General features: G+C 47.6%; 1 protein-coding gene across 1 annotated transcript; it reads left to right on the top strand.

Moving 5' to 3' along the window:
• The first annotated feature begins 25,614 nt into the window (after positions 1-25,614).
• ANGPTL4 (angiopoietin like 4) lies at positions 25,615-51,627 on the top strand. Its single transcript, XM_069216614.1, has 7 exons — positions 25,615-26,273; positions 28,670-28,780; positions 29,646-29,754; positions 47,239-47,355; positions 47,457-47,552; positions 48,691-48,966; positions 50,329-51,627. The coding sequence occupies exons 1-7, from the start codon at positions 25,776-25,778 to the stop codon at positions 50,502-50,504; spliced, it is 1,383 nt and encodes a 460-aa protein (XP_069072715.1). The 5' UTR covers positions 25,615-25,775; the 3' UTR covers positions 50,505-51,627.
• Positions 51,628-72,089: the final 20,462 nt, after the last annotated feature.

The following is a 72,089-nucleotide window of genomic DNA, read 5'->3' as shown; positions in this document are numbered from 1 at the left end:
CCCAGTCAAGCCAAGGAATGCCCTGTCTTGGGCCTGGGTGGTTGGATCTTCCCAGTCCAGAATTGTCTGGATCTTGGGTTGTAGTGGTTGAACTTGACCTCCACCTACAAGGTGACCCAAGTATACCACCTTGCCCTGCTGGTGACTGCTTGCCTTGATAGTGAGGCCTGCACTTCACATAGCTTCAAGAACCTTGCCATGGTGGATCAGGTGATCCTGCCAAGTGGATCTAAAGACTGCAATATCATCAAGATATGCTACACTAAAGGCTTCCAAACCAGCAAGGACTTTATCCACCGAACTTTGGAAGGTGGCAGGGGCATTCTTTAAACCAAGTGGCATAACAGTGAACTGATATTGTCCATCTGGGGTAGAGAATGCTGATCTCTCTTTTGTTCCAGGGGTCAGACCAATCTGCCAGTACCCTCATGTTAAATCAAACGTACTGAGAAACGTGGCTGCCCCTAACCTGTCAATAAGTTCATCTGCTTTTGGGATAGGGTGTGCATTTGTCTTAGTGACAGCGTTGAGATCTCTATAGTCCATGCAAAACATCAGCTCTGGTTTACCTTCCTTGCAATGAGGATTGGGGACTAAGGCTGACCAAGGGACTGTCAAAGGGCCCAATTACCCCTAACTCTGGCATCTTGCTTACTTCAGCTCTGATGCTATTCACCACTTGGTTAGACTGTCTGTAGATTTTGCTTTTGACAGACAGATGTTCACCAGTGTCCACGTCATGGATACACCAGCTAGTCTGACCAGGGGTGAGGGGAAAAGATCTCAGCATACTACTGTAGGACTTGCCTGCAGTAAACTTTCTGTTGGGCAGTGAGGGTGTCTGAAAAGACCACTCCATGAACTGACCCATCTTTGAGGCTGTGGAAGAGGAGGTCAGGGAGAGGCTCACTGTCTTCTTCCTGATCCTCACCAATGACCATCAGGAATGGCCACATCAGCCCTGCATGGAAGAGGTTTAGGTGATTGGATGACCCTCTCAGGGTTGCAGGGAGTGCCTAGGTAAACCAGATAGGTGAACTCACTCTTTTTCTCAATGATAAGGTAAGGGCCACTCTGTTTGTCCTGGAGTTCCCTGGGAGCCACAGGCTCAAGTACCCACAGATTCTACCCTGGTTGGTACTCCACCATGGCAGCCTTTTGGTCATACCAGAGCTTCTAGAACTCGTGGCTGGCCTCAAAATTTTTGGATGCTTTCTCCATATACTCAGTCATCCAATAACATAGGCCATGCACATAGTCCACAATGTCTTGCTTGGGCTTTTGAAGAGGTCTCTCCCAGCCTTCCCTCACTAGACACAATGGTCCCCTTACAGGATGTTCAACGTTCAAAGGGGAAAAAAAACTACTCCCTTCTGTGGAACATCTCTAAGGTGAGAAACAAGCATGGTAACAGTATATCCCATTCTCCTTCTGAGTTTTCCAGGGAGTCCTACAATCATGCTCTTCATGGTTTTGTTTAATCTCTCAACTAAACCATTTAATTGTGGGTGACATGGTGTAGTGAACTTATATGTCACCCCACATCCATTCCACATTACCTTGAGGTATGCAGACATGAAGTTACTACCTCTGTCTGATACCACCTCCTTAGGGAAGCCCACTCTAGTAAAGATACTAAGTAGGGCCCTAGCAACTGTAGGAGCTGTGGTAGTCCTAAGGGCTGTAGCTTCAGGGCATTTGGTGGCATGATCTACCACTACCAGTATACATCTGTTCCCTGATGCTGGTCTAGAGAGCCAACAATGTCAACCCCTACCCTTTCAAAGGGGACTGCAACTCCTGGAAGTGGAATTAAGGGGGCCTTTGGGTGGCCACCTAGCTTGCCACTGGCTTGACGGGTAACACCGGAGTTACAAAACTCCTTCACTGCCTCGCACATATTGCGCTAGTAGAAGTAGGAACTAATCTACTCCACGTTTTAATCTGACCAAGATGCCCAGCTAAAGGGATGTCATGAGCCAAAGGGGGTAGTAATTCTCTATATATCTGGGGCACTATTACTCTCCTAGTGGCACCATGTTTGGGCTCTCTGGCCTCAGGATACAGGAGCCCTTCCTCCCAATAAGTTCTGTGGGAGCCACTGACATCTCCCTTTTCCTGGTCAGCAGCTTGCTGTCTCAGGGTCTCAAGAGTGGGACAGGTCCTCTGTCCCTGGCATAGCTTTTCCCTAGAGCTCTCCATGGGACCAGGAGCTCTGCTTTGGAAGACCTAAGTTTCTGGGGCTCGGTTCTCTCAAGGACAGGTCTTCTCACTGAGGAAAGGGGACTTGAGCTTGTGGCAGTTCAGAGGCAGGCTTGCTAGATTTCTTTCCTTTTCTCTTGGATGGCTGAGCCATTATTCCAGACTCCAGCACCTCTTTTTCACCCTGGGCTTTGCATTGTGCTCTGGTTTTCATATACACCCATTCAGGTATACCCAGCATTGCTTCATGGGTCTTTCTTTCTACCTTGGCCCATGCTGAGGGCTCCAGATCATTTCCTAGCAGACAGGTTACAGGAATTGCAGAGGATACCTCCACCTTCTCCTGGCTAATAACCCCACCCCACTCTAAGGACACCATTGCCATGGGATGGACCTCAGCTTGGTTGTCAGCATTGATGACTGTGAAAGTTTCACCAGTCAGATACTGTTCTGGGGATATCAACTGTCCAGTCACCATGGTGACACTTGCACCTGTATCCCTCAGTACTTCAACTTTGATCCCATTGATACGTGGCTGTTGCCTGTATCTCTCCAAGTTAATGGGTCACAGGCAGCTACATATACCCCACCCTCAGGGACTAAAGTTGCTTCTGAAATCTCACTGACATGGCCAGTGCCCACCTGGGATCCCATCTGGAGATTTACCACTGTATCAGGAGCTGTAGGAGCACTAGGGGGATTCTTTTTGAGACAGGCTAGGTCTCCAGTTTGGTCCCCATTGGTTTGCAATTGTAGCACCAAGCCTTCTTGGGATCCCAGTTCTTGCCCTGGTACCCACTCTTGATCTGTGCCTTTTCTCGTGGCCCACCCTTCTGAACATGTTTTTGGGGGCCTTTAGAAGACCTTTTGTTTTTATCTTTAGACTGGTCTTTCCCTTGGGGGGCTTAGCAATCCCTTTTTGTGGTCTCTCCCACCATGAGTTGTCTTGGATACCCTACTCTTGATCCAATGGTCTGCCTTCTTTTCCAATTCTTGGTGAGAATTGGACCTGATACAATTTTTCAGAAACACAGTTACTTAACAGATACTCTTTCATAATAAGATCATAAAGTCCATCATAGGCTTGCATCTAGTTCCCTTTCAAGCAGCCACCTAGTGTTTGACTGAAAAGTCAACAAAATCTACCTAAGGAGCAGTGCTGGAGTCAGATTTATGAGCCATGGAGGCACAGAGGTGAAGAATTGAAGCACTAAGGTATTTAGTTCTTGAATAAAAGTCCTTGTCTATTCAATATTGAAGCATGAGAATAAAATGATGTTTCTCACTGTTTTTAAACCAAATACAATTCAAATGAAAAGTTACCTTAATGATTAAGTTAACTTTTCATTGTATTTTTCTCAATTTGTTTTTTAAAGTGTTGCATTTGCATACAGCAGGCCTCTTGCTCCCAGTGCCTGTTAGAACACTGTGCCATATTTATAGCTAAAAAATATTAATTTTTTTTTTAATGGGAGAAAGCTAAAGTGGAGAAAAATGTTCCACATTATGAAACTTTTTCCACTTAAAATTCCTCCCATTTTATAAAACGATTGTATATTTGTGGTATACACATAATGGTGCAACAAATGGAGAAAGGTATGTTCTGTGCCACAAGTACATACAACATAGGCTTTCAGTTACACAAACTCATAAATCGCATCGATATGCATGCATGTTCATATATCCCCAAAGATCACACTTAGTGACACACATGGCAGTCCTGTCATAGTACCCCTCTTATCTAGCTCTATGGATATTGGACTTAAAGGTGGCTGGGTGTGGGGTTGTCTGGTAATATTGTGTGAGTTGTTTAGCGTTTGGTAGCTCACAATGATTTTTACCAATAAGAAGTACCTCTTGCTACAGAACAGGTTGGAGAACCCTGGACTAGAGGTTTTCCTAGTTCCCCTGAGTTTGATCCTATACTCCTCTGTGTTGAGTCCAAAGCCCCCACTCAGGGTATCCTTCATGTGGTGATAGGACTCAGCATCTGGTTCAGTCAATGCCAGGAGTCTATCCCCACACATTCCTGAGAACAGCTCCCAGAGTAGAAAGATCCTTTACTTCTGGCTGAGTTTCCTCATGGTACAAGCCCTCTCACAGGCTGTAAACCATTTGGTGATATCATCACCCCCCTGAATATTTGGGGACAATCCCTTTGGGGATCTTAGGGTCAAAAGCTTCTTCTTTCTCCTTATTTAAATTTTTGCTGCCACCAGAGGTACGTCCTATGCCCATTCCAGCTCCTTCTTTCTCTGTAGCTAGGAGTTTAGACTCTAATTCTGTCCTCTTAGCTAGCTTCTGGAGTTCAGCAACTTCACTGACTCCATCTCCTGGGGTATCAGAAGTGCTGTCAGTGGTGTTACTGTCTGTGGGGTTGTGGAGGAATTCATCATCCTCTTCCACATCCTCCTCAATATCATGAGGGGCTTCTTTATTTGCCATGGCTCTATAATTTTCTGCAAGCAGCTGCTGCAGATGGGGTTTGGTGGGCTTAGACCACATGGCATGTTTCCCTGCTTGGCAGAGGGCCTTAAGTTGGGCAAACGTAAGATTTTGGTAGGGGCCCAGGTTAAGCTCCTTGGATGAACCTGCTGCCTCAGTCATGGTTTTAAAGTAGTTAGGACGTTTTTTAGAAACTTTAAAAAACTCCAAGTATATTTCTAAAGAGCCTAACTCACTAATGTATTTTACATTCTAAATAGTTTGGGCTGGGGGACTTAACACAAGGCCCTAACAGTACATGTTTAACAATTTAGAAAAAATAAAAAAATGGGAAAAAATGTCTCCTAACTTAAGACAATTTTAGATTACTTAGTGGTATCACCTATTAACCAAGTGGTACAGCAAATGTTAAGTCTTGTACTGATGTGCGCGACCGATGTAGGAAGCTGGCTCTTTATATGAAATGTCACAATGAGATATATCGAGCAAAGAGCCCAGGGGTTTGATTACCAGTGGGCAGGGGCTTGCTCTAGCAATCCCAAGGTGCTCTTTTAGGAGGTAGTGTGTTCGAGTAGCCCTAGGCCTATCATATAGGAGTGTTAGACATTTACCATAGGCACACAGCCAATAAATGAGACATAAGACTCAATATGGAGATCCACACCAATTTACAACGATAACAAGTATCTTCATATATATTTAGGCACCAAAATCAATACGATTAGGTGAGTGTTATCCTATAGTGTTATCCTATGGGAGAAAAACATGCACTGTGTAGGAAAGTGCCACTGTTAGCGTGGTTACCACCCCCACCTCCCACTTTTTGCCTAGTGTTGATGCCATCTTTGATTGAAAGTGTGCTGGGATCCTGCTAACCACGCCTCAGCACCAGTGTTCTTTCCAAAAATCTGTACCTTTGTTTCCACAATTGGCACACCCCTGGCACACAGTTAAGTCCCTTGTAAAAAGGTACCCATGATACCAAGGGCTCTGTGCCAGGCAAGGTCGCCAAGGGCTGCAGCATGTATTATGCCACCCTAGGGGACCCATCACCAAGCACATGTACACTGCCCTTGCAGCTTATGTTTGCTGGTGGGAAGAAAAAGGCAAAGTCGACTTGGCACCCCTCTCAAGATACCATGCCCACAAACCACTGCCTGTGGCATAGGTAAGACACCCCTCTAGCAGGCCTTACAGCCCTAAGGCAGGGTGCACTATACCACAGGTGAGGTCATAGCTACATGAGCAATATGCCCCTACAGTGTCTGACTCAATTTTTGGACATTGTAAGTGCAGTGTAGCCATACTGAGTATATGGTCTGGTCTCTCATTACGAACTCCATAGCTCCATAATGGCTTCACTGAATATTGGGAAGTTTGATATCAACCTCCTCAGCACAATATACCCCCACTGATACCAGTGTGGGATTTATTGAAAAATGCACCCGGGGGGCATCTTAGAGATGCCCCATGTATGTTAGCCAAATTGTTAGTGCAGGACTGCCCGGCTGTGCCAGCCTGCCACTTTCAGACAAGTTTCTGAGCACATGGGGTGAGAGCCTTTGTGCTCTCTGTGGTCAGAAAAAAGCCTATCCTGGGTGGAGGCGCTTCACACCTCCCCCCTACAGGAACTGTAACACCTGGTGGTGAGCCTTAAAGGCTCAAGCCTCGGATTATAGTGCCCCGGGGCGAGTCTGACGAAAAAAATAGGGAAAACAGAGAGGAGTGACCACCCCAGCCAGAACCACCCCTATGGTGTCCAGAGCTGAGGTGACCCCCTCCCTGCAGAATTCTCCATTTTGGTTTGGAGGACACGGACCAATAGGATTAGGTTTGTGCCCCCCTCCCCAAAGGGAGTGGGCTCAGGGACAGTAGCCATTGGATACTGCCCTCTGACCCCTGAAACACCAATAAATCTAGAATTTAAGGGCCTCCCTGAACTCAGCTCACCAGATTCCTGGTGACCTGACAAGAAGAAGAAGTACTGCATAGCCGAAACCCCCCATAGAGAAGGAGGAAGATGACAACTGACTTGGCTCCTGGCCTGTCTCCTGCTCCAAAGAACTTGCACAAGCACAGCGACGCATCCAGTGGGACCAGCGACCTCTGCCGAACTCCAGAGGACCACCCTGCACCCAAAAAGACCAAGAACTCCCGTGGACAGCAGCCCTGTCCAAAGAAGAAACAACAGCCAAGGACTCCAGCCTCACTCCAAATGCATGAGTCCTGACCACTCTGCACGCAAAGCCCACGGCCCGTATCCAGGTGGCCCAACCAGGTAGGGACGATCCCCAGGCGATTCTGAGCAAGTGCCCACCCGGAGTTGACCTCTTCACCCCTCCACAACGACGCCTGCAGTGGGAATCCTGAGGACCCCCGAACCGTGAACGTTCCAGACAAAGATATCCGATGCCTAAAGACACACTGCACCCGCAACCTCCAGGCCTTGGAGAACCTGACCTCGGGTGCAGCAATGTTCAGCAGGTGGCCCTCCTCCCTGTCCAGCCTGTGGTTTGCCTGAGATGACCTCCTGGACCTTGCCTGCAGCCTCTGAGAGACCCGCGAGGTCCCCCCATAGAGAATCATTGGAGACCCGACACCTTGATTGCACCCTGCACCCGGCCGCCCCCATGCCACTGAGGGTGTATGCTTGGTTTTTACTTGTTTCTCCCCCCATTGCTCCCCTAAACCCCCCAGATCTTCCCTCCGAAGATACAGGTACTTACCTGTCTGCAGATCTAAAACAGAGGGCCCCTGCACCCGGCCGGCCGGCCCTTGTTGCAGGTGGTGGGTGTTTGGGGTTAACTTGAACCCAAACCTGTAGACATTCTAGCCTCCGGAGACTGGAACTGTAAGTGTTGTACTTACCTTCAAATCTATCTAACTTTTCTTCCCCCCAGGAACTGTTTCTGAAAATTGCACTGTCAACTTTTAAAACAGATAATTGCCAATATTCAAAGACTGTATAACTTATTGATTTCAAACAAAGTGCTATTGATACATGTGTGAAATACGAAACTATTGAAGTACTTACCTGCAACTTGAATCTTGTGGTTCTAAACGTAAATTAAGAAAAAATATTTTTGCTATATAAAAACCATTCGTCTGGAATTAAGTCTTTGAGTATGTGCTTCTTCTATTGTCTGTGTGTGTACAACAAAATCTTTGCACTACCCTCTGATAAGCCAAACTGTTCGACCACACTACCACAAAAAAAGAGCATCAGTATTATCTACTTTAGCCTCTGTTAAGCCTCTGGGGAACCCCTGGACTCTGTGCACACTTTGGGCCAGATGTAGGTACAAAACATTTTGCGACTTGCAAATTGCGAGTCATACCGACTCGCAAATTGCAACTCGCAAAAGTGCATGCAGAAAGGTGTCTCAGACACCTTCTGCGACTCGCTATGGGGTCGCAAAGACCCACCTCATGAATATTTATGAGGTGGGTCGCAAATTGCGACCCCATAGCGAGTCCCTGCACTCACAGGGATGGTGGCCTGCTGGAGACAGCAGACCTCCATGTCTGTGACTGCTTTTTTTAATAAAGCAGTTTATTTTTTTTTGAATTGCAGCCCGTTTTCCTTAAAGGAAAACGAGTTGCAATTCAAAAAAATAATGAAACCATTTGGTTTCATTTTTTCAGAGCAGGCAGTGGTCCATTGGACCACTGCCTGCTCTGAAAAAATATTTTCAGTGACATTCACAAAGGGGAAGGGGTCCCATGGGGACCCCTTCCCGTTTGCGAATGCGTTACCACCCACTTCAAGTAACTGCATTCGCGGTCACAAAGCAACTCAGCATGGCGATGCGGTCGCAAATAGGAAGGGAACACCCCTTCCTATTTGCGAGTCGCATCCTCAAAATGCGAGTCGGTACCGACTCGCAATTTGAGGATGTGCATCGCGTTAGGCCTTTTGCATGTCGCAAACTGCATTTTTCGCAGTTTGCGACGTGCAAAAGGCTTCCTACATCTGGCCCTTTATCTCATTTTGATAAAATACATACAGACCCAGCTTCCTGCACACTGCATTCGGGCACTTCACAATGACATACAGGACCAATCTCCGGGACTTAAGATAAGTTTGGGACTATGTCCCAGGCAGAACCAACAGGTCACCTTGGGCGGCACTGGGACGGCGGTGTGGAAATACTTTTCAGTGTTGGGTGCGCAATGTTAGTCAATGAGGATTGGTCCGGTTAAAAAGTTGCTGCAGGTTTGGACTGAGAGGACAGGCAGGCTGAACCAGCAAGTGGGCTCAGCCCTCATGATGCTCGGGGATGTGGGGACACCTTAGGTCCTCTTCTCAACAGGCCAGGTGCGACGGGTGCAGAAGTGTCTTGAAGCATCAGGTTTTCGTCACCGGGAGCACTTGCAGTGGAGGGGCTTGCAAACAGAGGCTACAGGTGGTGTCAGTGAGTCCACAGTGGGCAGGTCCAAGATGGGTTTTGTCTCTGGAGGGCTGGGGAACACAGAGGCACCATTGGCCCACTTCAGCTTAGGCTAGGCCGCACTGCTGCAATGGTACTTTCCAGTGTCAGGTTTTGGCAGTCCGGAATACTCTCAGGTTTCTCAGGGTGCCTGCAGGATGCAGGGAAGCAGCTCTGCTGCTCCACTGGAGTTCCTGGGTCTTTGTTGAAGGCAGGCAGTCCTCCCAGGATTTTGGAGGCACAACAGCTTGCAGAATGAGACAACTTTGGTGGAATTCAGCAGGAACAGCAGGCAGATTAGCAGGTCTGATGCAAGTCAGTTGCTTCTTCCTCAGTCTTTGCTTTCACAACTCTTGACTGTCCTTCTTCTTTGTAGGTCAGCAGGAATCTGATTTCCTGGCTCCCCTAAATACTGAATTTAAGGGTGTGTAGGGGCTTGTAGGGTAGTAGCCAATGGGCTTCTTACCCCTGGCGTTACTACGCCCGCTATATGGCCACTTCCAGTGAAAAGTGGGCATTACCCTGCCTCAGAGCTCCTAGTTCTGCCATCACCAAGATAGCAGACTCTAACAAATTGTGTCAACCTCAGACAGTTCACCTTCATGGTGGGTCTGACCTGAGAGGTGGGCACGCCTCTCTGACTACTAATCTTTCTGCCTGTCCAGGTGTCAAATGGGTCCTGAGGCAGGGGGGTCAGCATCTCTCCTTTGAATGAAGCCAGATCTGCATACCAAGGGAGCACGAGACTTCTTTGAGGCCCCCTGCCTTTGAATGCAGATCCGCAAGTCATCCTTTTGGGAGGGGTGTGCTAACACCCATTCCAGAGCAGGCTTTTCTTCCTGCCCACCTGAGAGCAAAAGCCCTCACCCATGGGTGTCAGAAATCTGTCTGGTGGTGGCAGGCTAGTTAGAACCAGTCAGCCAGCAAACAGGTAAATTGTAGATTTTTCCAGGGACACCTATAAGATGCCCTCTGGGTGCATGTATTAATAAATCCATCACTGGTATCAGTGAGGGTTTATTAATATGAGATGTTTGATACCAAACAGCCCTATCCTCAGTGAAGCCATCATGTAGCTGGGGAACTTGTGTTGACCAATGATCCGCACATGTACTTAAATGACTTCCCTGGTCACTCACTATTTCTAAGAATTGGCAAAGACATAGCATAGGCATATCTGCTCTTGCAGGTATGTCCTCACATGTAATATAATGCACCCTTCTCTAGGGCTGTAAGACCTGCTGTAGGGGTGACTTATATATATTGCATGCAGTGGTCAGGAGACATGGTACATAAGCTGTGTGCCATGTCGTGTTTTCACTGTTAGCTGCACCAAGACATTCAGGCCCGTATTTATACTTTTTTTGCGCCGCATTTGCGTCGTTTTTTTACGCTAAAACGGCGCAAACTTGCAAAATACCATTGTATTTTGTAGGTTTGCGCCGTTTTGCGTCACAAAGCGGCGCAAATGCGGCGCTAAAAAAAGTATAAATACGGGCCTCAGTCTTCAATGGCAGTCTGCATGTGCTAGGTGAGGGGGCCTAGGGGGTGGCACAATACATGAAGCAGCCCTTGGGGAAACATCTTTTGTACCCATGCCCAAGGTTCCCGGGGTACCATTTACAAGTGACTTATTGGGGGGGGGGGTGCAAAGGTATTGCCAATTGGGGAACAATTGCACAGTTTTAGGGAAAGAGATCTGGCACTGGGGACCTGATTAGCAGGAACCCAGTGCACTTACAGTCAAAATTACATCCAAAACCAGGCAAACAATGGGGGTGACCATGTCAAAAAAAGGGCACTTTACTACAGAGAAATAACACATACTTGAAGTGGTGATTTGGTGGCTCAGTGGGTTATTACAGCCACTTTAGAAACCTGCATTTGAGCTCATGGTTACAGGTTTAGCTCCTTTTGCTCCTGCACAGTCTTTTATCCCTCTACGGTCCATCAAATGAATGACCAGTAAAATGAGGTTGAAAATATATATATATTATTCAGCCACTTATTCAGTCACAGATAGCCTCACATGGTGCATGTACACATTGCCAATGCACCTGTTATGTTATACAAGAAATTCTGCTACAATTCTGCAAGATGAAACTTTGTAAATTCCACAAAGAATGCACACAAAAAAGAAGTATGCTGTGAAACCCCCTCAACAAGTCCACAGAGTGTGGAATATGGGTCATTTACCTCCTCATTAGAGATACAATTTCAGGGTTTACACTTATGGGTAAAATATCCACTGCTGTAAATTCAGTCAATGCTATAAATTATCCCAGCAAGAAAGATATTGAACAGAGACAACAGGTAGTGTTCTCTTCAGTCGACAAAGGACTGACAGAGAATCCAATTGGATCACTACATTTATTCCCTGTGTGTAATTGTACCTTAGGATTCTTCATTCTCCTGTGATTGCTAGTACAATTGTTCATAACTCTAAACCTTCTCAATGTGCCAATATACCCTGCCTACTTTCGGCTGTCCAGCTGCCTTTATTTTCCGCAAGTTATTCCTCCTTTCTTCAAAAGAAGAGGAGTCCAACGTAGGTCTAGGAATACTTAAGTCACAATGAGAGATTTTTAAAAAATGTTAACATTTAGGGCCAGATGTATCAAATGCTTTTGCACTCGCAAACGGCGAAATCGGCCGTTTGCGAGTGCAAAATCGTGGTCTGCAATGCATCAAAGGCATTCGCAGACCACAAAATGAAAATCGAAAAAATTTATATTTTCTGCGTTGTGACCTGGATTTTGCGAATCGCAAATTGTGATTCGCAAAATCCAGGTCGCAAGGCTATTCTGCAAAAAATCGCAAATTGCGATTTTTCGCAGAATGGTATTTTGCACATGCAAAATACCATTGTCTGCAACCAGGTGGTAACCTGGAGCAAAGTTTAAAAATGCAGTAAAACTGCATTTTTAAATTTAATATGTAAAGAACACATGCCCTTTTGGCATGTGTGTACTTTACATTGTAATAAAAAAAAATTGGGGTGCAGGAGAGGGGGCCTTAGGCCCCCAGCACTCTGCCCTTTTGCATTTCCCAAATTACGATTTCTGGTTCAGAAATCGCAATTTAGGAAATGCAAAAAAATCGCAGCTATGGGCCAACAGGCCCATAGCTGCGAATGGGGCCGGTATCGCAATTTGCGATTCGGTAATTGCATTTGCGATTTTTAAGAAATCGCAATTATCGAATCGCAAATGTGATATATGGCCCTTTGCGAGTAGGTAATTGCGATTTCTTAAAAATCGCAATTACCGAATCGCAATGGGCCAGAATCATACATCTGGCCCTTAGTGTTTTATATATACTTAGCTCATATGGATGTCCTAAAAGCCTTGCATGGCTCCAGCTTGCATCTGCCGACATTGAAGTCCCATACACAAAAGCACATTTCTCTTATCAGAAATCAATTGCACTCACCATACACCTAATTCTGAATTCTCCTCGGATTTTTAACATCTCTTGCTGATAATATTGAGAGTAATCGTCACCCTGCCTTACTTTGACTCCTTCGTTCCCTGATCCTTGATTACTCTTAGTGCTCTTGCAATCTATCGTCATGCTCTATCTCTATATCTGTAGCAAGTTTTTCTTGTCTCATCGGTCTCTTTCGTATATGGTTGTACAGTGCTCTATTCTTCACTCACAATCAGTCTTACACCACCAAATACCTCTAACATTATTTCTTTGGATTAGTGTCACCAACACTTCCATGAGGATGTCAATCAGAATATCTTTTAGTTTCCTCTTTTCCTTGAAACTATACTGTCTAATCTCTTTGTGTGGTGTATCTGCCCTTGGGGTTCGAATATCAGATCAACTACACCAACTTATTCTCTTTAACAGGAAGTTTTGATTCCTTCTACTTTCAATCTGTCCAACAATCTCCCGTCAAATATATTCTTTCCACCTTCTCATGTCTCCATGCAGCTGTCACCTACCACTATGGCTTTCAATTGAACTGCTCATATTTTGATGAGCAAATACAATCAGCTACTTGTTTCTGCCACTTACAGTTGTTTTTACATTAAAAAGAGCTACTCCATACTTGGTATCACTTTTTTCAATATCATTTACTTCAGGAATTCACCTCAGACTTTCTATAAAAGCACTAACCTGGTGCCTTCATCCCAGAATCACATCTGAACTAAATGGTATCCTTAATTCTTCTGCTGTACTTTTTAGGCTTTGGGAACATTTAGTCACCCACCCACCCACAAAAACTTAACTTGCTCACTCTACTAGCTTGCACCAGCTACTAAACAGTAAACGTGAATGTACTACTATGGCTTGCAAGCAAGACCAGGATCTTTGTTGGACATAAAACACTTGCAGCAGCATCGCATCAGAACAAAGGCAAAATAATGCAGGAATAAAAAGGCAGGATTCCAAGGCGTATCAAACTGTGTTAGTAGGATCTAGAATTTCCTACCTTGTCAGATCAGGTAAATGCTCTACTTCCTTCCCTCCAGGAAGAAAATAATCACCTTGCTCTACTGCCAAATCTTAATTCATGTTATACTCCAAATTATGGTCCACGGGTGATAAAAATGTCAGCTGTTTTTCTGTTCCGCTTGTCCACTCGATGGAGAACTATTCAAAGTTCAGCATAAGAGACCTTAGGTGTATATACATCAGAAGCAATACGCTCCTTTTTATAGCCTAGTCCAGGTAATAGAGGCCGATGTTCTGCTGAGACCTTCTAACTGGATTTATGAACTATCTCTCCCTAATCTTGACTGTGTGATCTGAACTTAACTTCAGTGACAACAATTATGTATTTTACAAATTATGTTTCATATGTTTTACGGCTACCTCGTAAATATATTACAAATCTAATTAATATAAGAATTGTGTTTACAGTCTCACACAAATGCCATATTGTGATAGCAGCCTTGGCTCAATGCCTGATGATGGAGATTCAGGAGACAGTGGGCCATCCCCACAACACTATATTAGTTTTTTGGATAGGTCATGGAGAATCCACCATTATGTAAGATCATGAACGCCAATTCTCCAAAATGCCAGAGGTAGCAAAGGTGACATCACTCGCATTTAACCTTTATTTTCACTCACACGCACGCTTACACATACATTTACAAACACACACACTCGCTCTCACATAATGACACTCTCACCCGCAAGCGCACACCCCAAACATTTAAAATCATTTTTTACTTATCTCAGCTGCCAGGGAGGGTCATATTCCAGCAAACTGTAACTCATTCTTTATCACACTAATTGTGAATAATAAAAGATTATTCATGATTAGTGTAATAAATAATTTACAAAAAACACAAGGAAATGGAGCTGCCCTTCTGAGCCTGAGGCTCATTTTGCCACGTCTGAGGCCAGGGGTCACAAAGGCAGTGCCACGGATCGCAGCTGAGACCCCTGGCGACCCCTCAATGATGTCCATGTGTAAGACCTGTGGTGAGATATACCAGTGGGCTGATCCATTCCACCTTCCCAGGCTCCCCAGTTTATCATGCACGCAAATTCAACGTAAGACCTCTGCCACATCCCAAAACGATTGTAAAATGGAAGTGGAGCGGGTCTAAATATGATAGAAAATCATTAAAAAATAAATTGGGATCTGGGCATTTGAAACACCACATGAAAATCAGAATTTGGAAAGGGGGAGCCACAGGAATATAGGCCAGGTAACCCAGATATTGCTCGGAGGAGGCAAAAGGGTTTCTTAAATCCTCAAAACAAAGGCACTGATAGCCAGGCCTCTGTCAAATCACACAGCTTAACGACGCTCTAAATATCATAGTAACAGGTGAACAATCAGACCAATAGCTTTTTCCCCTATGTATCCCCTTAGATAGTAGACCTAAGTACCTTAGGTTAGTTTTTTTATGGAAGAATTCTTTGTTATTCAGACCTCCTGGGTACAGTGTGTAATGAACCTGAACTATTGTTGGTCATCTGCCTCCTCTTCTCAATCCCCAAGACTACAAGAAAACCATTTTAGGATGTCAACCACAACAGTAAAAAACACAAAAAGAAAAAAAGAACTGTTGAAAAAAAACAATGCACAGCTTACTTGTGAGTCGAATGGTTTCTCGCGTATCAGAATTCCTACTATCCAACTATTGTTAGAAATGTGCATCAGCACTCATCAACATCATGTCGATATATGTCACCCAAAGGGTGTCTCAATTAGGTGATTTTCAGTTTACCTGTGGACGATGTAAATGACTTTCATTTATGTTCAATGCACATCTAGGTTAATCTTATGTTGATATCCTGAAACACTAGCATGGATGCCCCTCTCCTCAGCCTATAGTGGGCACTCTTAGACCCCGCGGCAGCCTATCTCATAGACAAAGCTCTTCTGACCTGGAACTTTTGAGCTTCCGGCTCTGGGAAAAGTCACTAATCTCTGTCACTTTGGTGGCCCTTATCGAGCTAATGTGCATAGCATGGATTGGTGGTTAAAAAGCAAAGATAGGCTACAAAGTCATGCTTGCTATGTGGTCATTTGAATCATGTCAAAATGAGAAAGAATTTAGAAAATACGTGTATAATGTGACTAGGGTGTAATGTATTTGGATTCTTTGTGGCAATTTACCAGAGAAACTGGAATGCTCATTTTATCACTGTCAAATTTGCAGATTTTTAGAATTTCTCTGCATATAGTGACCACCACACCCTGAGAGAAACCTCTCATGTGTGGGTGCTATTATGTTTTTGTTTTTTCACAAACAAACTCACACACCCTGGGGGTGGTGGGGGTAGAATGAGGTATGGGTGACATTTTTTGTTTTTCAGAAACAAACTTCCACTTTGGAAATTTGTTTCCAGAAAACAAACAAAAAAAACGCTTGGTGTGCGACCGCCACAAACAGGGTGAAGTGCACCAAACTATTGTGCCTCCTGTGCATCATCTGAATGCACAGCGATCACCACGAGCTAGCCGTGATCACTAAATGAGCTGGGCAGCAGCGTGGTAGAGTGGAGAGGAGATCTAAGAAGTCTGAATCAGCCCCTTTATTCTCTGCGGATTTGCACAGGCACTACTCACAAGGTCATCCTCAGACATCTACTGATTAATCAACCTACCGTCACCCATATTTAGAGGCTTTCAAGTAGGCAGACGTCACTATGTCCATGATGTCTGACAACACTGTCACAGTACTTTACAAATTTGGTCACAATGGGTAATCTGTGTCCATAATAGCTGGGAAAAGCTTTTGATATTCTGAGAATAATATGGCACTATAATGGAGTGCATGCACTTGGTATCATAGATGTTTTCCTTTTAATAACACATAGAGCACTTCTCAGAATAAAGCAGATACTGATGAAAAACCCCTTACCAGTAAGCACCACAATGTCAATTTCACAAACTTCCTGCAGTAAATGGAGGTTTTCAATTGAACTGGAAAACAGATCTCCCATCATAGAACAGCTTTAAGGCTCCTGAACAGAGTTGCACAAAAGTCGTTTCAGTGTTAAACTATGCTGAGATTACAGAATGTAAGTATCTCTTAGTTTGTATTAAAATAACCATTTTAAAAAGAACAGCATAAACAGAAACCAGGAATTGTTTCCAATAAACCGGATTAGGAGGACTGCTCCCTTCTGGGCTGTGTGAGTCATTGATACCAAGTGAAAAAATACATCACATTGTGGCTCAGTGAACTTTAGCCCAGTTTTCTGCTCTCCTTAATCCTAATCAATGCTTTTTATCCCATGTGTTTCGTACAAAAATATATTTAAGAGACATCCTTTGAATTTGTATATGTTCAGAAATATGTTGCATTTAGAAAAAAATAAAGAAAATAAAGGTTTTTGTGGGAGCTTTAATTGGGACGTGTTGTTGTGTCTGACTGACTGTCTCTCTATGTGTGGTATAAGTTTTATTTACCCCTGCACATGAACATAAAGTCAATAAACTTTTCCTTGCTGAAGCAGAGCGTACATTCTAAACTTTGTTCTCCAAAGGGACGGCCATTACAACGCCTCTGTCACCACGGATGTCGTTTACCACGCATGCCTTACAACGCATGCACCATTACCACGACTAGCCTTTACTGCGCATACCATTACAACAAATTATGTTGTAAAGGTACGCATGGAAAGAGCTATTCGTGGTAATGGCGGTAAAGGCTATCGGCGTCGTTAGAGGAAGCAGGGAGATACTTCTGTTTCCTCTGGCTGCGCCTCAGAGGAGCTGGCTCTTCCTCATGGGTAGGGAGGTAAGGGGGATTGGTCGGAGAGGCTTGGGGGGTGGGTGGCTATGGTTTTAGGGTGGGGACGGGGACAGTTGAGGGCGGTTTTCAGGCTTGGGGTGGAGGGACTGTTTTAAGTCTCAGGGTGGGGGGCACGGGGTACTGTTTTAGGGCTCAGGGCAGGGGACGGGTATATTTTGGACTTGGAGCCGGGGGGGTCATGCTGGGGTCTAGTTTTAGGGCTTAGGGCAGGGATTGGGTAGTTTTTAGAAGGGATGGGGCCTAAGGGGTGTCACGGTGGGGTCTTATTTTTGGGCTTAAGGCAGGGGTTGGGTAGTTTTTAGAAGGGCTAGGGGTGTTGTTGCATTGCGATCTGGTTTTAGGGCTTATGGCAGGGGTAGGCTAGTTTTTAGAAGGGCTGAGGGCCTGGGGGTGGTATTGCGCTGGCATCTGGTTTTAGGCCAGGGTTTGGGTAGTTTTTAGAAAGGCTGGGGGCAAGAGGGGGTCACACCAGGGACCACGTTTAGGACTCAACGCAGGGGTCAAGGAAAACCTTTACCAGGCATATGCCTCTAACATTTTATAACGTAATTTGTGGTAAAGGCATGCATGGTAAAGCTTATGTGTGGTAATGGCATTCATGTCGTAACACACACGTGGCAACGGCATGTGTTGCAGCAGAATGCTTTGTTTCAGTCATACAACCGTCTCCAAGGCGAAGTTAAAGGGCCTATGCAGTGAAGACAAAAGAACAGTTCTCTCTACCCGGTTGTGCATCCCTAACAATCGCCACTGGGGTCGGTCAGCTTGCTGTCAATCAGGTGTTGGCGCAGCTCTGTAAAACATGAACTGTACAAGTGCTCCCAAGCAATCAGATTGTAAAGCCCCTCATACGTAGTTACCTTACTGCCCTTCACCCAACCATGCAGTGACCTGCAATAAGAATCGACACATTCCAACCATGTTTGGGGTTCCTTCTTCTTGTAGGACCTAAACTTATCCTTGTACTGCTCAGGGGTAAGACCATACCTTGTAAGCAAGGCATCCTTCATGTTAGAGTAGGTGAGATTCTGAGCATTCCCTAAGGCTGTCAGTGTATCCCTCCCCTCTACCTCAAAGTGTTTCCACAGACCCACCCGCCAATGAGCTTCAGGGACCAGATTCATGTGGAGAGCAGACTCATACCCCTTGAACCACAAGTATATGTCATCCTTCCTCTTATAATCTTTCACAAGGTCTTTAGGAATGTGCAACCTCCTCTCAGGCTGCACTGTAGGGTCGCTGCCACCATCTCTACTGGACTGGCTTCTATGATCTATCTCTCTCAAGCTAAGCTCATGAGCCATAGCTATCTTCCTCTCCTCAAGAGCTAGCCTTCTCTGCTCCAATTGGTACTCCCTTTCTGCCTGTCTGTCCTGCAACTCTTCAGGTGTCAGACCCTTGGATGAGACACTGCTACCTGCCCTGGAGAACTTCTCCCTGGACAAAACAGGCCCACCCACAATACCATTGTGTACTGAACTCTCTTTCTCCTCCTCCTCATCTCCCTCAGCCAAGAGCACTGAAGGACACACAGAGCATGTCACCCAGGCCCTCAGCGCCTTTTGCAGCTCCTCATTTCTGGATGAGTTCTTAATGGGACAGTCAAAACTTTTACAGAACTGGTTCAACTGAGCCTTGGAATAACCCTCCAATTTCTCAAGGTCGAAGTCAGCTCCAACTGATGCATCTCCAGCTTGGGACATGATGAAGATTAAAAAACAAGTGCAAAGTTCCAAAGGCAGAAAAACAAGTTCCCAAATGAAGTTCCAAAGAAAGTTAATCAAGGAATTAGCAAAGAAAATGGAAGTAGAACAAAAACAGTCCCAAGAGTCAAAGAGAAAAAATCAAAAGATCACCAAACAAGTAGTACGTGGTCACGTAGTGGTCTGAACTCAAACAGTAGTGTACACTTAATCACTGTATGTCAAGTACAAATACGAGTCCAAATCCCAACCGCTGATCACCAATGTTAGAAATGGGGTCTTTGGTTGACAGTCAGGTTACCCCCTGTTCAAGCAAGGACCCTCACTCTAGTCAGGGTAAAAGAGAATCACCCTCAGCTAACCCCTGCTTACCCCCTTGGTAGCTTGGCAGAGCAGTAGGCTTAACTTCAGAGTGCTAGGTGTAAAGTATTTGTACCAACACACACAGTAACTTAATGAAAACACTACAAAATGACACAAGACCAGTTTAGAAAAATAGGAAATATTTATCTAAACAAAACAAGACCAAAACGACAAAAATCCGACATACACAAGTTATAAATTTTTAAAGATTAAACAAAAAAATAGCGCTTAGAAACACAAATGCTTTGATGAGGTGTTAACACGGCGTCGTGACAGAGTCGTTCCCAACAAGCTGACACCAACAGCGCCGGACACGGAGTCGCGTAGACCCCCAAGTAAAGTACCTTTGGTGACGAATGAAAACAAGTTGATGCGCGAAGTCGGGGATCGCGGAGTCGGTGCGAAACGATGAATCCGCGTACTTCGAGCGGCGTCGGTCACAATGGGGTGCAGCGACTTCCACGGAGTCGCGGACTTCAGCGGCATCGGGCCTGCGAAGAGCGTCGCGTTCCAGCGAAGGTCACGGCGTCGGGTGCAGGCGGCGTCACCGGATTCAGCAGCGGCGTTGGTCCGAAGTCGTCCGAAGTCTATTTCCTTGGATTTCCACCAACTTTCCTTTCAAGGGCCCAGGGACTGGATAGGACACCACTTGTCAAAGCAGGAGTCTCTCCAGAGACTCCAGGTGCTGGCAGAGAGAAGTCTTTGCTGTCCTTGAGACTTCAAACAACAGGAGGCAAGCTCTAAATCAAGCCCTTGGAGATTTCTTCACAAGATGGAAGGCACACAAAGTCCAGTCTTAGCCCTCTTACTCTGGCAGAAGCAGCAACTGCAGGAAAGCTCCACAAAGCACAGTCACAGGCAGGGCAGCACTTCTCCTGAGCTCTTGAGTTCTTCTCCAGGCAGAGGTTCCTCTTGTTTCCAGAAGTGTTTCTAAAGTCTGTGGTTTTGGGTGCACTTCTTATACCCAGTTTAACCTTTGAAGTAGGCCTACTTCAAAGTAAAGTCTCTTTGGAATGTGAAATCCTGCCTTGCCCAGGCCAGGCCCCAGACACTCACCAGGGTGTCGGAGACTGCATTGTGTGAGGACAGGCACAGACCTTTCAGGTGTAAGTGACCACTCCTCCCCTCCCTCCTAGCACAGATGGCTCATCAGGAAATGCAGACTACACCCCAGCTCCTTTTGTGTCACTGTCTAGTGTGAGGTGCAACCAGCCCAACTGTCAAACTGACCCAGACAGGGAATCCACAAACAGGCAGAGTCACAGAAATGGTATAAGCAAGAAAATGCTCACTTTCTAAAAGTGGCATTTTCAAACACACAATCTTAAAATCAACTTTACTAAAAGATGTATTTTTAAATTGTGAGCTCAGAGACCCCAAATTCCACATGTCCACCCGCTCCCAAAGGGAATCTACACTTTAATCAGATTTAAAGGTAGCCCCCATGTTAACCTATGAGAGGGACATGCCTTGCAACAGTGAAAAACGAATTTAGCAATATGTCACTGTCAGGACATATAAAACACGCTACTATATGTCCTACCTTAACCATACACTGCACCCTACCCTTGGGGCTACCTAGGGCCTACCTTAGGGGTGTCTGACATGTAGGAAAAGGGAAGGTTTAGGCCTGGCAAGTGGGTACACTTGCCAAGTCGAACTTACAGTTAAAACTGCACACACAGACACTGCAATGGCAGGTCTGAGACATGATTACAGAACTACTTAGGTTGGATAAGTTTGGAGGTTGCTCAGGGCTTAGACTGAATAGAAGCAAGACCTATGTTTTCCCTCTGACGGCGGGAGGAGAGTAACCCTTCTCGTGCCCAGTGGATGTGGTGTGGGCCCCACACACCTACAAGTACCTGGGTATTCAGGTATTCCATGACCTGAAGGATCTCTGCGAAGGTAACCTGGGCAGGGCACTCCGTTCGCTTCTAGCCTCAGTGGGGTTCTGGAGGTCACTTAAATTATCCACAATGGCCAGACTATCCTTGTCCAAAATTATTATATTGCCCCGCCTTCTATATTACTTCGCCAATCTTCCGGTGCTCATCTCTCCGACGTGGTTCAAAGAATTGAACATACTACTTTGGGACCTCATTTGAGATGGAGGGTGCAAGCAAACTGCACTATCTGTCCTCTGCCGACCGGCGATTGCGAGGGGACTGGGAGCCCCATATTTTGAACTCTATTACTTATCGTGCCAGTTGCAGTGGATCTCCAAGTGGTGCGTTGGGAGGGCCGACTGGATAGGGTCACTGCTAGCGGCGAGGTGAGTAGAGAGCGGATTGTAGCACAAATGCTTGGACGCTGGGTGATCCCCCAGACGGGAAATGTACTGACGAAAGTAGCCTTAGCTTGCTGGAAGAAATGTATGTGCCGTACGGGAACTGGTGTAGCTTACGCTCCGGCGTTGCCATTGGCGGAGTTGACACAGGATACCGCGGATGGGTTGTGTCGGGAGCTGGGTTGGGATTGTGGATGAGAGCAGGGGTGGAATCCCTGGGTGACTTCTTCTGAGACGGAGGACTGCAAACCTTAGTGGATATGACTGATAAGAGGGGGGTGTCGGGTGGGCAATTTTTATTATATCAAACTCTAACGCATCAAATACGGGAACGTTGGTGTACAGTTAACTTGGAACTGGAAACACATGAAGTCTTGCACCACCTGCTGACCTCGGGGGAGATGCACATCTCGTCACTAAACTTTACAGAGCCCAAATTGAGAACACATTGACTTCCCCGCAGTCACTTAGGGGGAAGTGGGAGATGACGATGGGTAGAGAACTGACTGACACAGAGTGGCGGAGGGTATTGGCATATCCGCGAAGGGTTACAAGAAACACTCGCCTTAGGTACATACAATATGATTATATTCACAGGACGTACCTCACCCCGCATCGGCTATGTCTTATATATGGAGTTGACCCTAGAGCCTGCCCCAGATGTAGTGAGCCAGACACCGACTTTGACCACATGGTGTGGTACTGCCCTGAACTCCAGCAGTGTTGAAGAGCGGTAATGGGCGAACTGGAAAGAATACTAGATGCAAAAATGGACCTGGCGCCATCTCTCTGACTGTTGGGTTTACGCCCTGGACTGGCCCCTAAGAAAATTGGCGGCCGATTTCTTCACCTGGCGTTGGTGCTCTTTAGGAGACATATTACTATGGGCTGGAAGTCGCCTAGATGTCCCTCGTTGGAGGACTGGAGACGGGATGTGACGAATTGGGCTAGGGCTGAATTGCAGGTTTTGAAACGTGAAGAGGCACAGGGAATATGCCAGAAACCCATCGCTCCACTGTGGGAGGAGGTGCTGGACACGTTTAGAGGAGCGGATAAGGGAAGGGGGAGCAGAACTGAAGACATCGCGGGAGGGGACAGATGTGGATCTAGTTGCTGCAGGTGCGGGTGGGGACAGCGAGGTACAGCAGCACCAGGGATGAGTAGAGACTAACCTAGGAATCGGGGGAGGGTGGAAGTCTGGCAAGATGTAGATGGGAACAATTCAATACCGCCACAGTATGAGCTGTGACACTGCCTGGTGGAACGGCCTGCTAGCCCCAGTAGTAACTTAACCGAAAAGGAAGTTGGGAAAGAGATGCGCAAGCCTGAACTCCCATGGTAAAAATCCCTTGGTCCTATCCTCCTCTTTAGAGCTAACTCGCCCCTTCAGTGCACCATTATATTTACAGTTAGTTTAGAATTAAAGGAATGATGCTTGATAAATATTGACAGTGACAGTTCAGTGTCCGTCAGAGGAGAACAGGTGGGGAGAGGTCACAATAAGTCTAGATGGAAGGAAAACGGCCTCTGTGGAGCTGACCAATGCTGTATGATTTGCCTGTGAAATATAGATACCTGTACATAGACAATATAGTTGAATATAACTTCTGATTTGATATGAGTATGTCACTGTGTCAAATCGAATGGATAATGCATGAAAGCAAAAAGTTAATAAAAACAGTTTGAAAAAACAAATAGCTGCAAATTACAGAGTTAGGATCAAAGTATTACTTTTAGGTTAAGATACAACCAGAAGTTAAAAGGAAAAGCTAATAAGGACCACTCACTTTCCTATTGGGGTATTTTTTTTTTGTATAAAAACACTCTGATGAGGTGCCCAACAAAGTGTGTGTACATTTTTTTTACTTGTATCTTTTGATGTTCATCTTTATGCACTGTCTACAGCTCTCTATGTGAACAATTACATGTTCTAAGCTCAATTAAATAAAGTGCTCTGCTTTATGGCAATCAATCACAAGGGATAAAAACGTAATTACCAGGTGAGTGTAAGAGTATGGAACTTCCATAAAGTGCCTTAGCTTTACATCTCTGCACTGACTAGCTGGATTTGACTATGCCCTAGGTGAAATTTGCCTCACGCTAGTGAAATTAAAATAGTTTTGGTAATTTTAAGTTACTCTTGTTACATGTAATTCTCAAAATTACACTATCACACAGTATTGTGTAACTATGCACCAGTCATGATAAAAATGTAGTGTGAAAAAGCTGTTTGCAGTAAAACATTCACCACAAATGTACGAGAACAGTGGAAATGAGCGACCACAAACTGTTGTTGTTCATTGTGTTTTTGTATATTTGCGCTTTTTTAGCACAAAATATCTCCTTGAGTCCTAAACAGATTCAAGTACGCATTTGATGCTATAATACAGTGCCAACTGCCAGCTTTGCATTTCTTATAATTGCTTGTAATTTCAAAGAAATTTTGTGTAAATATACAGAAGCAATGTGCATGAATTTCACACACCTTTAGATTTTAATTCACTTCTCAGGACAAAAATGTAATTTAATGTAATGTAAGGTGGATCTGTAAAGGGCTGCTTGTCACCCGTGAGGGTTTCCAGGCGCTCAGTAGGTGAGTCGAAGCGTGTGGTGAGGCTGAGCCTTAATACAGGCAGTCTTGATGGTCCAAGTAAAAAAACAATTGAAAAGCCAGATGTTTCGCTTCTTGCGGAATTCAAGAAGTGAGGCGGAGGCCCAGATGTGTTGAGGGAGGTCCTTTCAGGATTTGGTGGGGTGGTAGAAGAAGGATCGACCTCCCGTTTGACATCTATGGGTGCAGGGTGAGAGTGATGCTGAGCAAAGTTGTCTGGTGGGTTGGTGGAAGTGAAGCCGATGATCGAGGTATAATATCAGAAGCAATATTCACCGTCACCCACACTTTCATCCAAGTATCACCTTATTTAGGGCCATTCAGAAGAACGGCTGCAGAGCTCCACTTAAGCCTGACCTTACTTTGACTGCCTTTACAGCGGCTCTTAAATCTTTTGTAAGTGATAAGTGACCGGTTATAAAACTTTGGGATGCTTAAATGAAAATATTCATTCCCAACACACCAGGAAATGATGGAATGATGTTGAGAGCCTGGAACCATTTGGAGTGTTTCATAAATTCCTAATTTAGAAACATGTTAAGTAGTGGAAGAATGCAAAATGAACCCCTCGAAGGATAGGAAGGGGAACCCAAAAATGTCACCTAGCCCGGCTACTTCGCAGATATGACCTTTGACCTGGCAGGGCTTCAAGAACCTATTTGACAAATGCGGAAGATATGCCATGCTCTGCAAACTTTTTAGCTATTTTCGTGCTATGCAAATGCCACATAAACAAGTCTAAACAATGGTGCTGTCAAAGCAAGCTTATCACGAGCCCAAGAGCAAGAAAAGAAAATAAGCCCTGCACTACGGGCTGAGTAGTGAAGCACAGAAATATTCAATGGCCCACTCGGGCCTCTGTACCCGGTGCAATCTACCCACTGCACAATTAAAAGCTCGTCTCTGATGCAAAACTGCATACTTTTTTTTATCCTGGTTACCATCATCTGGGTGATGCAACCTCCTACCAGATTAGGTCAGATTGCACCAAATATACAGAAAAAATACCACATCTCTGTCAAACGTCTGGGTGATTCAGAAATGACCGTGTGCCCCCACCTTAGGCAGGAAGCCCCCGCCCTGAACAAAAAATCCAGCCCTTCTCACAAACCCGCTGGGTGACTGGAACTCCCATGATTTGCACCAGAAACCTTCACTCGGTGGCTTCCGTGCAAAGGTGAAACCCGAGCCTGTGCTGGGCTGACAGCGCCCTCCCCCTGCTTCCTCTGCCCTCCCCTCGGACCTCCAGAGGACGGCTGTATGTAAAGCAGGCAGGAGAAGGGGGTGCAAACTGCTCTCGAGTGATATAAAAAGGGAGAAGCTCCCACAGGCTGAAAAGCAAACACCTTATCTCTACTGAGCGCGAGTTCCTGGAGCTGAGCACCACTATTCCTCACTCTTTCCAGTGCACAAGCGCCAGGCATCGAGCAGAGCCCTCACTTGCACGGACGCGTGTTCGGCGCTAACGCAGTGTCATACTTGGACCACCCCACCATGCAGTCTGCACCTCTGGCTGCCCTGGCGCTCTGCGCCGCCCTGCTGGCGGGCGAGGCCGGAGCCTTCGCGTCCGAGCGCAAGTCTTCTTCCGGCAAGGATCGCAAGGTGCAGGTGGCCTCGTGGGACGAGATGAATGTGGTCGCCCACGGCCTGCTGCAGCTGGGCCACGGGCTGAAGGAGCACGTGGACCGCACCAAGGGCCAGCTGCGCGAGCTGGGCGGCCGGCTCATTGCGCAGAACCTCAGCCTGGCTGAGCTGGGGCGCGGAGCCCGGCAGTCGGAGCGCGAGACCGAGGCGCTGAGCGGGCGCGTGCAGGAGCTCGAGGGCCGCCAGGAAGACCTGCAGAACGGCACGCGCAGCCTGCAGGGCGCGCTGCTGGAGTTGATCCGCGGCGCCGCGCGCCTGGACCGCAAGGTGGAGAGCATCGAGGAGCGCGTGCAGCACCTGGAGCGGCCGGGGCGCGCGGAGGGAGATGCCAACCTGGGCATGGTGCAGGTGAGGGGCTGGGCGCGGGACACCTGTGGTGCGTGGTGATGGAGGGTACTAGAACACCTGTGTGGTAGATGGTGTTGGGACAGGGAGGGATGTGAAGGACCTGGGGTCATGGGATACCTCTAACGTTACGGGCGCAAAACACCTTCGACATTAGTATTTGTTAATGGGTATGAAATACCCCTGTCAGCTAGTACCTGCGGTGTATGGTAACAGCGTCCAACACGTGTTTGATTTCTGATATTGAGGAGGGGTTTTACGTACCTGATGACATGGAACACAAACAGTGTTACGAGTGGTATAGATGTCCCGTGAGGGTCACGGTAAGGGGTTTAGGACATCCGTGCTGCGTGAATGGGAAAGTGAAGTGGTGTGTTACGACTTACACCCCTGTGACTCAAGACAAGATCTCCTGGGTGCATGTTAGGAGACTATTAACACCCGAAGGCATGGAACTCCAGTGTAACGTTTGGTGGGATACGGTACTTGTAATATGTTTGCGGGTAATGATATAAGTAAGCGCTTTAGAGAACCTTGTGATGCGTGGTAAGGTTGTAGGACAGCCAGGGACATAGATGACTCGTGTATTGCATCGCCAGGGGGTGATTAACAATGACATTTGGGGCTTTGGAACACCAGTCCAGAGAACATTGAACAGATTTGCGGTGACCAGTGCGAGACTTACGGCTCGTGTCATATATGGGTATGAGCAGTGTAGCAAGGGAGCCTTAGCACACCTGTGCGCGCGCGCGCTGGTGTGGCTTGTATTTAGTGGGTTAGAACACCTGTGCGCATAGAAAATGTTAAGTATATGGTGAGATGCTCAGATCACTTGTGTTTTGCTTGCGGAGGACTTTAAACACGTGCGAGGCGAAAGGGTGGTGTAGGTGAAATTCTTATGTGTACATAAATGTATGTAATGGACACAGAATACCAGGAGTGTAAGATGTTGGTCATATTTTGACGTTATACTTGCAGGAGGCTTAGAAGAGGTAGGGAGCTGGGGGTTGGGGGGGTGGGTTGCAGCAGCGAGGCATTTATAGATTTATCGATAAGGGCCACGGGCCACCCTCGAAGTTCATGTTACAATGTAAAGGTGGCAGGGTTGGTGCAAAGGTTTTAGAAAATCTACAGATGTCACAGCTGTGCCTCATAGATTTAACACCAGACAGCAGCGAGCGCAACTGTGAGATGGGATTGCAGCAGGGTGTTCCGAGAGAACAGCAGCCTTTTGAAAGTAGGTTAATGGGACATAGGCAAGAGGCCATCGCCCGGTGGTTGCACGAGGCAGGGGGGCAGCTACCATTGGTGCAGCAGGTGCAGTTGCACCGTGGCCCATTGAAGCCGGACAGTTGCTGTATTTTACTACCCACTTCAACGCGTGCACCAGGGTCCACGGCATCCTTGCCACGCTGCTGGGGCGACGTACCTTGTTGGTCCCGCCTGTGACTACATGGGGGCTCCTACGGTGATGTTGAGTCCCTCACAGTGGTGCAGACTAGAGTATCCCCCAGAGATCCACCGGCGGAGAGCTGCTGCCCTGGCCGCGGGGAGTCTCCACCTGTTGGTGGAGGGTGCATGGCGCCTCCCGCAGAGTGATGCCACGCCTGGCTGCAAGGAGGTGAACTGGTGATGGTGGGTGAGCCCCGCGCGGGGGTGGCCTGGAGTAGCCCTCAGCTGGCCTCACTGTAAGTACAGTACCGGAGGGAGCTGGTCCCTCTCCAGCCCGCTCGGGGCCTGGCACAGGCCGCGCAGTGACGCCTCCGGCGTGCCGTACGTGCCTGGGGCCTGGACGCGGCGGCCGGAAGCTGGGGTCAGGAGACACACCCGACCCCGCAGGCGGCCGGCTGTTTGATGGTGTACCCGGGGGGTGTGACGGGCCGGGCGAGGGATAGATAGGGATGCACACATAACTTCCAGCCCGGACCGCTCAGGCGCACGAGGCTGTCTCCAGAAAGACTCCGATGGTCCCAATGTTGCCTGAGGAAGAAGCGTGTGTGGTATATCAGGTCTGCAGAGTGTAGCCTCGTATCATTGTGTTCTACTGATTTTGCAATGTTTTTATAGCGCCTACAACCCTTTGTTCAAACCGCCATCCCCATTCTAGATTTTGAAAAAAACCGCAATATAAATAATGGTCGCCTTAGTCTCTGAAGAACTGTTCCTGTCCTTGTGCTGTATAATGCCCCCGTCTCTCAAAGCCCTGTCACCATTGCGCTTACATTTGTTTTATGAAGGCACTAGTCTCAGTAAACCATTACGTGACCCTGGGTAATTTGGCCTATAGGAGAGGCAGAGTTGCCCCGGGACCGCATCATAATAATCTCTTTTACAGTTCAGAGGATAAACCGTGGGACTTTCTCTTAATCTCTCAATATTATTTTTATTCCCCACTGCAGTCTCTAATGGATGCTCAGAACAAGCGCATCGACGAGCTAATGGAGAAGATTAAGCTGCAGCAGTACAAGCTGGACAAACAGAACCTGCAGATTAAGAGCCTGCAAAGCAAAGTGAGTGTTTGGGACTCGCAGCGGCCTGCGTGGTTGGTGGGCGCGAGCGCGGGAGAGGGGTAGTTGCAGGCAGTGCCTGGATTCGAGCACGGGCCAGTGACTTAGGTCTGTGTGCAAGAAGATGCCAGTGGCAGAGCGCATCCTCTGACCAGGGACTGGGCGCGAGCACAGGCCATGGTGCGAGTGCTGAGCTGGGGAGAATGACACTGCAGTGCAGAGTGTGGGTGGCAGCAGGATCCAGAGGGTGTGGGAGTCTTTGGCATGGGCTGGGCACTGGTGCAGCCCATGGGAGTGTGCAAGTGATGACCATGGCTGTGTGCGAGGGTGGACTATGGTTAAGTGCGAGCCCTGAGTGTGAGTGCCGGTCATTGCTGGGTGCAGAGACCTACCATAGCCTTGTACAAGTGCTACTGCCAGTCTGAGTGGACTCTATTGGCTGGGCTTCAGGACTGAATAGGGACAAGGTGCCGTCAGGAGCTTCTTTTGAGCACAAACAAAGACTTTGGTGCAAACCAAATAAGAAAACATGACTGCAAACATGAGGTCTGGAGGAATAGAAGTATTGGATATAAGACACCATTGACCTCAATCTTCGAGGTAAATGCCAAACTTCAGCTCCTTCGAACTGTGTAAGGAGCATCATAAAGTACTTAATAATGATGTCAAATTCTAGGATGCATGTAGCAAAGTGGCCCCAGATCTTCTCATTGCTTAACTTGATGTCCTAAAGAAACTGCTGAGACACCCCTAGGTGTTCAAATGGATCTAGCGTCCGAGCCCCGTGACGCATGAAACGCTGTTCTGCAATTGTTAGTGTTGTTACAGAGTCATATTTCCATTGTCCAACATATCACTTTCATTCCAGATTCAAGACAACAAGACCGTGAGCCCAAAATGGAGGTCGGTCCTCAGGAAGAAGGCCAAAGATGTTTCTGAAAGGCAGAACGCCAGCAATGTAGCAGCCGAAACTTTGAGTGAGTACCGCGAGGCTGTGCATGACAGCACAGAATGTCTGTTCTCGAATAATGCTTCAGATCTACCCATAAAATGCAAATATGTACATTTACAGTGTCTGACAATAAGATGTGTTTTAATGGTACCTTCCTGGTACATTCCAATACTTCGGCTCCAACACAGAAGTGTTGGTTTCTCATGGAGCGCAGTGACATTTTATTTGAATGTTAATGCTATTTTTTGAGCCATGCTTGAACTTCCAGTACTTTTAAATCGAAAAACAAACATACAGCTTGAGCAGTGCCCATGTGGCAAAATCCACCTCAAACACTTGAGCTTCTAATGATCTGTTGAGCAGAAGTTAGGTGTCCTATCATACAACTGGTAACCCCCCTCCTGGGCTGATGGGGGATGCTGCAGTTAAACACTAGTCTCATGTGGAATTCATGACACATGTTAAACCTGCAGGAAATCTTTCATTAAAAAAAAGATCCAAATCGATGCTTCACCCCACCCCCACTTGCACCAGAGATACCTGACCCTATGTGCCATCTCTGCCGTGTTGCAAACTGTGCCTTATCTCTTCTCACTTTTCTCATATTGCTTTAGAAGACAAGAGCAGCCATGTCACCAATGAACGTATTCTAGTGAAAAATTGTTTGGCTGAGAAAATAAATCAGTGAATGCTTTTAATTTGGGTGCCACACCTGCACCATCCCTGTCTAATCTGTACACTCAAACTTTTAATTGAAAGAAGCCACTTTGAGATTGAATAGGGGATCTAGAACTCTATGGAAAGCATTGAGCGATGTGATTTGATGGGATGGGGGAATGCATTAAACAGTATTATCATTTCTGGGTAGCTTTCTGGATGGACCCTCACAGGATGGTGTAGGCGGGAGTCAAGTACATGGGCAGGGCTGCCGTGACCACACAATAGCTGCTTTGTACGCAGGCCTTCAGTGGGCCCGGAGCCAAGTGGGTGAAAGTTGAAGAGCTCCAGGGCCTGCTCCATGGAGCGGGTAAATCACTTCCAGTGCGAGGCCGGAGTGTCCCTGCGCACTGTACACCCTGGATGTGCGCCAACTAGGGGAGAGGTGAAGTCTTACTCACCGCGGTACGTGGCCCGGCCACAACCTTATTGTGTGCTGACGGGAACCCATTCAAGGAAATAACTTCCATGCAAGTCCTTCGAGCGTGACATCAATGAAGTAAGGGGGGTGGGGCTTTCTGCATCTATTATTCGGACTTTTTCTCTTACCATTTGACACAGCACCCACTAACCATACTCTTTTTACTGTGTTACATAACTTTGGTATAAACTACACTTGCGGCCCATAGAGGTTGAGGAAACTTTAAACCTCTGTCAAGTATCTCCAGCCCCATCTTTATTTAGTTGTCCCTTACACCAGTGACATTGATCTTTCGTGCACCAGTAAGTGCACATCTATGGTGTAACCTTTCCTGAATGTGGAAAACATCTGTGGCCCTTAAGGTGAAGATAACTGCAGAGCATCTGTTTGGGTTTCTACGGACCATCGCATTACTATCCCTGCCGCTGGTTCCTGGTTACACATTGGGTGCCACTGTCCACGTGCACAGCATTATCAGAAGCTACCAGTGGGTGTCTCTGTGATAGACAGACATGGGGGTGTCATTGCTCCTCATGTCCACAGGGTGCCACTGTTCTTCCGTCCCATTGTGTGTTGCTGCTACTGTCCTCTAGGTGTCGCTGCTCCTCATTGAGTGTTACAGCACTTCCTGTTTGTGGAATGGCACTGGCCCCGCTCTTTAAAGTTACTGCTTCTATGGATGTTGGGGATCTCCCAACCACAAGGTGCTGCAGCACCGCCCAACCACGTAGTGTGTGTGACGGGTCTGTCAGTGTCGATTCCGCTCCTGCTACAGTGCTCGTGGACGTGAGGTCCCGGAAGATGTAGCGTGTTGCGAGATGAGGTGATGTAGTTTCAGTTGAGGTAACATCGAGATCAGGCGATGTGATGGCAGCGGAAGATGAGGTGAAGTGATGAGAGATGGAAATGGAAGGTGGGTTGGTGGGAGGAGTAAGAGGAGACCAGGTAGTCAGAGGCGTAGGTGTGAGGAGGTGATGGGCATGGGCTGGTAGAGAACAGGATCTGTAGAAGATGCATGAGGGAGTGAGGTGAATTAAGAGCGGGCAGAGGAAAGTGGTATTCAGTGCCATAAACAGATGGGTGGCTATAGAAGGAAAAATGGTCAGCAGTGTGGACAAGGACGGAGAACGCTACTGTCCTTTAAAGATATATCACCGATTGTATGGTAATATTCTGGAAGAGATCTTTGAGCTGCATTGGATAATTTTTATAAGCCAGATTCAGAAGACTGACATTAAGGACTTTATAGAAGAAGAAATATGTTTCTGTCATTTACAAAGATCATTCAGTCACACACACATCTTTTCATGGGTTTGGGTCCCAAATAAGGGGGCATTTTTTCATATAGAAACTTCGTGTAGGGTGGAAGTTGTTTGCTCTTTACAAGGGGTTCAAAAGTAAATCAATTTTACTGCAAGTGGGAACTCCGTGCCAGAGTCACCTTGGGGACTAGGTTACCCCTCCTCCCCCCGCCCAGATAAAGGTAAAAAATAAGCTAAATACAGCCTCATAACCTGAATGGAGGCATCAGAAAACCGGACCCCCAGAAGGTCGGGCTTTCCAAATTTAAAAAAATGCAAACCTTCCTTCAGTGCGTGTGATAGTCCAAGTAGACTTGTATTATCTCGAACATAGGATGACTCCTCTACAAATCCTTGCATTTTTGTCACTGGAATTTGGGTGCAAGCAATGGGGGTGTTTTGTCTTGATTCTAATTTTTCATTATCGAAGTTCTTTGACTTTTTTAACAATCTTGTTGGATGAAATCCTCCTTGCCAAACTGGATTAATTTCTAGATTAGTGGTTGACGAAATTTAACCAGTGTACGTTTCCTTTAAAGTCAATAACAACTGAGTCATCTTTAATCATAGGAAAACAGTGCAAGGTGGGCAGTAATCAGGTTCCAATTAAAAAGGAGCTGAAAAAGGAGCTGTGATCGGATTCTAATTAAAAAGGAGTTGTGATAATTTATGTGACAATTATTCCCTCACGCTCAGGAATGAAACAAGGCGCCCCTGGGAAGTGAGGTGCATTGGCTTAGTTATTTTTCCTTGAAACGCGTCTCAGAGAGAAACAAAACTTACTAGATTTTAATTTTTTTAGAGTCTTTGAACACTTTGTAAGTGTGTCTTTCGTTATTAAAGCCCGAATTGCATTAGTGCACGGTAATACAGGCGCTGTCAAGTTACAACATACAACACCCTAGTCCAGACATAAAACCACTTGACAGTAAACCAGGTAATTTACAGGGGTGCACAAATTACTGATGCTCTGGTAAACCACAACATATGCTGTCAGCAGCAACTAGGCCTCCCGCAAAGAGCAAGCGCTGCTTTCACCAGGAACCGTGTCGCGGAAAAGCACGCATTTCACCAATGTGCACTATTACATGGCCAGCACTCCAGTCACGACTTTCGCATTTTACACTGGACAAGCACCATGGTAAACATCATCTGTGACCTGGTGAACCCCCGCTGCCACCACGTGTGTCACATTAAACAGGAACCCATTTCACCCTTGGGGAAACATGACCGCTCAGTCCAGCCACAGGTACTGCCATATGTCATCAGATGAACATCCCTCAGTGGTGCACGTTACTACACATGTCGTATGACCAGAACCACGACTCCCAATAGGCATGTTACACTGCTAGTGCTCTGGTCATGTCCCCTTGTGCCACAGAACCAAAGTGAAGGATTTACTGTGACACATGTCAACAGGAAAGAGTCATCCACTGACGTGTCACTAGTTCGGGTGTCACATTCAAAGGCATCTCGCTTCTCCACCATACATGTGCTGACTTCTAGAGCTGCACTGGCCCCATCAGTATACATGTGTCGCATGATGAGTCCCAAGAACACCGCTGCATGCGTCACAGTGAGCGGGTGCCCAGGTAAGCGCCTAGTTAAAGTCAGCGCCACCTCAGCACTATGAACCCCAGGGCGTGAAGAGCTGTTCCAAGGCACTGAATGTTTCCAATTATTTCCTGGGACTGGTACAGCCTCAGTGAGGGACCAGCCAACTGGGTGAAAGTTCAGGGCTGACTCGCAGAGAAATACTTAAAAAAAAGTCTTTTGTTTTCCCCCCACCCTGGAGGGGATTGTTTTTTTCAGAAAAGTGGGTGAAAGGTGAATTTTTTTTAGACAGTCAGAGCCCTGTTTGGATTAGTGAGCTCAGATGGCGTTAAGACTTACCCCTCCCTCCCGCCTCCCTCTGCCCTCCTCAGACTTCCCACACACCCGCAACCTTTCCCCTACTTCCATCGAGAGGCTCGGTGCAGCACTGCGGGGCCCGGCTGATGTAAGACCACGGAGGCTGATGTAAGCCTGCGAATCAGAGGGCTATAGGCTCGGCATACTGAACTGGATACAGCTCCTGGATGCGCAGAGAGAAAAGGAGGCGCTAGACGCAAACTAAAGGCGGATACTTCTGGCTGCTCCCGAGCCTCGCACAGCTTTAAGTGTATGAATTCTGGGTTCAGCACTGAAGAAAGGCTGTTTAATGCTCGCATTGGTAGGAGCAGGCTCTAGAGCCCGCAGAATGCGCACTGAGGCAAGGCAGTGACGTTTTAAGGATGTTTGCCCCCCTCACTGTTTATAAATGTACTGCCCATTTTTTGCCAATTAAAGCTCGCCTGATGCCAAACAGACTTTAAAAACAGGGTTCACACACAAATAATTGAAATAGGTCTATCCTGGGTCCCCCAAACCCCTCAAGATTCCACTGGGTAATGTGAGAGATACTCCGGGGTAGAGGTAGGCAGAGGGGGAAGCTGACAAATTGAAATGGACTGAGGCAAGCTAGATAAATAGAAGGTTTACTTTCCCAGGGGTGTCCTTGGGAGGTGATGGCCCCGGGCAATTGGCCTTAAAACGTCTCGGAGGCAAGGTGGCTCTAGGCGTGAGTGGGTGCTGCTCTAGACTCCGTCCGTCCACGAGTTCTCAATCCAGCCCTTGGTAGATAAGAGAGGAAGATTGAGAGTTAGGTTGGTAGGGGCCGGTGCTGGACTCCTCACACAGAGAGGGCCTTTGTAGGATCAGCAAGTAAGAGGTGGCTCTGGAGTCTGCCCTGGAGATAGGCAGCATCCATATTCAGCACTCAGAGGCAAGGGTGTCCCTAGGCTCTGTGGTGCGTCCATTTACATCTAGGGCAGTGGTTCCCAACCTTTTGATTTCTGTGGACCCCCACTTTAACATTAATGGAACCCAGGGACCCCCACTGAATCATCATTGGAATCCAGGGACCCCTGCCTGAGTCATTACTGGAAGCTGGGGACCTAATTTGTCAATATTTGTTATATGTTTTTATTTTCTAGGCTCTCGCGGACCCCCTGAGAAGGCTTTGCGGACCCCCAGGGGGTCCCAGGACCACAGTTTGGGACCCACTGATCTAGGGTACTTAAGAGAGGTGGCTCTGTATAGGGCATCACTAGGCTCGGTAGTTTAGAGAGACAGATTTGTACTCCACTGAGTGCTCTAGACTCAGCGGAGAGTAGGGGTCTTTAAACTGGGGGCGGGCCCCCCTAAGGATCCTCAAATGATCCTGGGGGAAGGGGGCGCCAAGCTATGGCCAAAAGAAGCATTATGCTGAAAACAGGTCTTTGTTTTAAGCGGATTCAAATGAGCAGCAGTAAGGCTTGTAGTGGGCCGTCCCCAATATGTTTTGTCATTTAGAACCAAGCTGGCAGTATGTTTAAAAATGGAAGGGACTCCAAATACTCTCCAAAACCCCCACCCCCAATGTCACACTGTGTATACTTTTACACGTTAGTAAGGCCTGCCTGACCAGAGTAGTAAGTTGGCATCATCTATTTGCATTTTTAAAACAGTAACAGAACTTAACTGCAATGTTTAAAAAAGTCTATACATATTTGAGGGTTGCCAATTTAATAGAATACACGTGAAGAATTCGGAGGGGGGCCCCTATGATTTTTCTCCACTGAGGGGCGCTGCAGTGATACGTTTGAAGACCCCTGGCGTAGAGTGCATTGATCTGTAGATTTGACTAGTAGGGGGTGTTCTTGCTCTGAGGAGTCGGGAGCTCCGGGCCCTCGGTAGGGCTTCTGTCCACAAAGGAGCCTTTGCGTTGTGAAGGGGACCTAGAGCGCCTCGCCGATCTGGGGGAAAGTTCATGTTTTCCTCCCGAGTCATGGTCTGTGTTTTTTCTACTTTGTTTCTTTTTACGACGGAATTTGTTTCCCTCTGGGGCACAGCAGGGCCTCGGGAGGAGCACGGGACCCGAGGTTACCTCCTGAAGCTAAAAGCTCCTTTAAATCCGCTTTTCTCTTTCCATCTTCCCTGTGTGAAGTGCAGGCAAGTGCCGAGTCCGGCCGAAGAAAACCGATCTACGGCGCCATCTTGAGTCTGCATGAGTGCAGTCAGTATTCGCTTCACGCTTAAAAGTCCTATTTATTCAGCAGTTTTTCATTTTTATGTGTTTCTTGCCCAGAACTGTAGGAGACTAAGCCTTAAAAATACTTTTAATTAATTTTAATTCTGCCCTAAAGCAGAACTGCAACGAAACACTCGTTGGAATCCTAAGGTATGCAGCCCTAGTGATACCCAAGCTTTACAAAAATTCAACTGTTTCCGGAGACCCCACCCAAAACTTACTGAAAATGGTGGGTCATTTTAAACTGCAGAAGGGGCGGGACCCGGGCCAGTGGCTTCAGTAACACTGGTAGGGTAGAGGCCGGTCTGGCCACCCCGTCAGCTTGCCACTGAAAGGTTAAGGTGATGCCTGAGGAAGGCAGGGTAGGTGCGAACCCTGCCGGACACTTGAGGAGTGCCTCTCCAAGGAGCACCCGCCACAGCGCCTCACTCAGTCCCGTGCTAGTCCTACATTTTAAAATTCAGTGGGGCTGTGGCTGGCTCTGTCGTATGTTAGGGTTACCTACCTCTGTGAGACTGGCCGAGCGAGTCAGTCTCAAATCGAATTAACTTTTCTGGACGGCAAGGAGTGCATTGAGGGAGTCACTCATTCTACTTGCTTTCTTTTGAGAACTAGGTAGAGCCGGGGACCGATTGGTCACCTGTGGCCTGCGTCTTGAAGGCAGGTGAGATGACCAGAGTCAGTGGCTCGACTGACCGGAGTCCTAAAGATGGTGGTGGGAATAAATGCGGTACAGTGGGCCTCATGTCTTGGGAGCCGGTGCCCCTGCACATGCTGCACTAATGATAGTCACTCACAGGTCGCACGCTACTTTGTGTGCAGGGTCGGATTAGGGACAAAATTAGGCCCAGGCACACAAAAAAAAAAAATGGCCCACATTCACAAATTTTCATGATTTTTTGTAGTTGTAGATAGAGGGAACTCGGCCGAAGGGCATTGAAGCGATTTACATGAGAACCAATTACACTGCACAAGATCAAACTCTTTTTTTTATGTTAGGGAGTAAGATTAAGGGCCAAATGTAACAAAGGGTTTTTACCATTCTGTGTCAATGGGAAAATGTGTTCGTACATATGGCCCTAAGTGAGTTGTCCAGAATCACAGGAAATTGAGGTCCTACATCGGCAGCGTTGACAAGCATGCTACACCCTATGATTTTGTTCCTCTGGTGAAGGTAAGGTGGCCTTGCAGCTAGATCTACGCAAACACAGCCCACCCATCCTCCAATGCCTAAAAGTCACTGGGACTGAGGTTACAACACCATGCCCCTAGCGAGGCTATTTCTCGTGCCCCCTCCCGCCTCCGCAAGATTAGGTGAGAATGCCCTCCTGCGGATCCCTGCAAACTCCCACCCTCCCCACACCCACCATGGCCTGACAGTAATGGCCTGGCTGAGGGGGGCGACACTGCTTGTGGGTCACGCCGACCACACGAGGCAAGTGGCTGAGGCGAAAATGCCCTACGGGCCACAGCAACACCTGGCCCCAGCCTCAGTTTGACAGCATGGCAGGGAAGTATCCATGATGATGGTGCCACATTACTGTGCTCTGGCAGGGACTGGCGAAGACTTGGTTACCCTGAGGCACTGGCCCACGCTCAATGCCCATCTCACCCATCCAACTTTGAAATAAAGTGTGATTTTGGCATAACTACTGGGTGCACTGTGCCGTCAACAGTAAGGCGTGATTTGTGACATCCTAAGGACGATGGGTGCGGTGTGAGTTCCCTGGATGCAGAGCGGATACCACCACGTCTAAGTCATCAGACGCTGTTTGCAGTGACAGTCCTGGACTTTCGGACAACAACCTAATGCATCCTGGATGTTGTCTTATGTTACTATTGTTACTAATTAAAACTAGCACACAAGAAAGCAGTTATTGTAGATGAAAAGTTTTGGGCTGGCGACAGTAGCCATAACGACCTGGGATGAGGTGGTCATCCTACAGCCATAATTCACTGATGGAGATATATTTTCGTCTTTTGAAGTTTGCCCAACACCTTAGGCACCAGTTAAGGTGAAATGAAGAAGCTGACCATTAGATTTTTTTTTTTTTATGCATTGACCATGCCTCACTTTTCCAACCCATCCTGTGCATGCCTGTAATGACCCCATCCCTATTGCATCCAGTTCACTATAGTGAAAGAGCTTGCAAGCTCACATACGCTCACTAAGACTTTTGTGTCACCATGTACTGACTTTGCTGCACCTCGTCACTTTCCTGCTGTTTCTTCGTCGTTCTTTTTTGTTGGTTCTAATACTTGGTTTAATAAGATTCACACCTTAGACAGTCTCCGCCATATGTTGAAGATGGAACTCAGTCTTGTGCTTGTCACTCCTACGCATTCTTTACCTGGTGAGTTGGTGCGTCCTGCATGGTGCTGTGCACTAAACCAGGCTACTGACGAGGTTGTAACGTAAAGCGCACCACAGGTTAAGTAACAAATAGATGGGAACTAGGCCTAACTGCACACTAGGAAACAGAAAACATGTGTTCGATGGCATATGTTGCTGCAGATACACATGTTTAGCACAGTCCGCTGCCTGGTGTTGGGCTCGGAGTATTACAAGTTGTTTTTCTTCGAAGAAGTCTTTTTTGGTCACGGGACCGAAGGACTCCTCCCTCTTCGGCTCCATTGCGCATGGGCGTCGACTCCATCTTAGATTGTTTTTTTTTCCGCTGTCGGGTTCGGAGGTATTCCTTTTCGCTCCGTGTTTCGGTTCGGAAAGTTAGTCAGAATCTCGGAAGAAAGCGTCGGTATTGTTCCGTTCGGTATCGGGATAGTTAGGTACATCAACACCGATCATCGGAAGACTTTGGGGTAGCTTCGATCCCCCATCGGGGCCTGGTCGGCCCGACCGCGTGCGACATCGAAGCCGATGGAACGGACCCCGTTCCGTTTATGCCCAAAATGTCACAGTAAGTATCCTTATACAGATCAGCACTTGGTCTGTAACTTGTGCTTGTCCCCCAAGCACAAGGAGGATACCTGTGAGGCCTGTCGAGCCTTCCGGTCCAGAAAAACACTCCGGGACCGAAGAGCCAGGCGTCTACAAATGGCGTCCACGCCGACAAAACAACGTTTCGACGACGAAGAGGAAACATTCTCGGTTCCGGACTCAGAATTCGGAGACTCCGACGTCGAACAACAACAACAAACAGTGAGTAAGACGTCGAAAATAAAGACCATCGAAAAAACAAAAGCCCAGGGGACGCCACTGCCAACAGGCCATGGCTCAACCCATAAAACAGGCGACCCGTCGAAGGCGCCGAAAAAGGGCACGCCCATAGCGAAGACACCCGACTCCGGTCGAGGGACCGCCATGGAGCAACCTCGGAGCCGAGATAGCGGCTCCGAGAAGCAAAAACAAGATGCCGGCACCGAAAAACATCGGCACCGAGACACACTGCCGAAAGCCACAAAAATTCAGTCTGTACCGAAGCCGAAAAAAGATTCTCTCTCAGCGCCGAAAAGTTCCACACCTCCTTCCTACACAGAGGAACAAGGGATAAGTGGCCAGATGCACAGATTTGGACAAGAGCTCCAAAGTGTAGAATCAGACTACACACAAAAGAGACTGTACATCCAACAAGACACAGGGAAGATATCAACTCTTCCCCCAATAATGAGAAAAAGAAGGATCGGATTTCTCAAGGATGACGCACAACCACAAGCCAAAGTGGTTAAAAAAGTCACGCCTCCGCCCTCTCCACCACAACAGGCATCGCCGGCACAAACTCCGCCACAAATGCACTCACCAGCGCAAACTACTGTAAGTCAAGATAATCAGGATCAAGACGCTTGGGACCTATACGACACCCCAGTGCCGGACAATGATCCCGATTCATACCCCACAAAGCCGTCACCGCCAGAGGACAGTACCTCATACTCGCAACTGGTGGCTAGGGCAGCAGAATTCCACAATGTCCAACTGCATTCCGATCCTATAGAGGATGATTTTTTATTTAACACCCTCTCGGCTACACATAGCCAATATCAATGTCTCCCAATGCTACCAGGGATGTTACGGCACGCAAAACAAATTTGTGAGGAGCCCGTAAAATCAAGAGCCATCACCCCAAGGGTGGATAAGAAATACAAACCACCACCCAGAGACCCAGTGTTTATTACTTCGCAGTTACCACCTGACTCCGTAGTAGTAGGGGCAGCTCGCAAAAGAGCAAATTCCCATACATCTGGTGACGCCCCACCTCCGGACAAAGAAAGCAGAAAATTTGATGCGACAGGAAAAAGAGTAGCATCACAGGCATCCAACCAGTGGCGCATCGCAAATTCTCAAGCGCTGCTAGCCCGATATGACCGCGCACACTGGGATGAGATGCAACTTCTCATAGACCATCTTCCCCAGGAATACCAAAAAAGGGCGCAGCAAATAGTTGAAGAGGGACAAACGATCTCAAACAATCAAATCCGCTTTTCAATGGACGCAGCCGATACTGCAGCGAGAACAGTCAACACTGCTGTCACCATAAGGAGACACGCTTGGCTCCGCACTTCAGGGTTCAAACCTGAAATCCAGCAGGCTGTCCTTAATATGCCCTTCAACGAGAAACAACTTTTTGGCCCTGAAGTGGACACAGCCATTGAAAAACTTAAAAAGGACACAGACACGGCCAAAGCCATGGGCGCACTCTACTCCCCGCAGAGCAGAGGCTCTTTTAGAAAAACTCCATTTAGAGGGGGGTTTTGTGGCCAACCCACAGACACCACCAACCAACAAACAAGAACCACACCATATCAGGGTTCATTCCAAAGGGGAGGTTTCAGGGGATATAAAGGGGGTCAATTCCCAAGGAGTAGGGGAAGATTCCAGACTCCAAAAACACCTCCACCTAAACAGTGACTTTCAAGTCACACAACCCCTTCACTCAACACCAGTGGGGGGAAGACTAAGCCAATTCTACCAATCTTGGCAGCAGATTACAACAGACAATTGGGTACTAGCAATAATCCAACATGGCTATTGCATAGAATTCCACAAATTCCCACCAAACATCCCTCCAAAAACACGCAAAATGTCACCACAACATTTAGAACTTTTAGGACTAGAAGTTCAAGCACTACTGCAAAAGGATGCAATAGAGTTAGTACCAGTACAACAAAAAAACACAGGAGTTTACTCCCTGTACTTTCTAATTCCAAAAAAAGACAAAACATTAAGACCAATATTAGATCTCAGGACACTAAATACCTACATCATATCGGACCACTTTCACATGGTCACACTACAAGACATCATTCCACTGCTCAAACAGCAAGATTACATGACCACATTAGACCTAAAAGATGCGTACTTTCATATACCGATACACCCTTCTCACAGAAAGTACCTAAGGTTCGTATTCAAAGGAATACATTACCAATTCAAGGTGTTGCCATTCGGAATAACAACTGCACCAAGAGTATTCACAAAATGTCTAGCAGTAGTAGCAGCACATATCAGGAGACAACAAATACATGTGTTTCCTTACCTAGACGATTGGCTAATCAAGACCAACACAGTAAAAAAGTGCACAAACAACACCACATATGTCATACAAACCCTTCACAAACTGGGTTTCTCCATCAACTATACAAAGTCACACCTCGAACCGTGTCAGACACAACAATATCTAGGGGCAACCATCAACACATCAAAAGGAATTGCCACTCCAAGTCCACAAAGAGTTCAAGCATTCCACAAGGTAATAAGTGCTATGTTTCCAAACCAAAAGATACAGCAAAATTTGTACTAAAACTTCTAGGCATGATGTCATCATGCATAGCCATTGTCCCAAACGCAAGACTACACATGCGACCCTTACAACAGTGCCTAGCATCACAATGGTCACAAGCACAGGGTCAACTTCTAGATCTGGTGTTGGTAGACCGCCAAACATACCTCTCGCTTCTATGGTGGAACAGCAACAATTTAAACAAAGGGCGGACATTTCAGGACCCAGTGCCTCAATACGTTATAACAACAGATGCTTCCATGACAGGGTGGGGAGCACACCTCAATCACCACAGCATTCAAGGACAATGGGACGTACACCAAACAAAATTTCATATAAATTACCTAGAACTGTTAGCAGTATTTCTAGCGTTAAAAGCCTTTCAACCCATAATAACACACAAATACATTCTTGTCAAAACAGACAACATGACAACAATGTATTATTGAAACAAACAAGGAGGAACACACTCAACACAATTGTGTCTCCTAACACAAAAAATATGGCAATGGGCGATTCACAACCACATTCGCCTAATAGCACAATTTATTCCAGGGATCCAAAACCAACTAGCAGACAACCTTTCGCGAGATCACCAACAAGTCCACGAATGGGAAATTCACCCCCAAGTTCTGAACAATTACTTTCAAATTTGGGGAACACCCCAGATAGATTTGTTCGCAACAAAAGAAAACGCAAAATGCCAAAACTTCGCATCCAGGTACCCACACCGCGAATCACAAGGCAATGCTCTATGGATGAGTTGGTCAGGGATATTTGCATACGCTTTTCCCCCTCTCCCTCTCCTTCCATATCTAGTAAACAAATTGAGTCAAAACCAACTCAAACTCATACTGATAGCACCCACATGGGCAAGACAACCTTGGTATACAACTCTACTAGACCTTTCACTAGTACCGCATGTCAAACTACCCAACAGACCAGATCTGTTAACACAACACAAACAACAGATCAGGCATCCAAACCCAGCATCATTGAATCTAGCAATTTGGCTCCTGAAATCCTAGAATTCGGACACTTAGACCTCACACAAGAATGTATGGAGGTCATAAGACAAGCTAGAAAAGCTTCCACTAGACACTGCTATGCATCTAAGTGGAAAAGATTTGTTTGCTACTGCCATACCAATCAAATCCAACCATTGCATGCCTCTACAAAGGACATAGTGGGATACTTACTACATTTGCAAAAAGCAAACCTCACTTTTTCATCTATAAAAATACACCTCGCAGCAATATCTGCTTACCTACAAACTACTCATTCATCGTCTCTATTTAGAATACCAGTTATTAAAGCATTCATGGAAGGGCTAAAAATAATTATACCACCAAGAACACCACCAGTTCCTTCATGGAACCTTAACATCGTCTTAACAAGACTCATGGGTCCACCTTTTGAACCCATGCATTCCTGTGAAATGCAATATCTAACGTGGAAAGTCGCATTTCTCATTGCAATCACATCCCTCAGAAGAGTAAGTGAAATACAGGCATTTACCATACAAGAACCATTTATTCAAATACACAAAAATAAAATAGTTCTAAGAACAAATCCAAAATTTCTACCAAAAGTAATCTCACCATTCCATTTAAATCAAACAGTAGAATTACCACTGTTCTTCCCACAGCCAGATTCCGTGGCTGAAAGGGCACTACATACATTAGACATCAAAAGAGCACTAATGTACTACATTGACAGAACAAAGCTAATCAGGAAAACAAAACAACTGTTCATAGCTTTTCAAAAACCACACATAGGAAATCCAATCTCTAAACAAGGCATTGCTAGATGGATAGTCAGATGTATTCAAACATGCTATCTTAAAGCCAAGAGAGAATTGCCTATTACACCAAAGGCACACTCAACCAGAAAGAAAGGTGCTACAATGGCCTTTCTAGGAAACATTCCTATGAGCGAAATATGTAAGGCAGCAACATGGTCTACGCCTCATACATTTACTAAACACTACTGTGTAGATGTACTAAATGCACAACAAGCTACAGTAGGCCAAGCTGTACTAAGAACATTATTCCAAACTACTTCAACTCCTACAGGCTAAACCACCGCTTTTAGGGGAGGTAACTGCTTTATAGTCTATGCTAAACATGTGTATCTGCAGCAACATATGCCATCGAACTGAAAATGTCACTTACCCAGTGTACATCTGTTCGTGGCATTAGTCGCTGCAGATTCACATGTGCCCTCCCGCCTCCCCGGGAAGCCTGTAGCCGTTTAGAAGTATATCTTAAATCTTAAACATTTGTACATTTGTAAATAATTATTATAAACTTTTTATGTACATACGTATTCACTCCATTGCATGGGCACTATTTATAGCAAACAACTCCAGCCTCACCCTCTGCGGGGAAAACAATCTAAGATGGAGTCGACGCCCATGCGCAATGGAGCCGAAGAGGGAGGAGTCCTTCGGTCCCGTGACCAAGAAAGACTTCTTCGAAGAAAAACAACTTGTAATACTCCGAGCCCAACACCAGGCAGCGGACTGTGCTAAACATGTGAATCTGCAGCGACTAATGCCACGAACAGATGTACACTGGGTAAGTGACATTTTCATTTCCATTGACCTGACCCAAGCCTAGACTGTTGACATTTGGCGCCCAGGCTTAGTTCTGCCAACATGGATTCTGGCTCCCAGCCTTCGCTTGGCGCCCTCCCTCTGAGGGTCACCTGGAACTTCTGCTCCAGATAAAACTCCTGCAGTGTACACACAAGTCAACTACAAATATGCAGTGATGCCAAGAACCTGAAAGAAAGCAGAAATCAGTAAACACGTGAAAGGAGATGCGCAAACCACCGTCCCAAGCAGTCAGGTTCTGGCAAAAATCCTTTCTCCGGCACCTTCAGAAGACAAGAATTGGCAATACATTTTTCACACTAAATTTAAGAACTTGTTCTAGTATTTGCGCCCCTTGGGGTAGGTATACCATTTTGATGCAAAGAGCTATTGAAATGTCACTGAAAACCTGTAAAGTCAAGACTTTTTGGCCACTGTTTTACCCGTTTCATTGGAAATTCATATTTTCTTAGCACCAAATCCCGAACTTGCGAATTACAGATAATGTCTTGTCTGCCGATTTAATGCGGTCACAAGTTCAGCTTGGAGGAGCCAATGTCCACGGATCTCCAAGTACAAAAACGTTTCGTAAACCAGGAACCCTGGACTCTGAAATATTTCAGGTTAAGAGAACTTGAAGCCATTTGCAAATTTGATTTTAACTTTCATGTTGAGCAGAGTTTCAGTAGACTTTGTTCAAGGAGGATAACAAGGCTGGTTGAAAGGTTGAAATTGTCTTTTTGAAGAAGACATGACAAAGTACAACTGTCTGGTGTGTCTCGTGCATAAGTATCACACGCCCAAAAACTGTCAGTTCCTGTGGGTTGAACTAAAACAAGAGAGCTAAAAAGGATAGACAAGGGACTTGTGCTAATTTCAGCTTTGGCGCCCACCACCAGCTGAGCACAAATTGGGCTTTCGCTTTTTGCTTTTAACTAATACCGATTTCCAGTGCAAAGTGTGAAAAGTGGCATATTAACACTCATAAAACTGTCTCAAAATTTTGTAATTATTTTTAACACGCACATTTAAATGGAACTGAAACAGCGTGCAAAAATATCTGGTTCCCTGGGAATAATGTAAAAAAAAACTTTAGACACCGTGCAGAAACACCTTTCATCCTGGCACAAAATGATTCTGTTGATCTCTGTTTTAGAACAAATGGCACACAAGCTTACTCACAATTTTACATGTTTCTAGGACGCTAAGTTGACATTCTAAAGCCACATTCGTTGGAGCAGACTGTAGGTGGCGAAATAGTGGTTCAGTACTATACCACAGATTCCAATCTCTAGAGTTTGTAAGCACACGCGGTAGTATTGAACGCGCAGTTGTGAAGTGAACTGTTTACACTCACACATTCTCTGGGCCTGCAGCGTGGGGGATCTGTTTGCCTTCACACATATTTGCAGCTGGGGTGAGCCATTGTGAAGTAGGTTCAAGTTAGCTGACGCCCCTTGGCACATTCCTGGACTCGGGTTTCGCAACAGTGTGCTTCGAAGGAATGTTTGTTGGAGGCGCGGAGCTGCACTTTAGCTGTACAACCCGCACTGTCGTGTTGGCACAAACATTTGGACCGAAGTCCAAGGTTCTGCAAAATAATGATTGATTTTCTGTTCATGGCCACGTAGCTGTCTGTACACAGACAGACAGCTCGTGTTGGCCACAAGCAAGCGCCGCGCAAAGACTGCACTAATCACAGGTTTCATGGGGCACCAGGCGCAGCCCAGTTCAACCGTACAAGACCCCACGATGTGCGCATCCCCGATCTCACATAGAGCAGCAGTACTGCACAATGCACTAAGGGTCAGATGTAGCAAAGGGTTTTACCCATTCTGTGTCTATGGGAAAATGTGTTCGTACATATGGCCCTAAGTGATACATGTTGGCTATATGTCGGAGTCTGGGTAAGATCACTAGTTCACCCCTCCAGCGGTGCGTCGTTAGCAGGCTTTTGCTGCATTTCCTATGATAGGATTCCAAAACATTGCTGTTCTGCTTTGAATTTGCTTTCAGATAAATTTACTCCAATCACCACGTTTGGTGACACTGGTGCAAAGCACTCCCGGGCATTCACCCCACGAATCTGATATTTGTCAGTCTGTTAAATTACCAAGCTACTGTTAATTCAAAGAGTTTTCATTTTAAGTTTCAGTAAGCTTGCGGCATCAGAAGTTTTAAATGGAAATACATGACCTTTTTCACACGTAGATACAGCGAGCAATCACTAAAAACACTGTAAAGTGGCTCGGCCTTGTGCCCCCACAACAACCACAAATAAATGAAAGTGACTCCCGACATTAAATTGTGCTTGTCTTTGTGTAATAGACACAAGATCTAGAACTTAGAATATAACAAAGTGTCCGAGATCCGCTTTCTGCTTTCAGGGGTGCGGCGCGTATGAACACAAGGGTTGGACCCAGGCCTGGTGACTTTCAGGATACTCCATGACTACATTCGCGAGCTCTTATTCTCTCCCTTGGTATCCAAATCTGTATTACAAGCGTGTTAGATCTGGCTTGGAACTTGCCCTCTGGGGCTTGTGTTGGCATCTCGCTGTACTGTCCAACACTTAAATTTCATGTGCTTGTGGGTGGTCAACACACTTCTGAGAAAAACTCGGTAGTCATCATGGTGTTCTTTCCGCAGACTTTCCGACTGACTGCCAACAGCTCTTCCTAGAAGGGAAGGAGACGAGTGGCACCTTCTACATCCTGCCTCGGGGATCTTCAGAGCCCATTCAAGTGTTCTGTGAAATAACAGCAGGTCAGTGCCTTAAACATCGCTCAGCCATCTCCAAACGGAGCATCCTGAAGGCTGCATGATGCTGAGACAATGAACTCACTGTACCTTTCTGCCCCCCCCAGATGCAGGCTGGACCGTGATCCAGAGGCGATTTGATGGCTCTGAAGACTTTGACCGCGTTTGGGAAGCTTATAACAATGGATTTGGGAATCTCACTGGTACGTACCCGCATGCATCTACTTATTTCTAAGTTTCCAGTTTGGGGAAAAGGGGTTTAGAACCAGAGGGATAAGTAAATTGTCCAAGAACAAACAGTCTTGCTCAAGTTTGGGACCACGGACAATACTTGTTTCCCTTTTCTTCTCAGTATGATTTATAGGAATTATTTGATGGAAAAGGGCATGCACCATCAAGTACCAAAAATGTTTGCCCAAATATTAGTGTTTAGTTCATACATTGTTAGACACTTAGTGAATCGTCCAATTCTTTAATCCATTTCACAGTGAAATCTCACCCGAAAAGAATATTATTGTTTTTCCTTGTAAAAACGCTCTTTTTTGTTCATTCAGTGATCCTAGAGTAGGTCAGCTCCTTGCTGACTTAGGGTGCTGACTCAAGTAGCATTCACGCCGGCCGAGAATAGAGCAACTCCTGGCACATATGCCACTTTTGTTTAAGCATGTCACACGTGTGTAGCTAGTCTGCACATAAGGCCATATATTGTACAGCTAAACTAATTCTTAAAAAACGTATAGTTTTTATAAATTATGCAAAACAAGGAAAGGAATTCTGGGATACTGCCAAACAAGGCATTGATAGTATCTGTCAGTGCATACACTGATGTTATTTTTTCTGTAATATTGTTTGCTTGATGTGATTTGCTTATTGTACATTTACCACTTGTGTTGTGAGCATGGAGGTGTTAGTTATCTTCCTTGATTTGCATTTCTAATAAAGATATCTATATTTTACATTTTACTGCTTTCCGGGTCGATCCAGAGAATTTCTTAACTGCCTTCACAGCTAAAGGCATAGTGCTTGGTCTGCTAGCACAAGTCTGACTCTCTTCATATTGGGATGACTCAGCCCAAGCCCAAAATCTTCTGCTGATTACGGGCAACCAGTTTACCTCTAGCTACAGATCTAAAGTTGGGGCTACTCGTTAAAGATTTATGACCGTGCATCATAATGCATAAAAAGTTAGAGTGAGACAGGCCATGTGTTCAGTGACCTGTGCTTCAGGAATGTGTTTCAAAACTGTTCATGTGTCGCTTTTAAGAAATGTCCGAAAAGCCTTTCCCTCGCTACAGTCCATAGAACCTAGGTACTCACCTTGTGTTGCGTTCTGTTTTTCAGGTGAATTCTGGCTTGGCTTGCAGAAGGTCTACGACATCGCCAGGCACGGGCGGCACATCATGCATGTTGAACTCCATGACTGGGAGGAGACCACAAAGTCCATTGAGCTACTCTTCAGCCTGGGAGGACCAGACTCTGGTTATGAACTGCAGGTCCATGGCGTAGTTTCAGGAGACCTAGAAAATGCAATCGGAGATGTCCGACCACTTCTATTCTCGACCCGAGACCGTGATCAGGACCTGAAACCAGATCTTAATTGTGCTAAGCACCTATCAGGTGAGCACCGAGGGACCGGTTTCTGCAGTGGATGAATGAGAGCCACATCACTTGAAGTTACATATGGTTTGAATAAAGAGGTTGAACAGGATTCAGAGGCATAATAGTATTTCTTGGGTAATTGGTATAGCCTTGTTTTCAGTAGAGCTTATGCTTGTTAAAAGTCAGTCTCCCTATTCTATTGTATGTCTCCACATGTAAAATCAAAAGATAAACTGAGTCTGAAAGAGATTATATTTGCTCTTAACATTTCACAAATTCAGAAATCCTCACTCTCCATCCTGGTAGCATAATGTGTAGTTTTAAGAAGTACTAGTGAACTAAAAATGCTTGTCCTTTTACTTTGCTGCCCAGTACCAGAATTGTATTTGGTTTGTTTTCATTATCCATAGGCTAACTACATGGTTACAATACCACAGTATTGATATTCCCTTCAATTCTTCAGCCTCCTTGAGAAGTGTCAGTATCTCTTCAATGCAGGTCCACTGTGCATCCTTTTAGGTGTAAAAATTAATGTTTTTACATCAGGGCATCATGGGACTCCGCCAACATCCACAGTTCAAAATTTTGAGAAGAACAAGATACTATTCTGAGCCTTGAAACTAGATGTAGCAACATTTCAGTTCATAATATTCCAGTTGCAAAACCATTGCTAAGTGTCCTAGTTACAGAAATGTAAAAAATGCAAATTTGAGCAGAGAGTAATTTACATGTAAGCATAGTGCTAATTCAGTTTTTCCAAATTCTTTTTACTATAGATTAATATCACTCTTGTGTCACCTTCATAGTGAGTTTGGCACTCTTGAAAACTGGTGTCTCGTGCCTCTTTTCCTAAAGTGGTGTGTATTCGGCGCTATGCCTTCCTGCTCTCTGTAGATTATCTCTGCTCATAGGTGGAGCAGTAGCTGGGATGCTCCAGTCAATATCTACCCCTTGATGGTACAGCGTGCACCCCTCAGCACAAGGTCGGACAGCTTCGGCTTCTTCCTTGTGTCTCATTTTGTCAGAAGTGACAGGTATAGTTTCAGGATTTTTGTAAAACTGGTTTAGCCTCCTACAAATATCAACAATACAAAAAATAAACAACGATCAATATAAAATGTACCAATAGATCTGGACGTGTATAGCAGTACAAACAAGGGGCACAGTTTGAAGGATATGGTGCTTCTTGCTGGGATAGGAAATGTTTAAATCCCAGTTTATTTGCTTCTCTATTCTGGGATTTTGTTTTTTGCGAATGTTTGGTAGTTCACCAGGTTTATAATGGACACGAGCACATACAAATTCACTACTTTCCAGAATGTTTTACAGCCACTTAGTGATAATTCATCATCTTACACCATCTTGTGGTCTGTGTTGCAGGTGGCTGGTGGTTCAGTTCCTGTGGTCCTGCTAATCTCAACGGCAGATATTTTCGCTCCATCCCTCGCCAGCGGCACGAGAGGAAGCAGGGCATCTTCTGGAAGACTTGGAAAGGGAGATATTACCCTCTGAAATCCACCAGCATAAAAATACGGCCCTCAGATATGGTGGCATAACCCTAAATGAACAATTTGTGTGATTTCGGCTTTTGTGTCGCAATTGCAGGTGGGATGCCACATTATCCAAAAGGACACCATGGGACTCAACAATGTGGTGTTTACAACCTGGAAAGACATTTTGCAGGAGGTCTAGAGAGTAGAAAGCAAACTTTCCAGTCAAATAGTGAGGACTCCTGAATTCTGAACTTTGTTAAACTCTACGCACAGAGCAATGCAAGGCTGGGCTCTTCTGGTGCAGGGGACCCCACCATAGCTTTAGGTGATGAAGTAAAGAGCGCAGACTCTCTTTACCCTAGCGACATCAGGCGCACAAGTGATAACCACTGTTACACGTCAGCTGGGTCGATTTTTAGTTTTTATTTTATTTTTAATTTGGAAGACTGGTGCCACCGACGCTTCTAACTATTGCTACTGCCACAGGTTTTTGAATGAAGAGTTTGTGCATCTTTTTCTGTTTTACATATTTCTTTTCACATTAGCACAGTTTATTTTGTAAACCACTCGTTACATTTCTGCACTGAAAACAATGATTGGTTCTGAGGTTATACGATTTCTTAGCTTCCACAGACACTTGGGAGATATATGTATATATATATATATATATGTATAGTCAAAGAACATAGACGTGGAATTAAGAATAGTACATATATACTAGTTTATATATAGTTCTCACCTCGATATTTTGGTGTTTGATGTTAGGCCACAATAATCTGGTTTCTCGATATCCCAGACTACAACTAAATCCCAAAGATGCTCAGAGTGGGCAGTCGACGATGAGTGAGGCTATGCAACGGCTCCCTGCAATCACGAGGGAGAAGAGCGAGGGTCTTCTGCTGCCGCACAGCAGCTCTCCCTATTTCGGTCATATTGACTGTAGTGTGATAGCTTTTGTCAGCTGCATACGGTTTGTAAATAGTCATTTGTAGAGTACAATGTCTCTGTAATTAACTTTTACTGTTTAATTTGTTCCCATATTTAAATCTTGTAATAAATGTTTTTGTAATTTATAAATGCTTGTTTACCTGTTAAATGGAGTCTCCGTTGTTCAGGGCTCTTTTCTGTTTTGTACGAGTCCACTAGTCTCTTAACATCGTTTTAATAAATAACACATTTAAAAGTTGCCTGTTTTCTGTGTTGTCTACACATCTGTCAGATTTACGAAGTACCTAGTGGATTTGCTGTTGGAATTATTTTAACTTAATTTGAATAGACGCAAGCAACTGGAAAGAGGTAGAAAAAGTTTGGGATCTCATGAGTCTGAAGCTTACCGAGTAACACCATCTCTCATTATGACTTGTTTTAACTCAGCAGCAAGGACGAAACCTATGATGGAAGAGCTGACCCATTATTCAGATAACAGAACAGCAAATGTATCATCCCAAGATGCTTGTATGCATAAATATCGGGGACATACATATCTGTTACTAAACAGAACGTAGCCCAACTTTTGACTACCAAGATATCGTAAAGGTGGGTATAGGTTTACTATTCCTAACTACATATCTTGTAGATATATACCATCAAGGTGCATATAGGGGAAGGTACATGCTTTAAAGCTCTGCTTACTAGATGTGCTTATTGTAGGAGGCTGGCCTGGCTTGTAGTGGGTACCAGAGGTACTTACACCTTGTGCCAGGTCCAGTTATCCCTTATTAGTGTAGAAGAGGTGTTTCTAGCAGCTTAGGCTGATAGAAGGTAGCTATGGAAAAGCAGCTTAGGCTGAACTAGGAGACATGTAAAGCTCCTACTATACCACTGGTGTCATATGCACAGTATCATAAGAAAACACAATACACAGAAGAACTAAAAATAAAGGTACTTTATTTTTATGACAATATGCCAAAGTATCTCAGTGAGTACCCTCAGTATGAGGATAAGCTATATACATAAGATATATGTACACAAACCAAAATTATGCAGGTAATAGCAAGAAAAGTAATGCAAACAGTGTAAAGTTACAATAGATTGCAATAGGAGCACATAGGTATAGGGTCAACACAAACCATATACTCCAAAATTGGAATGCGAACCACAAATGGACCCCAAACCTATGTGAGCTTGTAGAGGGTTGCTGGGACTGTAAGAAAACAGTGAGGGTTAGAAAAATAGCCCACCCCAAGACCCTGAAAGGTAGGTGTAAAGTGCACCTACTACCCCTAGAGAGCACAGAAGTCGTGATAGGGGGATTCTGCAGACAGAACAAACACCAGCAATGCAACAACAGTGGATTTCCGGACCTGAGTACCTGTAAGACAAGGGGACCAAGTCCAATAGTCGCGACAGTGTCGAGAGTGGGCAGGAGCCCAGGAAATGCCAGCTGAGGGTGCAAGGAAGCTGCCACCTGTTAGAAGAAGCTGGAGTTCTGCAAGAAAGAAGAGGACTAACAACTTCCCCTTTGGAGGATGGATGTCCCACGTCACGCTGAAGCTTGCAGAGGTGCTCTCACGCAGAAAGACCGCAAACAAGCCTTGATAGCTGCAAGGGTCGCGGTTAGGATTTTTGGATGCTGCTGTGGCCCAGGAGGGACCAGGATGTTGCCACTTGGATGAGGAGACAGAGGGGGCACCCAGCAACGTACGGAGCCCTCACAGAAGTAGGCAGCACCCTTAGAAGTACCTGAACTGGCACTTAAAAGAAAAGTGAACTGGAGTCCACCTGAAGTCACAAAAGGGAGTCCCACGACGCCGGAGGACAACTCAGAAGGTTGTGCACTGCAGGTTAGAGTGTCGGGGACCCAGGCTTGGCTGTGCACGAAGGAAATCCTGGAAGAGTGCACAGGAGCCGGAGCAGCTGCAAATCATGCGGTACCCAGCAATGCAGTCTAGCGTGGGGAGGCAAGGACTTACCTCCACCAAACTTGGACTGAAGAGTCACTGGACTGTGGGAGTCACTTGGACAGAGTTGCTGAGTTCCAGGGACCACGCTTGTCGTGCTGAGAGGGGACCCAGAGGACTGGTGATGCAGTCTTTTTTTGCCTGCGGTTGCAGGGGGAAGATTCAGTCGACCCGCGGGAGATTTCTTCAGAGCTCCTGGTGCAGAGAGGAGGCAGGCTACCCCCAGAGCATGCACCACCTGGAAACAGTCGAGAAAGCCAGCAGGATGAAGCGATACAAGGTTGCTAGTAGTCGTCTTGCTACTTTGTTGCGGTTTTGCAGGCGTCCTGAGCAGTCAGCGGTCGATCCTTTGGCAGAAGGTGAAGAGGGAGATGCAGAGGAACTCTGGTGAGCTCTTGCATTCGTTATCTGAAGAATTCCCCAAAGCAGAGACCCTAAATAGCCAGAAAAGGAGGTTTGGCTACCTAGGAAGGAGGATTGGCTACCAAGAGAGGTAAGAGCCTATCAGAAAGAGCCTCTGACGTCACCTGCTGGCACTGGCCACTCAGAGCAGTCCAGTGTGCTACAGACACCTCTGTTTCCAAGATGGCAGAGGTCTGGGACGCACTGGAGGAGCTCTGAGCACCTCCCCTGGGAGGTGCAGGTTAGGGGAGTGTTCACTCCCCTTTCCTTTGTCCAGTTTCGCGCCAGAGCAGGGCTGGGGGATCCCTAAACTGGTGTAGACTGGCTTATGTAGAGATGGGCACCATCTGTGCCCATCAAAGCATTTCCAGAGGCTGGGGGAGGCTACTCCTCCCCAGCCTTCACACCTATTTTCAAAGGGAGAGGGTGTTACACCCTCTCTCAGAGGAAATCCTTTGTTCTGCCTTCCTGGTCCAGGGCTGCCTGGACCCCAGGAGGGCAGAAACCTGTCTGAGGGGTTGGCAGCAGCAGCAGCTGCAGTGGAGACCCCGGAAAGGCAGTTTGGCAGTACCCGGGTCCTGTGCTTGAGACCCGGGGGATCATGGAATTGTCCCCCCAATACAATTCCATGATCTTAGACATGTTACATGGCCATGTTCGGAGTTACCATTGTGACGCTGTACATAGGTAGTGACCTATGTACAGTGCACGCGTGTAATGGTGTCCCCGCACTCACAAAGTCCGGGGAATTTGCCCTGAACGATGTGGAGGCACCTTGGCTAGTGCCAGGGTGCCCACACACTAAGTAACTTTGCACCCAACCTTCACTAGGTGAAGGTTAGACATATAGGTGACTTATAAGTTACTTAAGTGCAGTGGTAAATGGCTGTGAAATAACGTGGACGTTATTTCACTCAGGCTGCACTGGCAGGCCTGTGTAAGAATTGTCAGAGCTCCCTATGGGTGGCAAAAGAAATGCTGCTGCCCATAGGGATCTCCTGGAACCCCAATACCCTGGGTACCTCAGTACCATATACTAGGGAATTATAAGGGTGTTCCAGTATGCCAATGTGAATTGGTGAATTAATTCACTAGCCTGTTAGTGACAAATTTGGAAAGCAGAGAGAGCATAACCACTGAGGTTCTGGTTAGCAGAGCCTCAGTGAGACAGTTAGGCATCACACAGGGAACACATACAGGGCACATACCTATGAGCACTGGGGCCCTGCCTGGCAGGGTCCCAGTGACACATAGGGGGTCATTCTGACCTCGGCGGTAAAAGTCGCATACCGCCGGCCAGAAGACCGCCATAACACCGCCGCGGCCGCGGTAAACCGCCACGGTCATTCTGACCTGCAACTGGCAAACCGCCAAAAACCCGACATCCACAAAAGTCCGCCACACCAAAGGTCAGTGGGAAACTGGCGATGACCAAACCTCCACCGTCACGCCAACAGAAATACGCCCATACCATTTCGACCCACAAATCCATGCAGCGGTCTTTCAACGCCGGTATTCCATTGGCGGTACACACCGCCGCGGTCAAAATACACACACCTTTACAAAACACTACCACATTGGATAATTCAAAATACACACACCTGAGACACATACACACACCACTCCCACACACCCAATTAATTATAAAACACACACCCACATCACCCACAAACCCCTACGACCACAATTGCGAGTGAAGGACAGAGAGAGAGCACAGCATAGAGTACACCATCACACAGAGGCAAATCACAACATCACCCACACAATTTCCACGCACAAAACACTATACACCACCACACTCACCATGGCACCCCAACACATACACCACCCCTCACCTTATCCACACCACCCCATGGCACCCCAAAGACACCCCAGGTTCCCTGACGCAGAACTCAGGGTCATGGTAGAGGAAATAGTTTGTGTAGAGCCCCAGCTCTTCGGTGCACAGGTGCAGCACACCACCATTGCCAGGAAGATGGAGCTATGGAGCAGAATAGTGGACAGGGTCAACGCTGTGGGACAGCATCCACGCAATCGGGACGACATCAGGAAGCGGTGGAACGACCTGCGGGGGAAGGTGCGTTTCATGGTATCAAGGCACAACATCGCGGTACAGCGGACTGGCGGCAGACCCCCGCCTACTCCCCCAGAATTCACAGCGTGGGAGGAGGAAGTCTTGCATATCCTGCATCCTGAGGGCCTCGCAGGAGTAGGCGGAGGAATGGACTCTGGTAAGTCAAATCTCCACTACTTCATTCCCCCCACCCCACCTGCATGTCAAATCATACCCCCACCCTCACCCCCACCCCCATCACACCAACTCCTTGCAAATGGCTCACCATCACATCCCACCCATCCCAAAACCTAGCCCTGCGTGCGTCCCCAAAGCATGGACACCCATCCCCAAAGCATGCCCACTGCACACACCCATCACCCCCACAAGCCACCGTCACAAAAGCCCCCACAAGGGAATGCCAGCACTGGGGGACACGGCCACCCACCCATTACACGAAATGCCACACACAGAAGCAATAACCATACTCTTATATCCCTGCAGGACCCGAACGCCACCACACCGCCCAGGAGGGTCCAGAGATGTCCATCCCACCCCCAGAAGAGGCCCCCAGTGATGACAGCAGCTCTGTCTCCCTGGACCCTGATGACCAGCCCGGCCCATCGGGGACCTCGGGACAGTCGGTTCCCCACAGACAGCCACAGGCTACACCAGACCTAACCCCCTCTGGGAACACCAGCACAGCTCCCACCCAGCGGGCCCATGCCTCTGTCTCCAGGACACGTCAATCAGCGGTGTGTCCACCACTACAGGGCACCCAGGTTGACCCACCACCCCAACAACAACAGGGACCTGGGGGCAGTGGTAGTGGGCACACCGTCCAGGGGACAGAGGCCCAGGGAAACAGGGGAACTGGGAGGGCTGCTGTGCGACGGGGGGGACAGGCCCAGGGAACCGACTCTCCAAGAGGCCCTCTCCTCCATCATGGGAGCATACCACCACTCCCAGGAGACGATGGCTACGGTACTGGCCAGGTTCCAGGAGATCCAGGTCATGCAGGAGCAACAGTACATGGGGTTCAGAGAGGAACTGAGGAACATTAGTTCCGCAATGGGGACCATCGTCATGGCCCTAACCCAGATAGTCACCACATTGCGGGACCATGTGGTACCACAAAGGGCCCCTGTCACTAGCCTGGACCAGGAACAGCCTACCACCTCCGCCGGCGCTAGTGGACAGGAGGCCCCCACACAACGACTGGCCACCAGAACCCCACCTCCTGCAGAAGAAGAACCACCCCGCAAGCGGAACCTGAGATCTCACAAGAAGACAGAGTAGGATTGCAAGACCCCCGCCAGCAAACAATACCCCCTGATGTCATCCCACTGTCCCACATTGTCACCCTGTCCAACCTTGAACTGCCCCTGCTCCATCCTTCCACAGGCATATGGACAATGCACCTGTGCGACTGAGAACTGGACTCTGCCATGGACATTACTCCACCATCACCCATCCCCGTTTTACAATCATGTTCCTTAAATTTAGCACTTGAATTAAATCACTTCTTGCACCCAAAAAATCTGGAGTCTGCTTGTATTTTGAACAAATGTATTAGACATAACAGTGCCAAAATGTTCAGTTACATTGTGATGACAACATACCACTGTCACACAGCTGTAGTCCATGGGCAAACAAAGCAGAGGTCACGCAGTGGGGCCCACAGCTCTGAAAACGGAAGGGAAAGTCACAACTCAGTTAATAGGAACTGGGGGGGAACTCAGACAGTAGAGAGGCAGGAGACTTTAACTAAATGTAAAATGGCGTGGTTGATTCGTACCTATGTGCTACTGAAAATACTGTTGTATCACTGTGTCCCTGTTGTCTGTGTCGTCCCCGTCGTCTTCCTCGTCTTCACTCTCCACAGGCTCCACAGCTGCTACAACACCACCATCTGGACCATCCTCCTGCAGGAAAGGCACCTGGCGTCGCAAAGCCAGGTTGTGAAGCATACAGCAGGCCACGATGATATGGCACATCTTCTTTGGTGAGTACATTAGGGATCCACCTGTCATATGCAGACACCTAAACCTGGCCTTCAGGAGGCCGAAGGTTCTTTCTATAACCCTCCTAGTTCACCCATGGGCCTCATTGTAGCGTTCCTCTGCCCTTGTCCTGGGATTCCTCACTGGGGTAAGTAGCCACGACAGGTTGGGGTAACCAGAGTCACCTATTAGCCACACACGGTGTCTCTGTAGCTGTTCCATCACATAAGGGATGCTGCTATTTCGCATGATGTACGCGTCATGCACAGACCCAGGGAACTTGGCATTTACATGGGAGATGTACTGGTCAGCCAAACAGATCACCTGGACATTCATCGAATGATAACTTTTTCTGTTCCTGTACACCTGCTCACTTCCACTGGGGGGAACCAAAGCCACATGGGTCCCATCAATGGCACCAATGATGTTGGGGATATGTCCAAGGGCATAGAAATCACCCTTCACTGTAGCCAAATCGCCCACCTCAGGGAAAACAATGTAGCTCCGCATGTATTTCACCAGGGCAGACAACACTCTGGACAAAACCTTAGAAAACATAGGCTGAGACATCCCTGATGATATGGCCACTGTTGTTTGGAATGAGCCACTTGCCAAAAAATGGAGTACTGACAGAACCTGCACCAGAGGGGGAATCCCTGTGGGTTGGCGAATGGGGGACATCAGGTCTGGCTCCAGCTGGGCACACAGTTCCTGTATAGTGGCTCGGTCAAGTCTGTATGTCAGTATGACATGTCGTTCTTCCATTGTCGACAGGTCCACCAGCGGTCTGTACACAGGAGGATTCCTCCATCTCTTCGCAAGTCCCAGCGTATGGTGCCTAGGAAGGACAACATGGAGCACAGAGTCAAGCAACCCACAGGTACGTAACCACAGCTTGCACAAAACACGATTCGCTATGCATTGAATGGCTTGTATGAGTGGCAATGCAAGGCCTAGGCCTGTGTGACGCAGTAGAAATTAAGCCATGTGGGCCCTTGAAATGGCGGCTGCCTGACTTGTGAAGTGAAGTGTGACAATGGGATGTGAGGTCAATGCGCTGGCGTGGCACACCGTGGCGGTAGGCGGTAGAAGACAGCGGCGCAAAGCAGCATTGGTTAACATTGAACCCTATGGGTCTCAGGAGCCAATGACGATGTGCGCCGGTGGTCGCGGTACGCACCACCGCGGTACGCACCGCCGCGGGCGTGACCGCCATTTTCTAACTGCTTAATAACTCGAGACCTGATCATCCACAGGAGAGGACCTATACTGCAAGTGCTGCTGTGACCTCGGTCTGGGAGATACAATGGCTGCTGCGACTGGGGAAAGGGCCCCTTCCTTCACATCTGAGGAATTGGAGAAACTTGTGGATGGGTTTCTCCCCCAGTATGCGCTACACTACGGTCCTCCAGACCAACAGGTAAGTACACAGGGAGCACGTAGTATGGGCTATGCCTGTGTTGAGTGGGGTGGGTGTAAGATGGTGTGGAGGGGTGCGAATGGGGAGTGCAACGCACGACAGATGAGAGCATGTGCCACATGGCAAGGTTGGGGAGGGGGGGCCACTCACATCGACCATGCAGGAAAGTGATGATATTTCTTGTTCCATCCTGTCCATGTCACATAGGTCAGCGCCCATCAGAAGATCGACATTTGGCATGCCATCGCCAAGGACGTCCGTGCCCTGGGGGTCCACAACAGACGGGGCACCCACTGCCACAAGAGGTGGGAGGACATCCGCCGCGGGAGCAGAAAGACCGCCGAGGCTCTGCTGGGGATGGCCTCCCAACCTAGGAGGGGTGCCACACGGCAATTGACCCCCCTGATGTCCCGGATCCTGGCGGTGGCCTACCCCGATTTGGATGGGCGCGTGAGGACATCACAGCAGACACAAGGGGGTGAGTATCAGCACATTCTGCTATATTAGCGCACAGTGGAGGTGTCTGGGTGGGGGAGGAGGGCTGTGGCTATCTCTAGGCCAGGGCGGTTTCTGTATGCTAGGCCCCTCCGTTAGGCATGGCCCTATGCCCCGCCCCCCACCTCTGTAGGGTGCTAAGTACAGATATCCATGGTTGGGCCTCACCTATGTGTGCATTTGACGTCCATTGACTTGTAGGCCAAGTCACAAGAATTGAGTAGTGTACCCCGAGTGCGCGGCGTAGTGCAGGGGGCTTCTGTGTCTGTCCTCTCCGCCAACGGTGCCGCCAATGCATGCAGTCAACATGTCTTTCTTTCTTCTCCCCTCCCTTTTTTTGGTTTTCCTGTTCATGTGTGCATTAGCATCATCAGGCGGAGGAGAAGTGGCATCGGCGCACGAGGGAGCTGCATCTCACATGGCCCCGGAGGGCCATGCAATCGACTCAGAGTACACCAGTGAGACGGAGGGCGAGGGGGGCTCCACAACGGGGACCCGTGGAGACGTCAGCGACACCGACACGTCCTCGGAAGGGAGCTCTCTTGTGGTGGCGGCACCACCCGTGCCCACCGCAACAACAGGTACAGCCGCCACCCAGCGCACCAGCCCCGCCCTCCCAGCAGCCCCTCAGCGTTCGCCCCGTGCCCGCTCGGCCAGGAAGCCGGGCATCTCCTTCGCCCCTGGCACTTCAGGTCCTGCCCCAGTTACCCCTGCTGCCCTCAGTGCGGAGATCATTGACCTCCTCCAGACGCTCATTGTTGGGCAGTCTACCCTTTTGAATGCCATCCAGGGGGTAGAAAGGGAGGTGCATCGGAGCAATGCATACCTGGAGGGCATTCATTTGGGTCAGGCTGCCCATCAGCGATCGTTCAACGCTCTGGCCTCAGCACTGACGGCAGCAATTGTCCCAGTGTCTAGCCTCCCCCCTCCAACTTCCTCAACCCAGTCCCACTCCCCTGTTCCTCTGCCTATCCCAGACACACCTACAGACCAGCCTGCACACACCTCAACACCCAAGGGCAGCTCATCCAGACATAAGCACCACAGATCACACAAGCATTCACCCAAGCAACATCCACATGCAGACATGCCAACAGCCACTGCCTCCTCTGTGTCCCCCTCCTCCTCGTCTCCCTCCTCCCTCACTGTGACGTCTCCACTCACACCTGCATGCACACCACCATCAGCCAGTACGTCCATCACCACCACACCCACAAGAACAGTCCGCACACGTGCAGTCACCACCCCCACTGCCATTTACACGTCCCCTGTGTCCTCTCCCACTGTGTCTGTCACCCCCTCTTCCAAACCACACAAACGCAGGCAGTCACCCACCAAACAGCCATCCACCTCACGACAGCCTCCAGCACAAGCACCTGCACCCAAGGACAGCACACTTGACTCTACTACAACCACATCCTCTCCCTCCACTCCCATACCCACTGCACCTACCCTTCCCATTGCTCCTAAAAAGTTGTTCCTCTCCAAAATTAACCTCTTTGCATCACCTGACCCACCCCCTCCATCTCGTAAGAGTCCAAACAGCACCTCAGCCACCACAAGCCCTGCACCTACTAGGACCATCGTTCAGGGCTATCAGAGTCCACCAGCTCCTAGGGCAGGAACATCGGCCAGCAGCAAGGGGACAGCCAGCCCACCCCCTGGGAAAAGAACCAAAATAGGGAAGGGCCGGCGCGACAGGCCTGAGACGGCTGCCCCCAAGGACACCACCCTTGCACTGTCACCTGGCCCATCCACAAAGGGAGGCAAGGGGCCCAGAGATTCCGCCAAGGGGGGCAAGGGCAGAAGGGCGGACAAGTCCGGCAGCAGGCGAGCTGCCCAGGAGGGTCCCACCAGCCCCATTTGGGGTGTGACGGAGGACACCCAGGGGCCCAGGAGTCCTGCACAGGAGGGCCCCGCAAGCGATAGGTCGGATGGCGACTGAGCGGGAATGATTGCCCAGATCGGGTTCCCTAGGAACACAAGACAAGCACCGCTGAACAGGGCCCCGCCGTGAGAAGCACCGCTGAACAGGGCCCCGCCGTGAGAAGCACCGCTGAACAGGGCCCCGCCGTGAGAAGCACCGCTGAACAGGGCCCGCCGTGAGAAGCACCGCTGAACAGGGCCCCGCCGTGAGGAGCACCGCTGAACAGGGCCCCGCTGTGAGGAGCACCGCTGAACAGGGCCCCGCCGTCTCTGCACCGCTCCGCTGGGCCCTTCATCTCAAGCACCGCTCCGCTGGGCCCTTCAAGTCAAGCACCGCTCCGCTGGGCCCTTCAAGTCAAGCACCGCTCCGCTGGGCCCTTCATCTCAAGCACCGCTCCGCTGGGCCCTTCATCTCAAGCACCGCTCCGCTGGGCCCTTCAAGTCAAGCACCGCTCCGCTGGGCCCTTCAAGTCAAGCACCGCTCCGCTGGGCCCTTCATCTCAAGCACCGCTCCGCTGGGCCCTTCATCTCAAGCACCGCTCCGCTGGGCCCTTCATCTCAAGCACCGCTCCGCCGGGCCCTTCAAGTCAAGCACCGCTCCGCTGGGCCCTTCCTCTCAAGCACCGCTCCGCTGGGCCCCGCCGTCTCTGCACCGCTCCGCTGGGCCCTTCAAGTCAAGCACCGCTCCGCTGGGCCCTTCCTCTCAAGCACCGCTCCGCTGGGCCCTTCATCTCAAGCACCGCTCCGCTGGGCCCCACCGTCTCTGCACCGCTCCGCTGGGCCCTTCAAGTCAAGCACCGCTCCGCTGGGCCCTTCATCTCAAGCACCGCTCCGCTGGGCCCTTCATCTCAAGCACCGCTCCGCTGGCCCCCGCCGTCTCTGCACCGCTCCGCTGGGCCCTTCATCTCAAGCACCGCTCCGCTGGGCCCCGGCGTCTCTGCACCGCTCCGCTGGGCCCTTCAAGTCAAGCACCGCTCCGCTGGGCCCTTCCTCTCAAGCACCGCTCCGCTGGGCCCTTCATCTCAAGCACCGCTCCACTGGGCCCGCCGTCTCTGCACCGCTCCGCTGGGCCCTTCATCTCAAGCACCGCTCCGCTGGGCCCTTCCTCTCAAGCACCGCTCAGCTGGGCCCTTCCTCTCAAGCACCGCTCAGCTGGGCCCTTCATCTCAAGCACCGCTCCGCTGGGCCCCGCCGTCTCTGCACCACTCCGCTGGGCCCTTCAAGTTAAGCACCGCTCCGCTGGGCCCTTCATCTCAAGCACCGCTCCGCTGGGCCCTTCATCTCAAGCACCGCTCCGCTGGGCCCCGCCGTCTCTGCACCGCTCCGCTGGGCCCTTCATCTCAAGCACCGCTCTGCTGGGCCCCGCCGTCTCTGCACCACTCCGCTGGGCCCTTCAAGTCAAGCACCGCTCCGCTGGGCCCTTCCTCTCAAGCACCGCTCCGCTGGGCCCTTCATCTCAAGCACCGCTCCGCTGGGCCCCACCGTCTCTGCACCGCTCCACTGGGCCCTTCATCTCAAGCACCGCTCCGCTGGGCCCCGCCGTCTCTGCACCGCTCCGCTGGGCCCTTCAAGTCAAGCACCGCTCCGCTGGGCCCTTCCTCTCAAGCACCGTTCCGCTGGGCCCTTCATCTCAAGCACCGCTCCGCTGGGCCCCGCCGTCTCTGCACCGCTCCGCTGGGCCCTTCATCTCAAGCACCGCTCCGCTGGGCCCCGCCGTCTCTGCACCGCTCCGCTGGGCCCTTCATCTCAAGCACCACTCCGCTGGGCCCTTCCTCTCAAGCACCGCTGGCCCATTGGCAGGGCCGGATCTCTGTCGGGCAGGGCTTCACGAAGCACTCTGGGCACCATGCCTCCTCCATAACCAGTGGAGTCTGTAATCCACCAGATGGACTGTGGCTTTGCACTCCCCAGGATGGTACAGTGGGCAAGCCACCCACTGTAGAGACTTGAGAGACTCTGGCTTTGCACTCCCCAGGATGGTACAGTGGGCAACCCACCCACTGTAGAGACTTGAGAGACTGTGGCTTTGCACTCCCTAGGATGGTACAGTGGGCATGGAGGCCCCTCGTGGATCTGGCGTCGTGGACTCATGTGGCTGAGGCTTTGCCCATGTGTTAATGCACATTGGCCCACGAACAATGGCATGTACCCAATATGTGCCGGACTTTTGGACTATGTATACATTGTTCATGTTGTGATTTATTTATTTTAAATATCTCATATTTCACTTCAGTTCAAATATGCTTTAATATACTTCTATTTTAATGATCATTTTATTGTGTCTTTGAATTATTCCGGGGGGTTTGGGGGGTGTAAATCTGAGTTGTTGCTCTGCTTTGGTGTGTGGGGATTTGGGGGGGGGTGGGTGTGTCGCGTATGTGTGTGCCCGTTACCTTTTCTCCACCCCCCTCCCCTGTGTCGTAGGTGCAGTACTCACGTTGTCTCCTGCGGCGGTGTTCGTGCTCCTGGTAGAGGAGCAGGTAGACAATCGCTGGTAGGATGTTTAATTCGGGTTCCATGCTGTCCAGATTGCTCGTGGAGTGTATAAAGGTGAGCGTTTTCCCGTTAGTGGTCTGTTTCCACCGTGTTTTTATCGGCGGGGCTCCCGCCCCGGAAAAGGTGGCGGATTGGTGGGTCGTGATAGGGTGGGCGGTACATTGTCTGCCGCCTGTCTATTGGCGGTGACCGCCGCACTGTTTGTTTGCCCCGCCGTGGCGGTCGGAGTGTTAAAGTGGCGGGCTGTGTTGGCGGTTCCCGCCAGGGTCAGAATTCCATTTTTTTTACCGCCTGCCTGTTGGCGGGTTGGCCGCCGCTTTAACACCTACCGCCAGGGTTAGAATGACCCCCATAGTCTAAAACAACATATATACAGTGAAATATGGGGGTAACATGCCAGGCAAGTTGGTACTTTCCTACTCTTTTATTGACGCTATTTTAGTAGTCAACATTTTTACAATACATTTTTGTGGCACCATATTGGTCCCATGATAATTCTGGTTCTACAGCTGCTGGACTGTCATGGCGTCTAATATAGCCTTAGAACCCGCCGTAGCGGGCTCTACCGGCTATTAAAGGCCCTCTCCCGCGTTAAATGCCCTAGCCGAAGGCGAGCGCATTTAACAAGGGAAAGGGCCTTTAATAGCCGGTAGAGCCCGCTACGGCGGGTTCTAAGGCTATTAGAACATTCTGCCACTCAGGGCAGAATGTTCTATTAAATAAAAAAAATTGCTCACGGAGCCCGAGGATTAAAATCCCCGCGGGCTCCGTGAGGCTTTGTTCACAGCTGTTGCTGTGAACAAAGCGAACATTGGAATGTTGGCACTGCGGGCTTTTACCAGCCAGTAAAAGCCCGCAGCACTCCATTGTTTTCAATGGAGCTGCCAACGTTCCAATGTTCTAATATAGCCTTAGAACCCGCCGTAGCGGGCTCTACCGGCTATTAAAGGCCCGCTCCCGCGTTAAATGCCCTAGCCGAAGGCGAGCGCATTTAACAAGGGAAAGGGCCTTTAATAGCCGGTAGAGCCCGCTACGGCGGGTTCTAAGGCTATTAGAACATTCTGCCACACAGGGCAGAATGTTCTATTAAAAAAAAAAAAAATCACGGAGCCCGAGGGGATTAAAATCCCCTCGGGCTCCGTGAGGCTTTGTTCACAGCTGTTGCTGTGAACAAAGCCAACATTGGAATGTTGGCGCTGCGGTCTTTTACCGGCCAGTAAAAGCCCGCAGCACTCCATTGTCTCCAATGGAGCCCCCAGCATTCCAATGTTCTAATACATAGAGGTTTCCCCAGATATCGGGCCCTGTCACTATCTCTGGCCCTTTCACCGGATCACAAGGCTATATAGGTCTGAACTTTACTTTTTGGGGATCTGCTTGTCATATTCCCCCGCCATCCGGAAGTGACTCCAGGAAAGCGGCAGCCCTCACTCAAAAGCCCGATCTCCTTAAAAGATCTGTACGGAATCCTGGATGTCAAGATCATTTGCAACATTTCAGGTCCATCATATAGAGTGTTCAATAGTAGTTCCTTCGTTTATAATCATGGCTACACCTCATGTGAAGGCTTCTGGGCGCTTCATACACACCCAGAAATAGAATCGCCTGCTAAACAGAAATCCGCCCATGAACAAGACATTAACTCGTGTGGATTTCTTTCCATTGTTGGTTTCATGCCCATGGACCAGCTTTGTCTGAGTTAATGTGTTAAAAAGTGCCAAGTGGTGCATTCTAGCGCGCAGTCTCTAGGTCGCCAGCTGTGCACTTCTTTTGCGGTTTCAGGAGTCATCTCCCTGAGATGCTGGGTGTCAAGCTCTCTAGTGTGGTCCTTCTGGTAGTGCGATGTTCTAGATCAGAGGAGCCCGTAGTCGCAGCGCCCAAAGCGTTTAGCAATAAACGTTCATCATGCCGATCTGTAAAATAACAAGCTACAGGATAGCACTGTGAACCGACATAACAGAAATATGTTCTCCAGCAAATGGCAAAGTATGATGTAGCTAACAAAACCCATAAAGAAGCTCACAGGCATCTTGTTCTACTCTACTGCACATCTTGTGACCCGATGATATAATATATATGGAAGAAAGTGCACCTTCTGCTGTACATCCGAGGGATATTGCAAGTGAACAAGAAGGTTCGTGACCCTGTAGAGGAATGAGGCAGAAGGCAGAGTTACTTTTAGGTCATGGAATTCAGAGATGACTTTCAATATCCTTACATTGTACAGCAGTGGGTATTTTATTCCTTATAATATATGGGTACACCAAAACTATACCAGCAAACCACTTATTGTTATGTGGTTCTCATGTGGAAGAAAAGGGATGTTTGTAAACATGAAGAATAAAACTAGATTCAATAAACACCAAAAAGCAGTAAGAAATTTGTTGCAAAAAAAGCATAAGAATCAGTATTATCTCACCATTAAGTTTGTATATATGCCAGGACACAATAGAAAATGTTTAATTGTAGAGGGCACATTCAACCCTCCGAATGGGATCCCTTAAGTGCTATTTTTCTATAAAATGATATGTTGTACAGCTTTTCAATGGATGCAGATGGTCTGAGTCGGCCTATTCCATTTCACCAAGACTTTCCCTCTTCTGAGAACGCCGCCATTTCTGACATGGCTCCAACCCTTTTGGTATCGGTATATGGATTATTTAGCCTGAGTCTGAAATAGTTGGGATAAATATTTTAGATGAAGCGATGCTGGACTGTCTCCTAAATAGGTGGATTGCAATGTTGGTTAAGTTTTGGGCCTACTACTGTTTACCACCACACGTCTTTCCCCACTTTAGGGCCTATCCACAAAGGTAATAATAATACATGTGTACATTAACTCCTGAATACATGTTACTACTACAGCTAATTTTAATTGTTAGAAATGGGGTCACTAGTTGGCAGAGGTATATACCCTTGTCCAAGTAGGGACCACAATCCTAGTCAGGGTAAGTCACACACAATCCAAATTATCCTGTGCCTACCCTCTGGTAGCTTGGCTGAGTAGCCAGGCTTAACTTAAAAGGCAATGTGTAAAGTCTTTGTACCATAAATCATGCAATAACGCAGTGAAAACACCACAAAAAATACACCACACAGATTTAGAAAAATATGAGATATTTAACTGAATAAATTAAGGTCAAAACGATCAAGGTTTGATAATCACAATTTGAAATATCACTTAAGTAATAATAGGAAGAGTCGTATGTTCCTAAAAGCAACAATTGTCTCTTGCAAGCACAAAGTACCTGGTTTGCGTCAAAATTACACGCATGAAGACCGCAGAGGAGGAGATGTGTGGAAAACATAGTGTGTGCGTTGATTCTTTTCCACGTGGTAAGGACTTTGCATTGAATTACGGTGTGCTGGCTTGAATCCTCTTTGCGATGTGGGGTCTTTTGACACCCAAGGACGATACGTGGAAATCCTGGACATGCGGGACGAAGTCCCAGTTTCTGCGTTAATCTGGTGGGCGATGTGGCGAAGTTTCTGTTGCACTGCTGGCGCTGCGTCTATTCTTCTCGCAGGAAGTTGGGCTGTGTTGTTCTGGCTCGGCGATGTGTCGATCTGGTGGGCTGTGCATCAAAGTTCTGGTTGCAACGCTGGCGCTGTGTTGATCTCCACTCGGGGAGCCGACTGCGTCGTTCCGGTTCGGCGATGCAGTGATTTTCTCACCGCTGGGCAGGCTGTGCATCGATTCCGGCAGGCTGTCCGTCGATTGTCGCCGCACAAGGAATTTCTTTGCAGAGATGAAGTCTTTTTGGCCTGAGACTTCAGGAACAGGAGGCAAGCTCAATCCAAGCCCTTGGGGAGCACTTCTCAGCAGAGCCAGAGGCCAGCAAGGCAGCAAGGCAACAGCAAGGCAGCAGTCCTTTACAGCAAATAAGTCCAGGTGAGTCCTTTAGGCAGCCAGGCAGATTCTCTTGTCAGGTTGCAGGTTCTAGTGCAGAGTGTCTTTCCCAAGAAGTGTCTGAGTTGGTAGGGTCAGGGACTCAGTTTATATACCTAAAAGTGCCTTTGAAGTGGGGGAGACTTCAAAGAGTGGTTTTGAAGTGCACAGGTTCCCCTTTCAGTACAACCCTGTCTTCCAGGGTCCCATTTGGGGTTTTGCAGTCCATTGTGTGAGAGCAGGCCACTGTCCTTTGAAATGTAAGTGTCAGGTCCTCCACCCTTCCAGCCCAGGAAGACCCATACAGTATGCAGATGTGTGCAGGTGTGACTGAGCATCCTGTGTTTGTGGTTGTCTGGGTGAAATGCACAAGGGAGCTGTCAACCAGCTCAGCCCAGGCGTGTATTAGAGACAGGCTGTAAGGCACAGATGGATTTTAAGTGCAGAGAAATGCTCACTTTTTAAAAGTGGCATTTCTAAAATAGTGATATAAAATCCAACCTCACCAGTCAGCAGGATTTTGTATTACCATTCTGGCCATACTAAATATGACCTGTCTATCCCTTTCTGATCAGAACCTACCACTCAGAACACATAGGTATATGTCCTGCCTTTTACCTACACAGCGCCCTTCCCTAAGGGTTACTTATGACCTATCTTAAGGGTGACTTATATGTAGAAAGGGGGGAGTTTCAGGCTTGGCAAGTACTTTTAAATGCCAAGTCAAAGTGGCAGTGAAACTGTACACACAGGCAATGGCAGACCTGAGATATGGTTAAGGGGCTACTTATGTGGGTGGCACAATTAGTGCTGCAGGCCCACTACTAGTATTTAATTTACAGGCCCTGAGCACATGCAGTGCACTTTACTAGGGACTTACAAGTAAAGTAAATATGCCAATTGGGTATGAGACAATGTCACAATGTTTTAAGGGAGAGAGCACTGGTTTGCAGTGGTAAAGTGCACAGAGTCCTAAAACAGTGTCAAAAAATGGAGGGAGGCAGGAAAAAAGTTGGGGGTGACCACCCTAAGGCTGTCAGGTCTAACAGTAATTCTACATCTTTTTTGATATTAGGCATTTCCCAGGGCTATTCACCATTTCTCCTTTCCCAGTGTAGTTGGTTAGTGCCCCACAAAAGGATTTACAAGTGTAAAGGTACTACCATTAATTGTGCACACACAGATGGACAGAGTTCTCCCTGGGGGAAAGTATAAGGGAAATTATTTAAGTTTATTATTCTTTATAAAAATATTTCCAAATAAAATATAAATGCAAATTAATATACACTATTTATTTTTGACATAACTAATACCATTTTACAGAACATTAATTATTAAGATTAAATGTTTACTACATAATTAATTTAAATATATTTATTCCATATGTAAAACATTTTCCAAAAATAAATTTTAAAAAATCACACTTTTACACACTTTTTATTTCATATGAAGTAAATTTTGTTACTGAGCATGTGTTTATTTAATGTACATAATGTAAACATGTTCAATGTTTTAAAACCTAGGTTATTTTTCTAAATTGCATCCCTAAACTATAATAGAATTATTTATATTTATGTCAACTTGTTTTGTATACACACACATAATTACATATATATATGTGTGTGTGTGTGTTGTGTAAGTAAATTTCAAAATAATTTAATTAGTTTACCATTAGTCCTGATGGAGTGTTTTGTTTCCCTGGCCCAGTATTTTCCATGGAAATGCATTCCAGTGGGCAGCAGTGTATGGAGCTTGACGTACTCCAAACCTTGGCCGGAGCACGTTTACATCTGTTTTGAAACCCTTAGTTCTGAAGTAAGTTTAGAAGTGTGGTTTGTGAATAGACTTTGCTTTACTGTTTTCTGTGCGTTTGTTCGTATTATCATGTTCCTCACCAAATCCCTTCTCAAATATTACCAAACCTCTTCCATTTAGTAGTACGCTTTCCCCATTTGCAAGCCTCTCCCCATACACCACCTACATTTAACACCGAAAGGCATGTTTGTGTGTGAATGCCTGCCACAAGGCGTTGATCTCCACACAGAAATGACAGGAGAGGAAGAGACGGAGGCCTCAGTCGGTAGATTTGTGAGTATCATTTTGTAGTATGTGAGCAGTACTACAATGTTACGTACTGCAAAATCAAGTTGCTAAATAGGCTAGGATCAGGGTTCTGCAAAGTCAGTCCTGGAGAGCCGGGTCCATGCCAGATTTTTAGCATATCCACATTTAGAAACAAGATGTTTCAGAATTCTACATTTTTCTAAATGTGGATATGCTAAAAATCTGGCATGGACACGGCTCTCCAGGACCGACTTTGCAGAATCCTGGGATAGGGAACTAAAACCTATGCCTACCTCCCAGCCCTGGTGTGAAAGACAAATTGGGGTCATTAGAAATACAAACAGTGTTTTTGTTTCCGTTTGCAAGGCGGCTATAGAGATGGAAGCAGCATGTATCCTGCTCTTTACATAAGAAAGCACCAAGAAGATCACGAAGATGCCAAATAAACATGAGTTATGAGCTGCTAAACTCACTTGTCCAAGACCTCAAGTGTTGTGGTAGGGACCAGAGGAAAATGTACAAGGGCCCATGCAAATACACGGATTGTTTATGACATGCATAAATTAGACGAGCAAAAGTCAGATTTTTGAATCAGCCAAACGTGTTTAAATTACTGCCAGTCACAGAAGTAAATAAATGTCAATTTACACTGGTTTTGCTCAATTTAGTCTATGGTTCTGTGTGCCATAGTGTTTGACCTGACCCTTTTTGCAGGGTAATTCTCCAACTTTTTTGCTTCCTCCTCCTATTTTCTGACCTATTTTTGTTGGCTCTAGGACTCTGGGCCCTTTATCACTGCTGATCAGTGCTAAAGTGCATGTGCTCTCCCTTCTAAACTTGGTATGATTGGCTTACAACTGTTTAGCTTATTTAATTTACCTGTAAGTCCCTTGTACGTGGTATCCCTTATACCCAGGGCCTGTAAGTTAAATGCTACTAGTGGGCCTGCAGCGCATCTTGCGCCACCCACAGAACTAACCTTTCAACCCTGTCACAGGCCTGCCACTGCAGGGCCTGCGTGCACAGTTTACTGCCACAGAGACCTGGCCTCTAAATTTACTTGCCAGGCCTGGAACTCCCCTTTTACTACATATAAGTCACCCCTAAGGTAGGCCCTACCTAGCCCTATGGGCAGGGTACTGTGTAGATGAGAGGTAGGACATGTGCCTGGTTGTGTGGCCTGTTTTAGTAGTGACAAACAGTCTATTTGGTTTCTCACTGTTGTGAGTGCTGCCTCTCTCATAGGATTGCATTGGAAATACCCTTTCATATGGCTAAGTGGTATTTCCTGATCTATGAGGAGTGGTGTAGACATGTTTGGTATGCATGGAATGGTAGTGAGAAATGCTGCTTACTGGTGTAGGTGGATTTTTTTAATTACCATTGTGAAAATTCAGAAAATGAGCATTTCTCTGTGCTAATAACTCTCCTGCTTTTGCAGCTTGATTCCAATCCATGTCTTGGGTAGAGTGACAGCTGGGCTTTGTGCATACTTTCCAGACAGCCATCAAACAGGGAGGGTGGAGGTGTAACAGGAGTACATCTCCATACTGAGTGGTCTTCCTGGGCTGGGAGAGGTAGAGGTGGGGTACACATGCATCTGTAAAGGTTGTGCCCTAGCTACACACAAAGGGCTTGTTTACCCCCCCTCCCGAATCTGGAATCATTGTTGGAAGAGAAGGGGACATTCCTGGAGCCGGTTAGTGCTGGTTGAAACCCCCTGCCCACTTTTGTGGGAGCTGAACAGAAAGAATATAAGTACAGGGGTTGTCTCCCACATTTTCAGACACTGCGTGGACCTGCCAGAAGAACCTGATATGCTGCTATGAGAAACCCCCATCAGAACTGACCTGCTGTGGCACTGACCTATGGCCTGCTGGGTCACAAGGAGGACTGTTGCTTTGCCCAAAGAACCTTCATGTGCTGGCCCACTGCTTGCCTTACATTCCCTTGGACCATCCCCAGTGATCTCCAGGGGCTGGGTGGTGTGCCCCCTTGCC

The sequence above is a fragment of the Pleurodeles waltl genome, chromosome 12 (assembly GCF_031143425.1).
Source record: "Pleurodeles waltl isolate 20211129_DDA chromosome 12, aPleWal1.hap1.20221129, whole genome shotgun sequence".
In the NCBI taxonomy this organism is placed as follows: Eukaryota; Metazoa; Chordata; class Amphibia; order Caudata; family Salamandridae; genus Pleurodeles; species Pleurodeles waltl.
Note: the sequence above shows the minus strand (reverse complement) of the source record. Positions and strands in the feature narration are given on the sequence as shown.

Excerpts from the sequence above, each read along its gene's own strand:
- ANGPTL4 (XM_069216614.1), top strand. The coding sequence starts at position 25,776 with ATGCAGTCTGCACCTCTGGCTGCCCTGGCGCTCTGCGCCGCCCTGCTG. Across the intron at positions 29,755-47,238 it reads TGTAGCAGCCGAAACTTTGA|ACTTTCCGACTGACTGCCAA; the intron begins GTGAGTACCGCG and ends TTCTTTCCGCAG. Across the intron at positions 48,967-50,328 it reads TTGTGCTAAGCACCTATCAG|GTGGCTGGTGGTTCAGTTCC; the intron begins GTGAGCACCGAG and ends TCTGTGTTGCAG.